This window comes from Nicotiana attenuata, chromosome 5 (assembly GCF_001879085.1).
Source record: "Nicotiana attenuata strain UT chromosome 5, NIATTr2, whole genome shotgun sequence".
Lineage (NCBI taxonomy): Eukaryota > Viridiplantae > Streptophyta > Magnoliopsida > Solanales > Solanaceae > Nicotiana > Nicotiana attenuata.
In genome coordinates, this window is record NC_031993.1 from 47,672,231 (window position 1) to 47,744,319 (window position 72,089).

The 72,089-nt window shown below is 38.1% G+C and overlaps 2 protein-coding genes across 2 annotated transcripts; one reads left to right on the forward strand and one right to left on the reverse strand.

Annotated features, from left to right (window-relative positions):
- On the forward strand, positions 15,117 to 15,891 carry LOC109226388 (probable E3 ubiquitin-protein ligase RHG1A). Its single transcript, XM_019391166.1, has one exon. The coding sequence runs from the start codon at positions 15,145 to 15,147 to the stop codon at positions 15,889 to 15,891; it is 747 nt and encodes a 248-aa protein (XP_019246711.1). The 5' UTR covers positions 15,117 to 15,144.
- Positions 16,392 to 22,392, reverse strand: LOC109225784 (AT-hook motif nuclear-localized protein 10-like). The gene is made up of 5 exons (XM_019390562.1): positions 21,832 to 22,392; positions 20,598 to 20,656; positions 17,535 to 17,666; positions 17,013 to 17,174; positions 16,392 to 16,818 (listed from the first exon to the last, which is right to left on the reverse strand). The coding sequence occupies exons 1-5, from the start codon at positions 22,238 to 22,240 to the stop codon at positions 16,588 to 16,590; spliced, it is 993 nt and encodes a 330-aa protein (XP_019246107.1). The 5' UTR covers positions 22,241 to 22,392; the 3' UTR covers positions 16,392 to 16,587.

A 72,089-nucleotide genomic window follows, 5' to 3' on the forward strand; every position in this document is an offset into this window, starting at 1 on the left:
TTAAAACTTTACTATAATTGTCCTAATTTATATATTATTCGCCCTAAATAAGATTTGCTTACAATTTATATACAATTTATTATTAGTACCTTAAATTAGAGATTTAGTTACACCATTTTTGCCTTAAATTAAGGGATTCACTTCCAATACCCAAACCAATTTGTATGTACAACAACATCTAAATTAAAAATAAATTTCATACAAATTTGGTATAAAATTTATACATCAACAACAAAATATAAACTAAAAATATATTTTATACTACTAATTATATAGTATACAACTTATTTATAACTTATCTACAAGATTCATACATCAAATTTTACCCAGTTAAATACAACTACAATATCATATAATTTTCATATATATTTTATACAATATGTCTTTTATATTTATTTTCTTGTATATGATTTGTATATATTTTATATTTGATGTGTTCTTCTTCTTCTTCTTCTCTGAAATTTCAATCAAAACTTCATTTCTTAATAAAACTTTGATACATATCGACAACTTTATGTAAAAAGATTGTGTTTATAACTTAAATAAAAATTTCATACATATACAACTATTTTTCAACTTTCATACAATATTCAAATAAAAAATGCATATAACCACAATAGAATACAACTTAAATATAATTATATACAACTATAACACAACGTTAAATACAATTTGGTAAGTATATTGCATACTATATGTTCTTCTTCTTTGAGTTTTAATCTGAAATTCAGTTAAATCAAGTCTAATCTTCACCAAACACCCTCAAAATTGAGATATAAACTCCAAATAATATTCCCAATTGTTTGCAACAACCCAATCCAAGCAACTAATAGTTTTAAAAGCTCAAGTTTGAATTCAAACCTTCGAAGCTTTTTAATGGTTGTCAATGGTGGAGAGTCAAATACTTTCAAATTTTATTGATTGATAATTTTAATTCGAACACCAACTGTCAACATGAAAGAAAATTGTTAACTTAAAATTCTATAGTAAAACGATTGAAATCCATTGATAAATTTCATTAAAACTATATATAACAAAAAAGAATAAAATCAGAGAACATCAAAGAAGGAAAAATTGAGAAAAGAACAGGGAAGGAGAGAGAGAGAGAGAGCAAGTATATCCCTTATTCAATTTCAAATATAAGGGGATACACATTTAAAATTACTTTGCATATAATTGATAAATTATATTTAATCATGTAATTAAGTTAAAACTTAGGTAGGATTTCTTACATAGTATAAAGAGAATTTTTCCTTCCTATACCATATATGAAACTTTATTACCAAATATGTGCAAAGTTTCTAATTAACCCGCCCTGTCCACACTTTTTCTACAATTGTTATATCATTCATTAAATACTAATTATTAGTAGCTGAATGCTAATTAGGCGCGCTAAAATCAAGGAACAGAATATTCTAATTGATTTTAAATTGAAGATAAAAGGATTTCCGTCTGCAAAACCTCTATTATTCGATATTTTCCCTTAAGCCACAAATCAAAAGCTCAGTTCGTCGAAATCAGAAGCTCAATTTCAAATTGTACATTTCAGTTCTGCAAAAGCTCAGTTCATCGACTTTTTTCCTCAATCCACTAATCAAAAAATCAACAAATTCAAGTCAAATTGTAGAAATCAATTCTGCCGATTCTCTGTTCTTCGTCTTTTTTTCTTAATCCAAAAAATCAAGACAAAATTTTGAACAATACCTTAGCAACGACACACAACCATATCCAAATCATGCTACATTTTAATGGGAATTGGGATAACTATGGCAGATTTAGAGATTTTCAGGTTGATGGCATTGTGCTCGATGAGGATGCAAGTTACAGTATGTTGATTTCTACAATTGCAGAGCAATTACTGATTGATACTTCGGAAAAAATTGTAGAAATCAAATACATTGTGAATGAGAATTGTCCTCCAATGGAGATTAGGAACAATATGGGGGTTCGTGTGTATATGGAGACAAAAAAGAAGAATAAAAACTTAGGATCGTATCCGTTACTTATAAGTGTACGAGATTTTAATATGGAATTGACTATTGCAAATGAGAACACAAGTGCAGGTTTGTTATGTTTCAAATTCTATGGAAGTTTGATTTTAGGGTAATATCTACAAAATTCCTACATTTATGTACAAATAAACTACACATCAGTTTTAGGATGTATAAAGCAATATTATTTTCATGCTTATCAACAAAATTACTACATTTATACTACAATTAAACTACAATCCATGTTGAGAAAATGTTGACTACAAAATTTTTTCTTCATCTATAATTTATCTACAAATATTCTACAAAATTGTAATGACGCTGTTTATCTTTATTTTCATGCAGGTTCGCCTGGGACAAAACAGTTACTTGATATGCCAGCCTCTCCCGTCATAGAGGAATATCAAAGTGAAATAATAACTGAAGGTACACAAAGTGTTATCGAAGAAGGACAAGTGTATCAAGACAAGCAAACAATTGCAAATGCAATGAGGCACTATTCTGTCATGCACAAGTTCCAATTCAGGGTTAAAAGATCTAGCCACAGAAGGTATGAAGGTATTAATGGTGAAAAGATCATTACAAGCAGTATTTTCCTTGTGATATGTAGATGAAAAGTAGTTATATTATATAGTGTGTTACTTTATGTTAAAACAGTGCTTTTGTTACATCTACATTGATAACCTGTATTATAAATGTATTTTTTTGTAGCTACTGGCTTATATGCGTTGCAGAAAATTATAATTGGCACTTCAGGGTAACATCAATTAATGATTCTGCAATGTTCAAGATCAGGAGTTTCAACCAAAGTATTGTGATCCTAAGACAGTTTACACACCAAAGGACATACAAACTGACATGTTGTCCCAACACGGAGTGAACCTAAGCTACATGCAAGCATGAAGAGTAAAGGAAAAGGCTTTACAGTTATTGAGAGGTCATCCGGCTGACTCCTACAATAAATTACCAAAATATTTTTATATTCTTGAGAAGACGTATCCTGGTTCAGTTGTTAAATTGAAGAAGACAACAGATGAATGCTTCTTATATGCATTTGTTGCTCTTTGTACATCAATAAGTGATTGGGAATATTGTAGACCAGTAGTAGTGGTTGATGGGACATTCTTAAAGACAACTTACGGGGGGATTATGCTGACAGCAAGCACAATGGATGCATCAGGTAAAATTGTAATTATTTTGTAGGCAGTTTATAAATTTTAAGATACATTGTAGATACATTATAGATATATTATAGTTTATATGTATTTGTGTTTTTATATGCATTTTCAAAAGCTGCCAGTTAATTATTTTTTTACTAATAATGTAGGTACAATATTGCCTTTGGCATATGCTGTGGTTGATTCGGAAAACGACGCATCGTGAAAGTGGTTTTTTGAGCAATTCAAGCAAGCATATGGTGAATGAATTTTAATGTGTGTTGTTTCAGATAGGAATGAGAGTATCCTGAAGGCAACATCAATTGTCTATCCGGGCGTGCCACACTATTCTTGCGTGTGGCATATTTGGACAAATATAAGGGCAAAGTTCAAGAAGGGTCATCTACAATTAAATGAATTGTACTTTGCCACAGCAGGGTCATACAGTTAGGATGAATTTAATGAAAGGATGTCGAAGATTGAAGAGATAGACCCGCGTGTTAAATCATACCTCTATGATATTGGCTATCATAGATGGTCAAGAGTACATGCAACGGTGAATAGAACTTGGACTATGACATCAAACATTGCAGAGTCGTTGAATGCTGTAACAAAATATGCAAGAGAGCTGCCAATATTTGACCTATTAGAGTATATGAGGACACTTTTTGAACGTTGGACGAAAGAGAAGTTATTGAAGGCAAAGGGTACTTTCACATAACTTGGGTACAAATTCAACAAAGAATTGGAGAAAAACAGTACATTATCTCAGAAACTTAGGGTAAGATCTGCTTATTTGGTGCAGAAAAATAATTTTTTAATATACAATATTTCCAGATTGTAGATAAATTGTAGACAAATTGTAGTTAATTTGTAGATTGTAGATAATTTGTAGATAAATTATAGATAAGTTGTAGATAAATTATAGATAATATATTTTTATGATTGTAAATATTTTTATTTCTGTTTGTTATGTAATTGTAGGTGAGGGCTTCAACAGATCATATCCATACTGCGATAGATGGTGTGAAGCGGTACATTGTGTGTCTTGAAAGCAAGAAATGTACTTGTGGCCAGTTCCAACTTGATGAACTTCCATGTGCGCATGCTTTGGCAGCTTTAAGTGACAGGAATGAAGGATATGAAAACTATTGCTCTCCGTATTACACAAGGGAGAGCCTACTGCGTACATATGAAATACCAGTAAATCCCCTTCCTGATGAAAGTAAATGGAATGTACCACAACATATATCTGATGAAGTAGTAAATCCACCTACGGGAGAGAAAAAGCAGCAAGGAAGACCTCAAAAGGAAAGATACAAAACATATGATGAATTAAAGTCAAAGAAGTACAAGGTTTCATGTGGAAACTATGGAGGTGAAGGGCATAACAAAAGATCTTGCAAGAATGCACCCAAAAAAAATATATCATGTAGTTAGAATAGTATTTCAAAACAATTGTTAGTGTGTTCAAGTTAACAGAATTTTGTGTGTAATCGTTTAAGTTTTTAAAGATGATAATGTAGTTAACTTCAATTTGTTTCTGTGTTTGTTAACATGTTTTTCTGTATTGTGTCAAGCATCTACCTCCATTTTTTTTTACATTCTGTACATAGCAGTTAATATTTATTATCTACAATATAACTACAAGTTTAAAAAAATTAATTTAACTTGAACTGAAAGTTATATACAGAAATTAAATACAACTGGAGGTAAGTCCCTACAAATTATATACATATTCAACTATAAAATTATATAGAATCTCAACATTCAGTGTTTCCAGATTGTAGATAATTTGAAGTTTTTTTTGTAGATAATTTGTATTCTGACAACATAATAACTACGTTTAATATAATGAAGAACAAGTGCTGTAAATATTAAACAACTGGAGGTAAAATCACCATTCCTGCTTCTTTGTAGCATAGTCCCATAGGAGCGCTCCATAGCGTCTACGATGTTGGTCAATATCAGAAAGGTCTTCTGCGGGAATTGACAAATCTCCAAGGCTAACATACTCCGCAAAGGCAGCAACAAATACACCACAATCGCTGCAGAATACAAAATTTAAAAAATATTTACCAAATGATTAGAAATAAAAAAAGAATTAAATGCATAGAAAGAGAGAATAGATTTTTTACAATGACCCTTCTTTTTGCTGTGGAATCTCTCCAACGAGCCACTGAATGTTAAGAGGGTCGGTAACTAGTTTTTCGATATATGCCTTTGTAGTCATGAAGTTAATGTCTTTATACTTCCCATAGAAACCAGTGCATGACAAATACAAAGAGATAATAACAGAAAACTTATCAACACAGGATTCAAGAGCTTGATGGTTGTGTGAAGAGACCATGGAATCATATGCATAAAGTTGCCTGTCTGCAATGTCGAAAACAACCAAAACAATGGAACTTTTCTACAATATTGACGGGCATGATCACATAGTCAACTTAATCCCATGCAACATTGGCAAGTAGTCTATACCCCAAAATATATTCTGCAACAACATCTTGGGGTTTAACAACAGAATACCTCTTTTCTGGAGGTGAATTTATGAACTTTTCATAAATTTGTTCTATCCTGGTCTTGAACACACAATCCGTTGTGGTAAACTTGGTCGTGTTATTGGGGCCATACTTGCCTCTTTTCCTCAAGTAATACACTAAAATACTAAAGTGTTGCAACCAAAAATAGTTGGCATATAAAACAACAAGCCAACTTCAAATAATCTACATATAACTACAATTAACTACAAAACAGAAACAAAAAATATAAAATGATATCTAAGAACAGTTCTACAATTTAAACTACAACACAACATTTAGATTTATGTCTACATCATATATACAATTTATACTACTAGTCATCTTCATATATTATAGATATGTATAAAATAAATACAATTAAACTAGAAAACAGAAGACAAGATATCTACAAATTATATATTGGAAATAGACTCCTTGATACTTACCGAGTCATTGAGGACTTGACCGGGGTGAGCCAGGGAATAGAACCATTCCTTCTTATCAACATTTTCCACTCCAAGGTCTAACCAAGGCTTAATTTGGTTATCCTTTATAGAAAACGGAGCCTTCCTCCTGTGACAACAAATAAATGACAAAAAAAAATTGTAGATTGAATTAGATATGTAAAAGATAAATGCTGAAAAGCAATTGTCAAATTATGCATTCATACCTCTTTGAACCTTTGTTAATAGAGTGGTATAACCACTTTCTGAAGTTCTCTAAAACATCCGAATCTACATTTTCGCCAATAACAGTAGTAAAAGGGTGCTTTAGGTAGAAAATTTTAGGTCCAACCGAGCTGCTGCCCCCATAACTGTATAGAGGGATAAATGGTGATCGGGCATGCTTTTCCGGATGCCTTATTCTCCCCGGATGCATAGGTGTTGCATCATCTTGTATGGGCTCGCCAAACATAACCAACTGGGATAAGTTGTCGGGCAACTCAAAATCATCTAGTGTGACCCCATTCTTCTCAACTCTTGATCCTTCTGAATCACCTAGATCCACATACTCTGCATCTGCACCTTCATTGTCATCTTCCTCGATGACCTGCTCGGTTTGAGCTGCTACTGTCACTCCGTGAATTGGGGACTGTGCATTGATATCTTCCATCACTGTAACACAATTCATATCTTACTTAACAAGAATGTTGAAATTTATAAACAACAAGAAAATATCTCTGAATGACAGTACGATACCTGCTTTGTCTTCATCAGCTGCAACTTGAAAATGTGTATATAAATCACCACGTGATAAAAGATTTTCTTGACCAACTACACCTTCAACATGTTCTGTTTTATAACTAAAAATGGTAAATAATACTGGATAATGGTGGCTTGAAAGTTGTAGCATATAAACTATCAAAATTGTAGATAATATGTGGATAAGTGTAGATATGTTGTATATTCACTAACACAAATTGTAGATACTTTGTAGGTATTTTGTAGATACCTGTTTTGGTGGTGCTGGCCTGCACTTGTTCCCCAATATAGAACTGAAAATGCTCATTGTTCAAGTCTTTTTGTGGGTCATTATTTTTTGTTGAACTGCCAGCAAACTGAATGTTTTATGTTAGTTTGTATGAATTTTAAAAATATATAAATTGTTTTGCTATAAAAATAAAAGTCAGATCTTACCTTTGCATCATCTTGCACATTCTACTGTTTATCATTTGCAAAACAGTCGGCACAGAATCATTTATAAACACTCGAAGGCTATCGAGTTCTACAAAGACAGCTTTCCTAAAATCTTCAAGCTTTCCATCAACCTACAAGTTACAATATAGTAAGTTGTCAACTTCATAATATGTCCTAACATACAATGCAAAAACATATGCAATTATATAAAGATATATATTAGAATTTAAAAATTTGTAGATATTTGGTAGACAGTTTATGAAATGTAGATATATTGTAGATAAATTGTAGACATATTGTAGTTTATATGTATTACTTGCGCAATTCCTTTTTCTAATTTGCTGATCTTCTCAGCAATAGACTCCGTGTCCTCTTCTCCATCTGTTTGTTTGGGTTCCAATGTAGGAGGATCAGCATTGGGAAACCTAGATGTTTGTTCACCTTCTTGAACTTTGTACTCAATTTTGTCGGGCAAAATCCACACTGCAATCTCTTCTCCAGATTCAACTATGTTGGTAAACTGAATGAGGAACAATAAATTAGTTTGATCAAGGCAAACAATGTAGAATAATTGTATATATTTTGAAGGTAATTGTATGATCATAAAAAAGGAAACTTTACCTTTATCCACTCAGGCTTTATCATCTTCTCTTCAAAGGCAGGTAACCAAATCTGCCCCTTACTAGCTGACCATCTTAGTATGCGAGGTATTGAGTTAGAACACCTCGTAGCTAGATCAGTGCTGACAGTAGAGCAACACTCATAAAGCCATACTTGCAATGCTGGTGAGCATCCCCGTATGAGATAAGAATGTACATACGAATTTAGTGTGTGCCTAACAGATTCCATCATCTGGGTGAAAGATTTAATACCCCATGAATATGACTCATACTGCCCAGATTCTACCAAATAGAACCTAAAGTGATCTACAAAAGAAACATGATCTTTGTCCGAAGGACAAATGAAATTTTTTAAAAGATAAAGGATGCACAACTTCACCGCATCCTCATCGTTTACCCAGGATTTAGTGGTTACTATCTGTTTCAAATAAGACTTCTCCACTCTTAATTTGTTAGGGAAATAACTGCTCATTATTTTGCTAACATAAGTAGGAGTATAACCAAAATCAGTAACCTGGGTAACATATCTTAGACCAGTAATTAATGCAAACTCACACAATCCAAAATTTAATGTTTCACCCTTTAACTGTACAGAAAAATATGATGCATTGAATTTGGTCAATTCATACTTCATCAGAAGATGAATGGCTTGATTTTGCATGCATATGGTGGGAAGAGACAGTAAGTATCCAAAACACGTCTTTTGAAAAGATTCAGCCCATTTGAGGATAGAAGCTCTTTAATCTGGCTGGGAATACTAGGATCACACAAAGTGTGGAATCTAAGCACCCCATAATCAACATTATGTGGGGCAAAAAACTGTCCATTCTGCACAAATAATAAATTTATTCACATTAATAAAATGCATAAAAAGGATAAATTCATCTACATTTTATCTACAACATAACTACAAATAATTACATAATATCTATAATTTAAAGCATTTTCTACAATTCTGCTTCAAATAGTACAAGTTACCTAACAGTATAACTACAAAAAAACTACAAAATATCTACAACTATAAAGGCAGAACATCACAACTACAAATAATCTTCAAAATTAAGACAATTAATATACACTTGTCTAAAACACGTATAACACAGATTTTACAATCCTAAACCAAACTAAAAAATTAGAAACGAAACTAATAAATGTTTACCTTCGCCAATGATTGGTTCCGAACAATTTTACGGTAATTTTTGGAATGTTTCTTCACTTTTAGATTTTTCGAACCAGAAGACACCTTTGATTTCTTTCCTGTTCGAAGATTAGGGACCTCTTCTACAAAGTCGTCGTCTACAGAAATCTCTTTTCCTTTTCGTTTGACTTGTTTGACTGGTGTAGAAGTTTCTCCAGCATCTACATCAAGTTTTTGTTTGGTTCTCATCTCGGCTCTGATTTGTCGGGGAGACGAACTATGAGTACTCTCTGCAATTGCATGTGGAGATTTGCCTTGCTTTTTGGGCGATTTTGGGGATAAAACACCCAAATCAAATGAGGGGATATCAGTTACTGCTGAATTTTTAGGACTTTGTTTCGAAGCTTTGTTGTTCTTCATTGATGAACTTCAATTGGAGTAAAATGGGGAACCAACTTTGTTGAAGGGTTTCTTCAATTTTCTATGAATTTAGAGGGGATTGGGTGGTTTCAGAAGATGGAAAATGGTAAAAAGAACGTGGGTATGGGTAAAATGTGGGTGGGGCTGAGGGGTTAGGAGAGAGAAACGTGGGTGGGGCTGGGATATACTGAAATCCTTTAATTAAGGAGTAAAAAACGCCTCATTAATTATACCCTTAATTAATTATGGTATAGAATTTATGGCTGTCCAACGGGACGGGCCGTCCCGTCCCGTCTCGCGTCCCATCCCGGTCCCATCCCGTCCCGTCCCGCTTCAAGTTAAATGGGATGGGCCAATGTTAAACGGGACACGGGATGGGACGGGACGGCCATTTCGTCCCGTTTGTCCCGTCCCGTTTCGTCCCGTCCCGCGTCCCGCAAGAAATTATTTTTTTTTTTAAAAAACTAGCCGTTGGCCAACGGCTTAAATGGCAAAAATAGCCGTTGCCAACGGTCCAAACAGCCCCTACACCCCCCAAAACACCTCCTACCCCCCCCCCCTCCCCTCCCCCCCTCCCCCCCAAACTTTTAATATAACCCCTAAGTTTATTAAATTACACTTTGACCCTATTTTCTACTATAAATACCCNCCCTACCTACCCCCCAAAACCCAACCCTACCTTACCCCCACCCCCCCCTACCCCTCCCCCCTACCCCCCCAAACTTTTAATATAACCCCTAAGTTTATTAAATTACACTTTGACCCTATTTTCTACTATAAATACCGCCCATTCTTCTTTTTTTTCCCACAAAAAATCAATCTTCTCTCTCAAATCTCTTACATTCTAATATCCTATCTATATTCTATATTATTCTCTCAATTTTGTTACTATCAAGTATCAAGTGATATCTTTCAAGTTTCAACTTTTAAGTATTTGGGCAAATTTTTTGGAGCAACTTTCAAACTTCAAATTAATTCGTCAAGTATTTGGAGCAACTGATACTGAAACTGCTCCTTCTACTTCTAAGTCTGGAGCAGAAGTTTTATGGGAAGATATGGATGATATAACAGGTTTTGATTCCTCTAATGATGATGAACTTGATTCTTATCTTAATCAAGGATTGGAAAATATTAAAGACGAAGAAGGCAAGGAACAACTTTAGTCATGGTGGAGGGAGCGTGGCAAGGCTTTTCCAACACTTTCAATTATGGCCCGAGATATCCTGTCTATTCAAGCATCATCAGTAGCATCGGAGAGTGCTTTTAGCGCAACAAGATTTCAAATTGGAGATCATAGACATTCATTAGCGGAGGACGGTCTAGAGATTTCCGTATTATTCAGAGATTGGATTAATTCAGAAAGAAGAAATCTTGGTTTTGAAAAATTAACCACTAGGAAAGAAGAAGAATACAATGAGATACTTACCACTGGGAGCGATGACGGCATGGAGCTCATGGAACATCAATCAACATTGCTAATTCCAGTAGAATGTCCGAGAGATATTATTGATAAGTTACAAAGAAGCTATACAGGAGCTTACAAACATTAGTATGATAATTTGTAATTGGCTACTAAGAGGCCTAGTTCAAACAGAACCCTTCCTAGAAGGTGGCTGCGTAGATTATGTGCTCTTCAAAAGAATTATATTTGTATTTGAGATTTGAAAGTTCTATTAATAAAATAAAAGGCTCTAAGCGTTGAATTATTTTTATGAATTGTCTTAGTTACTTAATAGTTAATACTTTGAAATTATATTAAATAAATTATAACTCTATTATAAATTTATAATTACTAGAATATTTCATTACAAGTCTTTTGTTTTAATATTTTAAAATTCTTTACTTAGTTTTCTAATTTTCGTTTTAACATAGTAACATTTAAGTTTATTAAATAAGTCAAAAATCTAGTCGTTGCAAACTTTAAAAACATAGTAATTTTCAAAAAACTAGACGTTTTCTTTATTAAAAAAAATACACTTAAGGCCCACGAACCCGTCCCGTCCCGTCCCATCCCGTTTGTTAGCGGGACGGGATGGGACGACCATTTCGTCCCGTCTGTCCCGTCCCGTTTCGTCCCGTCCTGCCACCGTCCCGCTTAAATGTCGTTCCGTCCCGTTAAATCAAACCTTAAACATTAAGGGTATAAAGATTTTCTATGTGGCATAGGAATGTAAAAATTCCTAGTATAAATAGGTAATTTTTTTTTTTTTTTGAAAAAAAAAATTCTTTTGTATGTAAAAAGTGTCTAGTGGATCTGGGCTGGCGACTCTAATTGGGCCTGCTGGCGACTACGTCGGTTTGTCATGGACACCAAAGATGGCATGGAGTTGTTTCCATGTGGGCGCCTTCACATGTCATGGTATGAGCTGTTCCTCCCTGATTATTGGTTATGACTGCCATTAGAATTAGAAGAATTAGCATACATAGCCGGTCAATCGCTTGAATTAAAAATAATCGGTGGGTATATAATAGTGAATCTCGACGATCATTTATATTATATGTTAAAATGGAAATTTACATCAACTTAATAATAATTAGTAAGAGTTTATATAAATGCATTGTATAATTATATGTTTGGTACAAATATTGAATGCAGAGTAAATTTTTTTCTCACTCTATTTTCCGTGCATCTATTGGACCAGCTTGTTGTCTCTCTCCTATCATGTATTCAACTCTCATTTTCATACAAGGCCCATATTTTCTTACGGGTTAGCTTAGGTCAATTCGTTGACCACAATGGGCTCTTTTATGAGGCATACACAAGATTTTTATGTACTAACTTTTCCTTTCCTTTTTGTAAGACAGAGACATATGAGAAGTTGACCATTCAGGAAACCTTCGCTTCACTGGGCCCAATTCTTCATTTTGCCAACTGTTTATGGGTAGGCCCATCTTAATTTGGGAACTAATTTGATAGGCCCGTATATGTGATCCCTTTCTTGTGCAAACAAATATCAGCCTAATTATTTGGACCCCTTATTCTAGAAAGGAATTTTTACCTCCTGTAGCAAACGTTGATACCTTATTTATTTTAAATAAATACCCTTTTAAAAAATTATCTTCTATAGCTACCTTTTGATTTTTATAGCCAAATATCTATTTATGGTCACCTCCTACCCTTAAGCCGTAAAATATGCTTTGTATTATTTTCTCTCTCATTCTTCAGATTTTTCTCCACCCTCTCTCTCTAATGCCAGTCTTTCTCCATGAATACAACCATGATTCTCTACTGATTCATCTTCATTATCGAACGAAATTTTCATTGTCAGTGGTCTGGGGCTCTTAATCAATGTCGAAATCGAACCATATCTTCAATTTCCTGAACTATGCTTTCAGGCTGCTCCTTGACGGCGACCTTTGTTAAACCAGGTATCGACAAAGTCCCATTAATGGGTGTGTCTAAGCTGACAAAGTTGAGGTTCTAAGTATGATTCGGGCTCGTGGAATCATAAAATCTTTCCCTAGATGGTTCTTTATCCCCTTGTTGTCTTTACTTGCTCAGATTCGAATTATTCAAGCTAGTTAATTCCAGACATTGTATCATTAAACTCTATTGGTAAAATACGACCATAATACATGGCTAACGTGATGGATGACTCGTGGCGAGTATCTCCCAGTGGGGTGTAGACATCATTAACTCTTATAGTGGCGATTCAGGGTTTTTGCTCGACGCCGGATTCGCCGAAAATTAGGGTTTGTTCTTGAACAAAGACGACGGGGTTTGGGGCTGACCAACTTGATTTTGCTGTTAATATATTTCAATATATTTTCAACGTATCACGCTGTATTTTCATGTATTTCATTGTCTTTTTTTTTCATTGTAATTCAATGTATCTCGCTGTAATCCATGTATTTCATTGTATTTATTGTCTTTTATTTCATTGTATTTCAATGTATCCCGCTGTATTCTATGTATTTCATTGTATTCACTGTCTCGCTATATGCCATGAATGTATTCATATGTTTTTTTTTAATTAATATAATTTATGTATTCGGATGTATTATATAATTTCTCTGAAGATTGCTATATTTTTGGGGTATTTTTCGGTTGAGAATCTTTTTTATAACTGGAAATACAAAATTTGTGTGTTGTAATTGAGTTTGTTGAGTTATATTAGGAGTCTATTATGTTAATTGATTCACTTTCCGCTTAAAAACAGTGCAATCCCCTGTTTCACGCCGTGAATACATTCGAATACAATAATCTGTCCAGCTGCAATCCCATGTTTCATGCCATGAATACAGTCGAATACACTCGAATACAACAACTGATTAGCTGGACTTCCCTGATTCACGCCTATTTTTGCTACTGTATTCATGAATACAGTAGCTTAGCTTAAATACATCTAATACATCTTATAACAAAAGAAAACGTATCTACAATCCGTAATATAGCAAATGGTATCTATAGATAGCTAATTACCACTAAAAGATAGTGCTCTATGAAAATTTCTCTTTTACAAAAGATCTCGCGTTTGTTAGGTTTTGATTTGTTTTCTGAAATTTTTAACCATATGATGTCTTTTATGATTTTCTTCGAAGAATTAACCTAAATAGCCGTTAACCCAACGTCTTGAATTAAAAAAAGTCAGCTAACATATAATATATGTATAATTCATGCATAAGATGCATATAACAGTATATAATCAATGTATAATCTATGTATACCAGCTAGGAAAAGTAAACAATGAATCCGACCGGCTATTTGTGTAAAAATCCCGTGGTTATATTGGTTAACTACATAGCTTAGGATTGGGGGAAGTGCATTGCTATTTACATGGTCCGGGTGTCACATTGCTTTGAAACTAGATGCATTGCTATTTACACGGTCCAAATAGAGTAAACATTTGATTTAATCAACTTTTGGCTTCGATTCGAGTTATTCGTCTTTTTGATCTCTATAGAAAATGGACAAATAATGTTCCAAATATTATATTAAATATTCATACATCAACTCAAGCTTACATGCATATTCAAAATATTATATTAAATATTCATATTCATATTCCACTGTATTTTATTAGCTATTTAAATCAATGTAAAACAACATGTAATATTAAAGATAATTAAGAAGCTACAACTGGAGAGAAACTGAGGTAGCAGGGGAAGGTTTCTAAAATTTTGACGAACAAAGAGGAGAATATTTGGATGGCAAGAAAATATCATATTTTATGCCTAAAATAAAAAGGAAGAAAAAGAAAGTCAGCAAAATTAATAAAAGAAAAAAGGTCAACAAAGGTTAAGTTAAAAGTTTTTACAATTAAGTTAGCGGCGTGAATTAGTTACGATATTCAAAACGTAGAGTTACTTAGCATTACTAAAAATGTAGAGTTACTTGGGGCTTTTGCAATAAATATCACAATTCCCCATTTATTACAAGAACACGGCTAAAGAAACAATTGAGGTAACTTTATTTCCGTAAGCAAAAAGCTAACAGCATTTGATATTTTTTCCTATTCCTATGCATAATATAATTACCTTATATATAGTTTCCTAAAGTGTTACCAAAATGGTGAACTCATTCTCCATCTTGGATACGGAAAACACGTTTCACATAAACCCTTTTTCATATCAAAATCAAATTAGGTTTCTGAATTTGTTCTCAAATAACTAGTATAAATAAGATTGAAGCACCTTAAATATTCCAAAGTAAACCAATATGTCGCTCAGAAACTTTGTATGCCGCAGGCACATGTTGACATCAAACCGCACCATTACACAACTGAATACTCCTAACACTAATCCATCTTCTTCTTCTTCTTCTTCTTTACCCCTTTTAGGCATTCAGTTTTCCTTAAGTAAACGACATTATATTTTGTTAACAGAAGAAGTTGAAGAACCACTGCTCTTGCTCTTACGTAGTTGGGAAGAGAAAACCACACCAACCACTATTTATCTCACCCATTCTGTTTACATGTCCGACGACAGATTCTACCAAGAAATTTCAAAACTTATTATCAGAAATTGGAATACTGTGGCGTTTCAAGATCGACGCAACTCTATAATAGAAAATACAATGAGGGAAGTGCGTCATATCATTAAACTTGATTCAAACAAGGGACGTCAAAAGTTGGATGTATGTGTGGATTTAAAATTGGTGAATGTTTGTATGGGAAGGATGTTGGTTCCAGAAGAAGAAATAGCGTTATCAAATCGTATGGTGCCAGCTAGTAAGTCATCAATGAAATTACTAAAGAAGATGGAGATTGATGAAGAAAGATATAGTAGCAAAGATGAATGTTGTACAGTGTGTTTAGATGAACTAATTGTGAAGGAATCTGATAATGCTGACATACTTTGCATGCCTTGTTCTCATATGTTTCATGGAGAATGTATTACCAAGTGGTTAGAGACAAGCCATTATTGCCCTATTTGCCGCTTTCAGATGCCCACGGAACAAGATTAGACTTATAACATCCATTCACTCAATTTTTACCTCTTATTATTATACTATAGAGTGCGCTTCTGGAGCAGTGCATACATGTTTTTAGAAATCTTTTTTTTTTTTTTTTGTAGAAAACGATATTTGACATGATTCATTGGAATTCCTTGTTATGCAGTATCATAAATTTCTAGTTGTAATATTTTGTTTTGAAATAATGCTGTCTTAGTTTGAGCTCGATTTCATATAAAATTGCTCGGGGAAATTACAGCTAAGTATAAATTTAGCTACTCATATTCATTTTAGGAGAATGTGACGATCATTAGACTAAAAAGAATTATAGGAAAAAAGTATATTCGTTAGATCGTTACTTCTGGGATTGCTAAGGAGCTTTATATCTCACCAGACTGGCTGTAGTTCCATAGTTGTCAGAGATGTAACGATTGATACATAAAATAATCGAATCCTAAGTCAAATATGTGAGAGCTCAACACCACTATTCTCGAACAACTTGGAGTCATGCCTTTTCACAGAATAATGTACCCATATATTAAAAAATGATAGCAATAGGGTATGTTTAATATCCAAAAATGTCTACACAACGATGCTAATACAATAAAAAAGAAATTCTAAACCAACAAAATGGTTGGCTTCCTAAATTTATCAACACAAATTCTCAACAGTGTAATTGAAATAAGGGAAAACACTCCTATTATTGAGTTATCTCCAGGGCAAGTTATTTGCAACTATAGGAGGACTATTATTTGAAGTTTCAACAAGCTGATTATGAGGGCTCACGGGCTCACCACTGGACTCGCTTACAGTTCCGAGCGATGATGGGCTTTTAGCCGCTGATGCTCCAGAGGCCATTGTGGATGGCATGCCACAAGCATCAGAATGATCCAATTTTAACTGCTTTTGACCTTGCATTGCGAAACTACCAACAATAACCTGCAACAAACAAAGGTCACAAAAGATGACATTCTTCTTTTGACAATTCTGAATATCAAGGGTAATAAGAGACTATCACAAACAGAATGTAAGGAGAAGAAAGCTAGGAATTAGTACCAAAGATTTACAACATAATTAATTCAGAATGTATCGAAAATAAGAGAGAATATATGGAATTTAAAGTCATGTAACACCTGTACAGCGGATGCTGCTGTAAGAACTCCTGCCACACCACCACCCAGAACATGGCCATCTGGCCCAGCTAGTAACACACTCAAACCACCTGTCCTGCTGCGCTCACCACCAGATTCCGAGAGAAGAAAGTAACCAGACAGAGACAGGATCTCAAACTGTCCCTGAGGAAGTAGCAAGTAATAACGCCTTAAGAAGGGAAAAAATACATCTTCAAAGCCATGGGAAGAATAAAGCAGCTGTGAATTATTTCCACTGGACATTTGAAGCAAAGTGTTTAACACTTCACTAAGTGATTCACATCTGACTAAAAAGACACAACACAGGTCAGCCACAGACCTCTTTTTTTTTTTTTTTTCAAACAGGTCAACGGTAGACTCACCTATGAAATTTGTGTGGCAAGTTCATATCTGATAATATCTCAAAGCTATGTCCATCGCTTAACGTGTATTAATAAGATACTATTAACTCCTTCAAACCATATAAGCAAACAATTAGTATAAGATGCACAAGGCAATACGAACCTCATATGTTACAGTTCCACCCGATATTGCTGCTTGCTGAAGTGTCACATTAGATATGGAGCCATTTGCTGACAGAATGCAGACGGCTTGCGAGGTACTATGAGAGAATGACATCAGTTTTGCCAATACATCCTGAGAAGAAAAAAGATACTAAATTGGATCTTCAAACATATAAAAGCAACTAATTTTAGAGTTATAGAATAAGGAGAATCACAAATACTCCCTCTGTCCCACTTTATATGACACCTTTATCATTTGGGACAATCTTAAGTGTTTGAGATGATTCAACTTCTATACAACTTTCAGGAACTCAAAATTCATTACATTCTTAAATTTTTAAACTTTTTATGTAATGTTTTCTCTGTAAAATCTCACTTTAAATTACTTTTTTTTCTGTTAATAAAGACAGAGTCCGGACCAGCTTGCTGCACCTTGGCTATTCTACTAGATAACTACATATTCCCACCAATATAGGTAACAGGTATTTCTGTCCACCAAAACTTAGACAGATGGCACGAAATCACCTAGCATTTTTGTCTCTGTTGAGATTCGAGCCCTAGACTCTCATGGTCTTCATTCCAGCTTCATTGATTATAAGCAATTTAACATCTTGAAGTCCATATCTTGTCAAATACCATCATATAAAAAGGGACGGAGCGAGCCCTATGTTTCTTTATCTCCCTACCCTTTAAATGGTAAACTATCTAAGCGCATTTGTTGAATTGACATGAATGCAGCTCACACCAACCAGTATAACTTTTTAAATGTAGAAAGCTATCCATGTAAATAAAAATATCCCTTTGAGAGAAAGATATTTACACCATATTTCAAGGGGATTGAATCTTTTAACTTTTAAAAAGAACAGTACAGTGATGATGTTACCCTATTAAGCCCTCAAATGGACTCTCAAGTAAGACATAACTGCAGAAGATCAAACCAAATTAGATATGTTGTTTCTATCTACTCTAAGGGGTCGTTTGGTAGAGTGTATAAGAATATCACTAAATATGGTTTATTAGTAATGTTGGTATTAGTTATGCTTGCATTAGTTATGCTGGCATTAGATATGGTGACATATTTCTTATCCATTGTTTGGTTTGATGTATTAAAGCATTGCACAATTTTTAAAAGAATTATTTGTTTATAGAAATACCCTCATAACTAGTTCATCACTTTATTTTTTTAAAAGAAACATATGTTGATGAATGTTTTTATATGAACAAGGTTTTTAAAAAATTATTTGATTTGTCTACCTATATTGTAGTATAGAACTAAATAATTATTTATAAAAAATATAATATGCTAAGTATTTATTTATTTACTAGGGATATAATTTTATTTCCCACTTTTTTGGATTATTTCAAACTTGCATTAATATAATAACATATTTTAATCAAGCATAAATTTTGAAGGACAATTTTGTCTTTAACTAAGCTAATGCATGCATTAAAGCCCATTACATTGCTAATACCATGGTTTCTTATGCATTAGTTATCAATAGGATAATACCAAATAAGGTGTATAACTAATGCTTGCATAACTAATGCATAGATTCAAAAAGTGTACCAAACAAGGTATTATGAATACACAAAGCTAATGCATGTTTTATTTTATCTAATGCATCCTACCAATCGACCCCTAAGCAAGCAGCCCTGGAACAACTGACAATCTAGCATCATTGTGCTACATAAAACCGAATCTCCATAAAGGCCAAGAAGATTTGACTTAGATGCTGGAAAAAACAAGTCATCCTTAGTTACCTGGTCCGTTGCTTTGTTTAAAAGGATCACTAAATTTAATAGTCAGACAGTTTAAGAAAATAAAGTGGGACCACCCCAAACAAGTGGAAGATAATATCCAAATTTGTTGGATGAACGGTCCTTACACAAGTTTTTTCTCCATGTTCTCTTCACATTTTATTATTTGAACTGGAATTCCATGAAGAGTTATATCACACGGAGCTTTATTCCTGATTATAGGATTGGAATCCAGATTTGAAGACCATCCAATCTGGAATACTGGGGTGTTCAAGGAAAACAGACTGTAACAACACAAAAAATAAGGGGACCACCTAGTAATGGCTCTATAATAAAACAAGAGGGCCCAGTAATCGTTATCTCCAGTGAATAATTTAGCAAACATTGATGCAGAACAGCCGCATGGAAACACACACACACACATATAAAAGACGACAATATGTAATGGTCCTGATAGATCAAACATTGTAAGATGTACAAAACAGAAAATTTGCTGAAGAAATTGGGATTTAGGAGTATAATACTGTTATATTTTTAAGGCAACCATAAAGTATCAGTAAAACATTCAGCATTGAAGCTTTATTAGCATATAAAATATCAATTTTACGCAAAAAAAAATGAACAGAGGACACCTTCAACTTGTACACACCGTTATCTTACTAATTCACCAAGAAAACAATACATTACTTAGTAAACTAATATATCTGCTGAAAAATATGTTTATGAAGCTTGTATGGAAGCAGAATATACTAAGAAATCGAAGCAGGCATATATTCAGGTTAAAAGGAAAGCAAACAAAATACAAACATAAAGTAATGATAGAAACAGCAACATCCAATGTACTTCAACAGAAAATAAATAGTGGGCCAGGGAGGTAACAAAAGCATCTGTAAGGGAATAAACTAGGTGGTACATTACACCTCTGATTAATTTACAAAAAAAAAAAAAAGAAGAGAGAAAAACCGTTCAGCTACTTTCTTATGTCGAAAGCTATATTTAATGACAAAATCTAAACGCCTACATAGTTAGACAACAAGACGCTCCCTAAATTCGTAACTTCTATAGTCAAATGGAAAGTACATTCGAGAATTTAACTCAGAAAATCAGCTTCTTCTGTTCTCTTTTCTTAAAATTAATCTAGGATTAAATGAGTATGGACATGAAGCAATGACAAATAAAACAACAAGCAAGGCTCATACCATCCCTCTCCAATCTACTAAAAAATGAATAAAATGGACAAAAAGGAAAAAGAAGAGCAATACACACACACTGAGACAGAGAGATAAACAACAAATCAAGGCCGCACCTCCCCTGCTCTTACTGTGATAACATGGGGTCTAAATCCAATCCCTGCACCTGCTGATCCTGCAAATAATATCTTATCAGTAACTCAAGCTTTAGTAAAATGAAAGCAGCTGAGCACAAAGTGTCAGCATTCAATCACATCAAATACCAAGAGCATGAGACTAAAAAGAACTTTTGTCGCTTGAAGTCCAAATTAAAAGAAAAGTAGCAGGGAAGCCAAGAATTTTAAGAGTTTTTTCCCTTGAGTAACTTGGGCAAATTAGCAAAGAAGAAAACAGAAAAATTAAATCTTCAAAGTTGAATACACAGCATTAGCAAATCATAATCATTTCCGTTAGCACTGACTTCTGCTGCAAAAGGACTCTAATAAATAGAATGCATCCCCTTTTTCACGTGGCCAGTAATGCTAGCCAGATAACCAAAAGAATTAAAATTAAGCATCATAGCATGATTTCTTGACACAGGAAGATAACAGAAGGATAGCCAGAAAAAGAAAGAATGCAATCATTTTGTACTGCATAATTTATGAAGCGGATATAACCATTTCTGCAGAAGAATATTTCACAACGAGCCCTCATCTTGCGCACGAAGTGCCCCCCCCCCCCCCCCCAAAATCCCCGTGTGAGGTAGGGGAAGAGCGGAGGTGTATGGACTAGAGATGGATCCAGGATTTAAATTCTGGTTCAATATTTATGTTCTCACTAATGAAATCAATGCTCTTTTGCAATAAGGTGTTCTAAACTTAGTATTGGTGAAATTTTAGTGAGTTTGACATAATATTTATGTCCATTACCCGTAGGGAGAACACTGCATCCGCCTTCTTGACGTATAAGTCACATAAGAAGTAACCGTTGCGCCAATGCTTGTATTAAGCAAATTATTAGGGTCATTCATTTGTACTTTTATTGTTTCTTAAGCTGCTAACCTTCTTATGGGAAAGAGTTCTTTTTTCTTGTTTCCTTTTATATCAATTGAATAATTGGTGGACAAAACTAAGTCTTTGTAGTATAATATATACAACTAAAAGCAAAGGAACAAGTGATCATAAAATTAGATAAAAAGCAATAATTAAATAATATACATGTGAAGAGATATCAGCTATTTATATAAACAATTGAAACCCAAGGAAAAGGTTAAAAGAATATTAGCGATTTACAGAATAATAATAAAATAAAAACCAACAATTAAATAATATACATGTGCAGAGACATATATTATATGTAGCTGTATATTACCTAATTCACCTAATTGCTGTTTACGCCCAGAACCAGGTGGTCTCCCCCTGCCCTTTTTCATTCCCTCCGGCGGCGAAAATCCACCGCCGGACTGCGCCGCCGACAATGACTGAGGAGAGATTATACCATCAGGAGGAACATACTTCCTTGGCCTTCCGCGCTTTCTTTTAGCCGGCTCAATTGAAGTAATAGGGTCCACACTCACTGGTGTAACTGCCGTAACCACCGACGTGTCTCCGGCACCGGCAACGGGAAGAGCAACGGTATCGGCGGGAACTTGATAAGTTTCCGTCGGAGAAGGTGAGGATGAAATTGGCGGCATTATAGGGTAGTACGGTTCCGTACCACCATCAGAAGCGATGGATGATTGCATTGGGGCGTGAACTCCATTGGATTCTGCAAACGACATTCTCCTGCTATTTTACTTTTACTGAACCACTTTGTTTTTACCAGTCGGGTAATTCTTGGGAATTGTACAATAAAGTTTTTATTGCTTCGCGGTAAATATATATACTTCGCGAGAACCCTAATGTGGAAAAAACGAAAGAATCTCTTTAATTAGATTCAGAATGAAAAAAGGAAAAAACAGATCACAGATTTATAATTCTTTTTTTTTTGGTAAATAAAGACATTTATTTAAAGGCAGAATAGCCTAAATGACACTTATACTTGTGCCACTTTGTCATGCCGGTTCCCAAACTTATCAGTTTGTCAATTGAACACTTACACTCGTTCAAATCGTGTATAATAAATGGTTATGACATGAGCTACCAGTGTGTGTAATACAATCTCCTACACGTAGGACGCCACGTCATTACTAGTGCCACATAGGAAAATAAACTATTGAAAAATAGAACTGGCTACCCTACAAAAATACGGAACCCATAGAAAAGAGATACAGTAGGTTCTCTCTTCTAAACCTGAATATACCCAGAAGCTTCAAGCGAGCTTTAATGGCGTCTCTGCCTGTCCCTCCAGTTTTGATCCTCAAACACAAATGTTTATTGCATTTTCAAGTCTAAATTTCAATACCCAGCTGAGTTTAATACTATGTAAGCAACAACTTGAGGTTTCAAATCAATAGATTCGTTCTTCGCAAGACCAACAATGGAATTTCGAAAATTCTCAACAAACAAGCCTTTGAGTCTCCTCCCCAAAATTCGATTAAAGATCCAAATAGCGAAACACAACAACAATAATCAAAACAGATCCATTCGTCAACCTAAAGAGTCATCGAACCCTTCACCTACAAAGCTTCTTCACAACCAACACTCCACCGTTGTACCACCAATCAACCACGAGAAAAAGAACCTGCCATAAAAAATGACTACGCAAAAGACCAACATCACCCAAAACAATCTGAAATTTTGCTACATGAAAACGAATCGAAAATAGGTTTCACAAGCAATCTTCTTCCACTATTTCTATTTCTTTTCTTTGCAAAGGCTATCTTCCAAAGTAAGGGAATAGGGATGTGAGAAAAAAATTCCCCAAAAACTGCTACTAATCTAGTAGAGGTTTTGGATCTATGGTGGATGCATATGTGAAGGGAAGGGCTGTGTTGTTGGGGGTGTTGGGTTAAAATGGGGGAAGAGGAATAACGTGGAGAAGGGAGGGGGGTTGGTGGGCCGCAGAACTAAGAGAAGCAGAGACGCCATTAAAGAGCTTAGGCACCTTCATTCTTTCTTTTTCTAATTTGATTTTTTGTATTTTTCTTTTATTTTTATTTTTTTCCTTATTTTAATCATTAAATTTTTATGTCCACGCTCCTTATATGCGTGAAATACACGTATTTTATCCACTTCAGCAATTAAGTTGCCACGTAGACTTGGTCAATGGTTAGAGGGGTTTAAAATATCGATTTTGAACAACTATAAGTGTCTGGACGAAACTTTATCAAGTATAGGGACCGGGATGACAAACACGACCAAGTACAAGTGTCTACCAGGCTATTCTGCCTTATTTAAAACATAAACTTAGTAGTCATTACAACAAGAGATTTGTCTAGGGCACGCAGTGCCTATCCCATCTCTATCAAAAACTGAAATAGCAAATACAGGCGGATAATAATACAACATTAATTTAGCAAAAGAGTCCAAGCTTCATCCATTCTTGGCTAAGGTGTCCGCTACTCCATTAGCTTCTCTGAATGCATGCTTCAAGGGTGGCGTGCCCGCCTCAGATAATAGGAACCTGCAGTCATCAATAATATTTTGATAAAGGCAATTATCATTTTTTATCATGTTGATTAGTTCCTGGCAGTCTGTTTCAATGACTAAAGGGGTTAGTCTCATTTGGATGGCTAGTTTTAGACCTTGTACTAGGGACATGGCTTCCATTTGGATATTTGTGGCGTAGGCAAATCCCATATTGAATCCTAGTATCCATTTTTCATTGCTATCCCTGAAAATCCCACCTATTCCCCCCTACCTGGGTTACCTAGGCATGATCCATCTATGTTTAGTTTGAAGGTTCCTATGTCTGGTGGTTGCCATCTAATAAGGATCGTTCTTTTTGGTAACCGGATAGGACTCCAGTTGCTTAGAAAAGGAATTATTGGGTACTATTGATTACTTTGTTAATATTTGGGTATGAGCTGTTTTTTTGAAAAATCTTTTCATTTCTCGTAGTCCATAAGTACCAGAGGAGGAAGGGTAAGAAGACAGGCCAAGTGATGTATTGATTATAGCGCTTGTTTGAGATTAGTTGATGCTTTAGCCAGTAGAAAAAAGAAAATTCGTTATCCGAAGGTCGGTAGTTGTGTTTTATGTGACATTGCCTCTAGATTTCCTTTGAGTGAGCACAGTAGAAGAGCATGTGTTTTATGTCCTCCTTTTCTGATCCGCAAATGGTGCAGATGTCGGATGTGCAGATGTTACGTTTTGCTAGAAAAGTGGCTGTTGGGAGTCTGTTGAGGGTGAGCAGCCACATGAAGTATTTTAGTTTGTTCAGGGTGTTGCTTCTCCAGATCCACTTAAAGCCGAGGTTATTCTCTTCAATCTGGTTGTCCTGTTGAGTAATGAGGTCATAGGCTGCCTTGATGGAGAAATAGCTATAGCCTGGGGAGTTCCAGGAGATCCTATCCCTACCTGACTGGGATTGTTGGATATAAGTGCTATGAATTTTTAGGGTTATATCTTGTGGTAGTCCGAAGGATAATTTTGAGAGATCGAAGTGGTCATCCTTAATGATGTATTTTACCTTTATATCTTCTTCCCCTCTTTGGAGGGGCCCATGGATACTATCCCTTAGCGTGTTCCCGTGGTTTATCCATCGGTTGTTCCAAAGGTTTTGCTTTCCCCATTACCTATAATCCATTTGTTCCCTTTTTGGCAAAACTTGTTTCCTTTACAGATGTTTTTCCAGATGTGTGAGGACAAAGGGCTAGTATTGGGTCTAGTGATATGGTTGGCTTTCCTATCATATTTGTTGCTCAGGACTTGGACCCATAAGGCTTCCTTGTTGTTAGAGTATCTCCAGGCTAGACTGGTGCTGAAGGCATCATTTTTACAAATGGTATTAGCCAGCCCTAAACCTCCCTATCTTTTTGGGGTAGTGACTTTGTTCCAGTTAAGCAAGTGGCATTTCCTTTTTTCCTCCGTACATCCCCATAGGAAATTTCGTTGGATGGAATCTATCTTATTTTGAGTAGCTCTTGGTAGGTTGAAAATTTGCATGTTGTGGTTAGGGATGACTGCAAGGGTTGACTTAATGAGGGTGGTTCTTCCTGCTAGGTTTAGGAAGTGGGTTTTCCAACCCATTAGTTTATTGTTTAGACTGTCAATAATGAACTGGAAGTCTTTTATGGATAGCCTCTGGTTTGTCATGGGGAAACCTAGGTATTTACCTACTGAGTTTGATATTTTCATGTTTAGGCATCTGCTGAAGAGGGACTGTTTGTCCGGGTGTGTGTTCTTTGAAAAGATTATTCTAGATTTACTGAAGTTGATAGATTGGCCAGAGAAACTACAAAATGTATTCAGAGTATCTATGAGGGAGTCACAGCTTTTTTTATTAGCCTCCATCATAAGAATGAGGTCATCAGCAAAGAACAGGTGAGATAGTTGGGGTCCCTTTTTTGACAGGGTTATGGGGTCCCATCTACAACAGTCAACTTCATGGTTAATGAGTCTATAGAGCATTTCCATGCATATTATGAATAGGTATGGGGATAGTGGGTCTCTTTGCCTAATGCCTCTAGTTGGAGTAAAGAATTCTGTGTTTGAGCCATTTATGAGTAGGGAGGTGGATGTGGAGGATACACAGGACATTATTAGCTCAATTAGGTCTTCCGGGAAATTTAGGGATTTCAGGGAGAATCTAATGAAAGACCATTCCAGTTTGTCAAAGGCCTTTTATAGGTCAATTCTATTCATGATTTTCCCCTTTTTTCCTTTTGAATTTTTGAAAGAGTTTTGGATTTAATGCACTATTATGGCATTGTCTGAGGCTCTCCTTCCTCTTATAAAGCTTGTTTGAGAAGGATGGATAATTTTGTTGAGCAAAGGTTTTATTCTATTAACGATAATTTTGGTGACGACCTTATAGGCAGTGTTACAAAGGCTAATGGGTCTATATTGCCTTAATGTTTCAGCATCCTGATGCTTTGGTATTAAACAAACAAAGGTTCTATTCATGTCCTCGGTCATTCTTTTGCTTGTGAAGGATTCTTTATAGAAGCTGACTAGAAGGTAGCTAGTTATTCCCCAGAATTTTTGGTAGAAGAAAGGATGGATACCGTCCGGTCCAGGTGCCTTTAGTGGTTTAAAAGAAAAAAGGACATTCTTTACTTCCTCCTCGTCTGGTTCCCTTGTGAGCGTGGGGTGGTCAGTAAGGGTAATTGAGGATATGGCAGGCATGTATAACGGTGTTTTTGGGAGGAAGTGTGATTAGTGGTATATAAATTTGTGTAGAAGTCTGTTATAATGTGGGTAAGTTCCTTTGGGTCGTGGAACCAATTACCAGCCTCATCTCTAATGCTAAAGATCCTATTTTTCCTTCTTCTTTGCAGGGTTGTGAGATGGAAAAATTTTGTATTGGCATCACCTTCTTGGATCCACTGGATTTAGATTTCAGCTTCCAGAATTCCTCCTCCAATTTGAGGATTTTTTGTAATTCATCTAGTAGTTCATTTTCTAGATTAGACAAGAAAGTGCTAGTTGTGTAATTTGAAGATTTTTGAATGCCTTCTAGCCTAGCTAGGATTTCGTTCTTTTTTTTAAAGATATTTCCAAAAGTATCCTTATTCCAGGCAATGGCTTTATTAGTGAAGTTGTTGATAGCGTTTGATATATTAAGCTGATTTGCCCAGCATTCCATTACTAGTCCCTTAAAGGTGGGGTGGGATAACCACATGGATTCCAGTCGAAATATATTATTACTACGGCTGGGTCTTTTGATAAGATCCAGGTGTATGTGACAGTGGTCAGAATGGGTTCTTATAAGGTGTTTTACACTGGCTTTAGGAAACATGCTAATCCAATCGTTGTTGGCTACGAATATGTCCAATCTCTCCATAATGAAAGCATTTTTTTTCTTTTTCCTCTTATTTAACCAAGTGAACTTTGGGACTTTAAACCCTAGGTCTATTAAATTACAAGTATTAAGACAATTAATAAACTTAGAGATTCTATTGTTATTAACATGGAGACCTCCAAATTTCTCGCTTGCACTAGTGACCTTATTAAAATCTTCTAGTACTAACCAGGGTCCTTTATAATTGTTTGCGACTGTTATTAGATTATTCCATAAAGTAATTCTTTCCTCTAATAAACTACTAGCATAAATAATTGAGCATAACCAAGTTTTAGGGAGGATTTTTACCTTCACCATGGCATGGATTTCTTGATCAGTTCCCCCTATTTGGTCCACATTGACTTCATCACTGTTCCACATTAGTGCCATTCCTCCCGAGTTTCCTTGTGCCGCAACCTGAGCTAGACCTGAAAAACCAAAGTCCTCCATGATGACATAGTGGTCAGATAATCTCGTTTTTAGTAATGCAACCACACTAGGTTTGTGGTAATCAAGCATGGATCTAAAAGCTCTTCGGAAATCAGCATTCCCTGCTCCACGACAATTCCAAGAGATAAAACTCATACTTATGTTTCTATTGTTTGAACTCATCTCCCGATTGGGAGGGGAGTTCCCCCTGCTCGATGTTCCTTCTTGATTCATCCAAAAGTTGGAGAACATTGTCGGCACCAACACCATTGCATATTGGTAAATCCCCGGAGTCCTCAATTTTTTTATGGTTATTGAGTATTTTCTCAAATCCAACGGGCAGCTTAAGATGAACCTTTTTTCTTTTCTTGCTTTGAACACTAGGGTTTTTGGTGACCTTAGAACTCCATGTTCCACCACCCTTTTCGTTGGATTGTCTTCCTCTTCTTCCTCCTCTTGTCTCTCCACGGTGGGTGGGTGATTCTGTTGCATGGGTGGCGGGGGTGTTGCTGGGGTGTTGTGGTCAGCTTGGTGGTTCAGAACTGGACCATGCATGTTTGGGTTCGTGCCATGCATGGTCTGGAATAGGGGGGCTGGATTTGGGGGAGGTTGGATGTTTGGGAAGAGGGGTGAGTGTGTGTTGAGAAGATTGAAGGGTTGGAGATGGTTCCATGGTGTGACGACCCAAAGGGTCATCACCTATTTCCTCATCCATTCCGTGCTTTCGAGGCCTTAAAACCTCATTTTTATTTGCCTCGATTTGCGTGCGCAGTCCGGACGCGTAGCCGGAAAGCTTTTATGTTGAAATATGTGAATTCCGTGAAAAATTTGAAGAATTTTGATATTAATATGATTATAGTTGACTTTGGTCAATACTTTTGGTAAACAGACCCGGACCCGAGATTGGACGGTCCCGGAAGGTCCGTAGAAAAATATGGGACTCGGGTATGTGCCCGAAATCGAATTCCGAGGTCTAGAGCCCGAGATATGAATTTTTCCGTGAAATTGTTTTTTTGAAATTATTAAGAAAAATGGAAATGAAATTTGATTAAAAGACTATGGTATCAGGCTCGTATTTTGGTTCCGACGCCCGGTACATGTCTTAAATATGTGTTAAGCGCTTTCTGTAAAGTTTGGTCGAAATCGGACGTCGTTTGACGTGTTTCGTACTATGAGTTCAAAGTTTGAAGTTTATGAAGTTTGAAATGAAAATCATGTGTTTTGAGGCTTGATTCAATGATTTTGATGTTATTTTGGCGATTTGATAGCACGAGCAAGTCCGTAGGATGTTTTTGAGGTTGTATGCATGTTTGGTTTGGAGCCCCGAGGGCTCGGGTGAGTTTTGGATAAGCATCGGATTGCATTTCTCATGTTTTAAAAATCTGGTATGCTGGCTTCTGCAATTTTCGCAAATGCGAAGGGAAGACTCACAATTGCGAGCTCGCAAATGCGAGCATTGCTTCGCAATTGCGAAGTCTAGGAAAATGGGGCACTGTCGCAAATGCGATCAACACTTCGCAAATGCGAAGTCTGGGGAAAAGGCTTGGGATCGCAAATGCGATCCATTGGCTCGCAAATGCGAGGTGGCCCTGGTCGCAAATGCGATCGCATGTTCGCAAAAGCGAAACCTGGCCACTAGACATGGGTTCGCAAATGCGAACCAAGAATGTCGCAATTCCCAGACCTGTTTTGTTCGCAATTGCGAACCATGGTTCGGAATTCCCATATCCGAGGCCCAGCAAATTTTATACTTAGTCGAATTTTCATCACTTTTCACCATTCTTTCAAAACCCAAACACCATAGGCAATTTTTCAAGAGCAAACTTCATCCCAAACCATTTGTAAGTTGATTTTTTCAATTCTTTTAACTTTTAACATCATTAAACATGTTTTCCACTTGAAATTAAGGATTTTCATGGGTGAAATTGTGGTTTTTGGGTAGAACCTAGGTTTTCCATAAATTGGGGAGTTGGACCTCGATTTGAGGTCCGATTTCAAAACAAATTATATATTTGAACTCGTGCGGGAATGGGTAACCAGATTTTGGTCCGAACCTCGGGTTTTGACCACGTGGGCCCGGGGGCGTTTTGGGAAATTTTGAGTAAAACTTTGGGAAAATCGTTTTTATGCCTTCAAACTAATTCATATAGTGTTTATTAAAGTAATTGAACAATTTGTGATTAGATTCGAGCGAATCGGAGGTGGAACCACGAGGTAAAGCAATAGTTGAGGATTAAGTGGATTTCAAGGCTTTGAGGTAAGTGTTTGGTTTAACCCTAGCTTGAGGAAATAGGAGTTGAGTCTTGTTGCTAACTGCTATGTGATCGAGTACGATGTATAGGCATGGTGAAGAGTATCTATACATTGGTGTCTAGCATGACCGTGAGTCCTTATAATGTGATTATCATGAACTTATTGTGAATTTCATGTTTATTGGAGTATTTCCATATATTTTGAATAACATGTGAATGGTGATATAATAATTTGATTCCTAGGAGCATTGGCTCGAACTGTGATACGAATATTGAAAGTATATGAAATGACTTGATTCATTGAGGAGCGTCGGCTCCAGTTGTAGAACGAATTGCGAAAGTATAAGTGATAATTGAACCTCTAGAGCATCTGCTCGGGTTGTGAAAAAGAATTGTGAAGTAAAAGTGAGAAAGAGGAGAGATCATTATGTTGCCCTCTTGGCGGGCTATTGTTGGGTTGTGATTCCTCTGCATTGTGTTCTTAACGGATACTAGGGTCGCTTAGGTTAATGTTTCCTTGTGTCATATGATGACTATAGTTATGGGTTGGTTGGGTGTGGTAGTCGGTTAGATATAGCTGAGGTGGTCAAGTGTGGTAATAGGTTGGTTATAGCTGTGGTAGTTAGATGTTGGAACTAATGTGGTGGTTAGATGTTGGAACTAATGTGGTTATAGTAATCTCCTTGCCAAAATATTTGAGATGATGTTTTGTCCCCTTACTGGGAAGTCGTTATATTGTTGTTTGTGACGGAATATGAGATAAGAAATTTCTTGGAGCTTGGGCTCCAGTGATATCGTGAGATAAGAAAAGTAAGAAAGAGAAAACGTTGTTGATCATTCCCTTGCCGGGACGTTTGGTTGAACTTGTTGGATTCTTTCCCTTGCCGGGATGTTTGTCAAATATTTACTTATTTTTTTTATGCCCTTAATTGTGACTGTTGTTTGGGGAGTCGGACTGTTAAATGATATTGAGGATCGGGTTGCACAATAATATATGAGGGTCGGGTTGCACGCCGCAACAATGATATTGAGGATCGGGTTGCACGCCGCAACAGTAAAAGGTGAGGATCGGGTTGCGCGCCGCAATAATGATACATGATAAATGATATGGGTCGGGTTGCACGCCGCAACAGTGGTATTTGTGGAGCGGGTTGCACGCCGCAACAATAGTAATTATGGAGCGGGTTGCACGCCGCAACAGTTATTGAGGCTATGTGTTTGTATTTGAGTATTGATTCTTTGTTCATTGTGAACCTAAGTTGTTTTAGTCGTTACTCTGGATTGTTGTTAATATTGTATCTCCCCTTATCATGTCTCCCCTCCCATGTTATTAATTACTTGGTATTCGATTCCCGCTGTATAGTTATAATTGCACAGGTTTATGTGATGTCCAGTCTAGCCTCGTCACTACTTCGCCGGGGTTAGGATAGACACTTACCAGCACATGGGGTCGGTTGTGCTGATGCTACACTTCTGTGCATTTTTGCACAGGTCCAGGTTTTGAGGAGCAGCAGCAGCAGTAGTTCGGGAGCAGACTTTCTTATTCACGAGACTGAGGTAGCCTTGCAGGCGTCCGCAGGCCCGGCGTCTCTTCTTTATGTTTTCCTTTTGACTGTTGCCTCATTGTTTTCGAGACAGACAGCTGTTATATTTCTTTCAGCCTTTGTATTTAGTTTATTCTTAGTGGTTCGTGAGTAATGTGACACCAAATCTTGGGTAGAGGCTATTGTTGACTATTCGGCGTTTGATTGACTTATAAATTAGACTTCAACATTATTATTTATTAATTCCATGTTTTCTTATTGGACTACTATGGATTGTTACAGATTTAATTCTATTAATGAAAGGTTAAATAAGTTGGCTGCGTAGCTGACAACGAGTAGGCGCATCACGATCCGATGGTGGGAATCGCGGTCCGGACCATGGTGTTGGTTCCTGCATGCAAGATGGATCCCATGGTGAATGGGCATTCCTTGACTGAAAGGTTGAGGCATGGTTTATCCAATGGCTATTATGTTCCCCTTAGCTTATCTCATGTTTCTCGATAGTATCTTTGAAGCGCAAGTAGCAAATGGGTCCTCTTGATATTGTATGAATTATTCTGCTCCATTGATCCTTAGGCAATGCTTAGTCTGTGTCCCATTAGACTTGGTTCCACAGCTCTGGGGTGGTGATTTGGGTTGTATGGTAGGGTTGTGAAGAGTGTTGGTGTGGCTGGGATGGTTGTGGGATTGTTCGTGGTGGGTTTGAAGGCGTGGTTGGTCTTTGGTGTTTTTCCGCGGATCCAAACATTCTCCTTTTCTCACATTTCTCCTATGATTGGTTTGTTTGGAAGCCTTGGCATTTTTAGTGACAATGTTGTTTTGAGTTTGAGGTTGTGTTAGGTCATCTTACTGGCAGCAAGAGTGTCGTGAATGGGTCTAAAATATTGGTGTGGTTTAATGAAGAAACCACGGGAAGAATTAAAAGATGCTTGGTTCATTAATGAAGTCATTAATTTCTGCGGCTGGGGTAATGTCAAGGTGAGTGCTTTGGTTTTGGAGTCAGGAAATTGGGGGGGGGGGAGATGATGTGAGTGGCGATTAGCTTTCTAGTGAGGAGAACCTATTACTAGTAGTTTGCATCCGTTACTTTTTGATTGCTAGACATGTTGGAGTCTAGGTGTTGACCTAAGGGTTGTAGTTTAGTTTGAGGTGACTTCATAGTCCATAGGGAAGAGGTAGCTAGGGCAGATGGTTTTGTACCAAGATTTCCGTGTCAAGCTGTTGGTTTTCGTATGATGGACTGGTTTTGTTGCTGGGTAGGGTGGTAGGGTTGGGAGGTTAATCTTTTGTAGGACAAAAGTCTTTGTCCAGGTTTATTCATGTTAAAGGGGGGGTCATTGTACATTGTAGATGGTATCATGTTTAGGGTAGTAGCAAAGCCTATGATTTGCTAGGGGTGGAGGGGTTTTTACCATTGTGTTGGGACGAGGTGTTTGTGGAGAGTGGCTTTTGTCCAGTGGTAAAAAGCCTAAGGGCTTTGTGGGAGTTCATTTCCAACTGGGAGTTGTTTTTAAATGTAGTGATCTATGCTCCAGACAGTAGAGTGATGGGGAGGTTTGGGTTTCAAGGGACCATGTTTTCCCGTCTGCTTCGTTTTTTTCCTAGGTGGGAGACTATGGTCCAATTTTCGACCTTGGAAGTGATGGGACTCTATGTCCTGAGGGTGTTTTTTTGGAGTTGCTAGGCCATGGTAGTTTGTTTTGTGTCTCTATTTTTTTGTTAGGACAGGCTATTAAGTTGTGTCCTAGGCGTCCGCAGTTTGTGCATAGGACGTTGAAGCCTTCATACGTTATTTTTTGGTAATGTTTACTCAGTATTATATGGGTTTTTAACGGTTTTTCGATTGGTACTAGAATACATAGACGAGCATATTTCCCCCTAAGGGCTGAGGAGGTGCATGCGTCAATACGTATGAGTTTCCCTAATTTGTTCCCTATTTTTTGTAGGATTTCATAGTCGTAGAATTCCGTAGGGATTTCAGGTAGTCTGGCCCAAATAGTCGAGTAAGTTAGTGAGGCTTCCGATGCTACAAATCTAGGCTCCCACTTTCTTATGGTGAGGAACTGATTCCCTATGAACCAAGGGCCTCGTGGAGAGCTTTATTGTAATTTTCTTGATTGTTAAATTTTATGAGGTAGTAGTCGTATCACAGGTCTATAAGGGAAATAGTTTCGTTTGGCTTCCAAATCGCTTGAAGCTTTCGTTGAAGAAATTGGTACCCAACTCTTTTCCCAAAGACCTTTACTATGAGGGTTGTTTCCCAGTTCTTATATAGTCTCTCTTTATCTTCAGAAGTTATGGGAATGAAGATATCATCCTCTTCTTCAAGGAAAGGATTATCAGTTTCATCCGTGGTTGATATGTCCATATTTATGTCATTTTGGACGCATATGTTTGATGTGTTACTGGTGGTAGGGTTGTTGTTGTTTAGGATACTTAGGAAGGATGGTTTTCCTTCGTTATGTTGTTGTCCAGATTCCAGTGGTTTGGGTGTTTGGGGGATATTAGGGTTCATACTTGTTATGTGGGAGGTATAGGTGTTTGTGCTTACTTGGGGCGTATTTGGATGGGTAGAGTTAAGGAACATGTTGGATGGAGATGTGTTGTTTCCCCTCGAGCTGCCTGGTGGGATTTCCATGTTGTTAAGGTCCTCGATTGGGTGGGTATTGGGAGTACTGGGGAACATGTCTTTGGTTTTGGGAAGCAGAAGGTGGAAGATGGTTTTGCGCTTAGAGAGAGGCTAGAGACTCTCTCTCTCTAACCCATTTTTGAGAGAGGCGGTGGTATATGAAATTCTCTGAAAGCGTTTATGTCTCACCTTTTCTTAAGGGGGTAATGATGATCTCCTTAATCCACAGATTTATAATTCGCGAAACAATTTCTTAAAAGAAAAAGATCAGTTTAGACAAATTTCTTTTTCCTAGATATTGAATGTAAATTTAGAGGAAACGTAGCCTAGCACAAAAACACAGTTCTATGGTCCATGTATAAGTATAAGTATCAATAAAGGTTTAGACTGGATTGAAATATAAAAGAATTTTATTTTCAATTAAAAGATAAATGACTTTATTAAAAGTATAAATAATAATGGTAAAGGATATTATTTTAAACGAAAATTTTAATTAATAAAATTAACATTCTTCTAAACCATGAATATTTATTATTATAATTTACAAGTAAAAATATTTAAGAATATCTTATAAAGCAATCAACTAAAAAATTACATAAGTCATAGATGTAGATATATAAATAGCATTTTCAAAATTTTGTTAAATACAAATATAATATAAATATTTATAATCCAAATATCCAATTGAAAGTTATAAGATTTCATCAAAGAAGTAATTCATTTTAGATTAGTAAAAATATTTTTAAAATGTTAAACAGAATAAATAGCATATGCATTAGATATGTCTTTTAAAAATAAAAAAGAATTATTTGTATGAATAAGTTTGATCTCCAATTTTAAACTGTTCTTTTTAAAATTAATTTTTTTTAGGATTATCAAAATAAATATGACCTTAAAATCATATCTTTCAAATATAAATTTTCTTTAAAAAGTAATTATTCCTAATAGTTTATTAACTTATAAGACTTTTAATTTGAATGTGATTTCAACTCTTTACGTTCTTATTTATACTTCTCCAAACTTCTCAAGTAGATCCTCCGGTATTTACGGGTAGCAAGCCCTAAGAGAATCCATAGAAATTTGTTAATGCGATGCACAAGGCCCTCTAAGTTATGCATGCTACCGAGACTGAAGCGGTGGAGCTAGCCTTCTATTGGTTGAAAGAGGTGGCCTCCTCGTGGTATAAAATGTGGGAAGAGTTTCGTGGGAACAATGCTCATCCCACAGTTTGGGACGATTTCACTGAGGCATTCCTTGATAACTTCTTGCCCATTGAGATGAGAGAAAAGCTGGCATTGGAGTTCAATAATCTAAAGCAAGGGACCATGAGCATCTAGAGATTATCAATTGAAGTTCATCCACCTTTTGAGGTGTGCCATATGCATGTTGCCTAACATAAGAGCCAGAGTTCGCCAGTTTGTGCAAGGCCTTGGGGACCATATTTTAAATTCTATGGCCGCATTGAACACTGACATGACCTACTCTAAGATGGTGGCTTTTGCACAAAAGATCTAACACATAAGTGAAAGAGCAAGTTAGAGAGGGATGACAACAAGAGGCCAGGTCCATGGGAAATTTCGGATGTTCATATGGTGGTGTCGGTGGAAGAGGATTGTCTGGAAAAGGGTCACCCAAACCTACTCATTCGGTTGCCAAGTCTTATATTAGGGAACACTTATCGAGATCAAACCAGAGCCGGCGGAACCGGTTCGAGCAAAGAAAGAGTAATTAGGTACCTACTCCGTACGTTCAGAGTAGTGTGGGCCCGCAGTCTCAACACCGACTTTCTTGTGAGAAATGTAGGAAATGACACCTTGATGTATGACTCTGTAGATGAATGCTACAAGTGTGAGGTTAGAGGCCACACCAGGAATAGTTGCCCTTTTGTCCGACATAGTTTTATTGGAGGTGTGGTTCAGCCTACCTGTCTAGTCGTCGCTTCTTTAGAAGCACCTCCCTCAACTCACGATAATTAGGCACCTGCTGGGCGTGGTGCAGCTAGAGGTGGTACACATAGTTTCGGAGAATGACATGTATGTTTCAATGCTATGATGTCTAGTCAGAGTTCAGAGGCTTCCTCTTCCTCTGATGTTGTCATAGGTATATTGACCATTCACTCTCTTGATGTGTATGCTTTTATAAATCCGGGTTCTACCTTGTCTTATGTGATTCCATATATGGCTAATAAATTTGGGATAAAACCAAAATATTTTTGTGAGGTGTTTTTCGTATCTACTTCAGTTAGTGACTCTGCAGTAGCCACACAAGTTTACAAGGGTTGTATTCTAATCATCTATGGTCAAGTCACTACATCCGATTTAGCTCAACTTGTATGGTATATTTTGGTATCATAATGGCAGTAGATTGGCTCTAAACACATTATGCCAAGTTGGATTTCCAAGCCAAGGATGTTAGGATCAAATTCCTAAATGTGCCTTTTGTAGGATGGAAAAGAAACACTTCTATACGTATGGGTAGGTTATTTCCTATCTTGATGCAACAAAGATGATTAAGAGAGATGTATCTATCTTCTAGTTCGGGTTACAGATACCAATATTGAGGCTAGGGCTGGCAAGCGGGCCGGGCCCGATCCTAAACGTGCCTAAGTGGATCGGTCTAAACGGGACTAAGTGGGCCCAGGCTTCACGGGCTTTTTGTAGGAACCAGCCCGGGACCGGAACCACGAACTAATGATCCCGGGCTAAGTGGGCCCAAGTGGGCCAAACGGATAAACTTTCTTTTTTTAAAATTTTTTTTATAGAAGTTAGAAAAAAAAAGATGGTAATAAAAATATCTAAGGCAATGTATTATAATTTTTATTATAGCATTAACAAAATATGGCAATATCTTTCTTAGTCTTCCTCCCCCTATGGAATGAGTACAACAAGATGCTAATACCACCATTGAGAAGAAAAAGAAACTAATCAAGATGTGCCAAAATACAAATTACATATTAATTTATATGGTATCTGTTACAAACTTCATAAATCCATTAAGGTCCGGAGGAATTTCTGTTGGTGGTGGCGTAAAAGAAGCTTGGTCATCACCGCTTCCGGACGAAGCAGAATTCTCCACAAGTTTAGCTAGCATTTCTTCATAAGCTTCGTCTACCTCTAGTTGTGATTCAGCAAGTCCAAAATTTTTTCTTTCCGAACGGATCCAATCTCTGAAAAGTACTGATTTTTCCAAGCTCTCTCTCATAGACGCTCTATAATCACCGAGTTGAAGTCCTGCTTGACTGAAAGCGCTCTCTGAGGCCACCGTTGAAGCTTGAATAGTTAAAATGTCTCGAGTCATCCTTGAAAGAATCGGAAAGTGTTTTTCTTTGTCCTTCTACCATTCCAAAATATTAAATGAGCCGTCGGGATTCACTTCTTCAATTCCCTGTGACAAATAAACTTCAAGCTCATTTAGTTTTGAAAAATCACTAGTACTAGAATATTGAGAACCCCTGAACCCGGCCCAAGCACTAAGTGCTCTTACTCCCGCAGTTCTTTTAGATGATTGAGAATCAGAAGAAGAAGGAGTTGGAACATTTGGTCTAGCATGATCTAATGCAACTTGATAAGCATTATAAATAGTTTAAGCATTTATTTTAATTGAGGCTATTGCTTCCGGAAGTTTAGACAACTTCTCTTCTTCAAGTGCTAAACCATTATAAATAGTTTCATACCAAAATTGAGGACCTCCTAATTTCATAGTAGGATTTAACAAGNAATCTTCTAATTCAAATTTAAACATAAAAAAATTGTAAAGAAATATTCAAGGAAATGCCTTATAATTTTTATTATTACGACATTAACAAAAAATGGCAATATCTTTCTTAGTCTTCCTCCCCCCAATGGAATGAACACAACAAGGTGCTAATACCACCATTAAAAGGAAAAAAAACTAATGAAGATGTGCCAAAATACAAGTTACATATTAGTCTACATATTATCTCTAACAAATTTCATAAATCCTTCAAGGTTCGGAGGAATTTCCGCTGGTGGTGGCGGAAAAGAAGCTTGTTCATCACCGCTTCCGGGCGAAGCAGAATTCTCCACAAGTTTAGCTAGCATTTCTTCATAAGCTTCGTCTATCTCCAGTTGTGATTCAGCAAGTCCAAAATTTCTTCTTTCCGAACGGATCCAATCTCTAAAGAGTACTGATTTTTCCAAGCTCTCCCTCATAGACGCTCTATGATCACCGATTTGAAGTCTCGCTTGACTGAAAGCGCTCTCCGATGCCACTGTTGAAGCTTGAACACTTAAAATATCTCGAGCCATCCTTGAAAGAACCGGATAGTATTTTTCTTTGTCCTTCCACCATTCCAAAACATCAAAGGAGCCGTCGGGATTCTCTGATTCAAGTCCCTACGACAAATAAACTTGAAGCTCATTTAGTTGTGAACTATCACCAATATTATCACCTTGGGAACCCCTGAACCCCGTCCAAGAACTAAGTACTTTTAGGCCCGCAGTTCTTTTAGATGATTGCGAACTAGACGAAGTAGGAGTTGGAACATTTGGTCTAGCATGATCTAAGGCAAGTTGATAAACATTATAAATTGTTTGAGCATTTATTTTAATTGAGGCTTTTGCATCTGCAAGTGTAGCAAATTCCTCATCTGAAAGTGATAAAGCCTTATAAATATTTGTATACCAAAAGCGAGGACCTCCTAATTTCATGGTAGGATTTAACATGGCAGCAACACCATAAATAGGGGGGATAGGGAAAAAATATTTTTTAAACTTATCTTTCATAGAATCAATAGCAAGTTGATAAATTAACCCACCCTCTGAAAATTGAGTAAACAAATCTGCAAGTGCTGCAATATAAACTAAACAGTTAGAAATAGTAGGATAATATTGCCTAGATAATTCATTTGTAGCAACATGAAATTGTTCTACAAATTCTACAAGAATTTTAACATTAGTCCAATCCCGATTTGTAAGGTGCTCATCATCATCATCATCATCATCACCACCAACACGAGCATTAGACGTTGCGTTTATTGGGTTTCTATATTCATATGAAACAACTAATCTTTCATACATGTAATTCCATCTAGTCGGACAAGGTTTAGGAACCTTTCTTTCTCTAAGGCCAAATTCATCACATTTTTTAAAATATTCTCTAGGTCTACTTCTACGGTTTGAATAAAAATGCCAATTAAGCGCCATTTTAACCTTTTCAATTTCAATATTTAAAATTTTCATACCATCACCAGCGATTAAATGGTAATATGACAAATACGTCTAACATGGAAAATATTACTAAATGCAGGATTTAGTGTAGTTGTAAGCAAGCCTATAACATTAGTGTAACTAGAAGCATTATCCATTGAAACTAACATTATTTTATCTCTAATGCAAAAATATCTACAAATATCTGCAACTGTGTTAGCAATAAACTTACCTGTGTGACGTGAATTAATTATTCTATAAGCAATAATGCGCTTTTGCATTTTCCATTACTCATCAATCCAATGAGTGGTAACAGTAAGATAATCACAGTCATTACCACTTCTACCAATATCAGTAGTAATAGCAACCCGACAATTTATATGAGTAAATAAATAGCACAAATATTATTCGTATTCATGTTTATATTTATAAATATCGCTCTTTACGGTTGTGCGAGGCCATCCTTTATAAGTAGGATTAAAAACTCTTCTAATATAATGCACAAAGTGAGGGTTAGAAGGAAAACTATAGAGTAAGCACATAACAGTAACCATTTTTGCCAATTCTTCACGATCTTTATTTGGATCGTAATATAAAATGCCACCGGTAACAGTGTTAATTCCCGGTTAAACTAGATTTGACCCGGTACTAGGGTTAACATGAGTACCTACACTTGTCCCCTCTTGCGCAACTTTCATTTGAAGAAATCTAGCTTTATCTTTAGGGTGTGTCTTTATATGTCTAGTCAAACTACACGTACCGCTACGGTCTCCAGTAAATTTATGAGCCATCAAAGTCTCACAAGTATTACACTTAGCCTTACTTTGATTTCTTAGTTGAATAAAAAAGTGCCAACAAGAGATGTTTCGCACCGTCTAGAAGGTTGTCTAATAAAAGTAGGGGTTACTACAGGAGGGTCAAGCGGGGCATCATTTGGATTATTATCAGTTGGGTTAGCAACAGGACTAGTAGGTGTATCATCTAAATCCGGTTGCATTTCATCTAAATCATCATTTTCCTCATCATTTTCATCGATAGATGGATTACCATTAAGAGCATTCATGTATTCATCATTTAATTGTTGACCTGGTGCAATATCATGGCAAAATTGACTATCGGTAAATTGAAACAAAGGTTATCACTATCAAGAATAACAGGTGGAGGAGGACGTGTAACAAGTCTGGGTCGGGGAGCCGGGGGAGTAGTAGTAGCTTGGCCACCAGATTCACCAATTTTCGATTTTCCCTTACCACCAAACATTTTTTTCAAAGAAAAGGCCATGTTAATTATAATTATACAAACTAAAATAAATAAAACTATAATATTAAAACTTATGAGTTGGAACGAGTTTACCGAATTGACGAACAACTTCTTGAAAATTGATTATAGTTGAAGACTTAAATTCACCAACTTCACAATTTTTCACAAATTGTAACAATAAAGTAAGCAATTGTAGAAGAAAATTAAAGAGAGATTGACGATTTTGTGAGAAAAATGAAAGAATGAGGGGGTATTTATAGTTGAAAATAGGGAAAAAGTATAATTATAAAAAGTTTGGGGTTAAAACAAAGTTGGAGGGGGGGGGGGGTTAAATGGCTATTTTGCAAATAGCCAACGACTATTTTGGCAGCCCAAACGGCTACTTTTTAAATGCCCAAATGGATAATTTTTTTAAATAAAAAGCTGACCGTTGGGCCCATTTAGGACCGCTTAAACCGGCCCACTTCCCAGCAGGTCCCGGTCTCGCAGGCCTCGCGCACAGGACTGGCCCACTACTCAACCCACCTCCCCACGGTCCCGGTCTTATACGGTTAGGACCGTTTAGGCCCACAACTCATATGGGCTGCGGTCCTAGGTCGGTCCATTGACGAGCGCAAAACGCACACTTAAATATGCTCGCTAGTCGAATTAAGTAAAATATAATATCGTATCCACAGGAATTGGAGTTAAACAGTATTATCGTAATTTGTAGCTAGATTGCTATCCAAGATGATCAACAATTGAGAGTTTTGTGATTAAAACTAAAATTAACTAAGAGTCTAAACTATTGGGTAATGACATTCGATGCAAGTAATGAGCAAAAAAGGTTATCAATTTGGAGAAAATAGGATTTTGATAGGATATGTGCAAGATAATTGTTTGGGATCTAACTCTAGTTAATTCACGTATAATTTTCAAGTGAGTCTCTCGAATTCACTTGATTATTAGTTCAAAAATTTAGTAGAAACTCCTCTCTCGATTAAGTCTCAACCTCACCAGATGAACCAATTTAAGCTAGATGAAGATATGCAAGAATTTGTAGTGGATTGGTCTTAGGAGAACCTCTCTCGATTATCCTCCTAACTAGATTTAATCAACAATTCAACTAGCCTCTTCTCTTTACTAAGAAGAATTAATGAATTCAACAACGGAATAGAATGCAAAATATCACAAGTTATTCCTCTCTCGATAACATGAACAAGTAAATATAGATGCAACGATTAAAACATCCAAAATGATACAATACATAAAACCAGAGTTAATACCCACAAACAAAGATCAATACACCAAATCCATCAAACCCTAAAGAGAACTACTCCATAAATATGGGCCAATTCATCACAAATATGTTTAAGTTAAGGAAAATATAAACGATCCAAGCTCGTGTATTGAGTGAGGATTGAATGATGAAATCCTTGTGCTTTTGCTTCTCCACCTCCTCTTTAGCTTCCTTAGGTCTAAGATGTGTCAAAAGTCCTCAAAATAATATTTTTACATGTATTTATACCAAGTAGGTTTGGGCCCAAATGAAACCTCCTTTTCCTAGTCGAAATAGGACATTGGCTCTGTAACAATTGCACATGCGCGCCTCATGGGGCGACGCGCCATGCCCCGTACTAGTGGAGATCTTCAGGAAGCTCAACAATTCAACAGGCAGCAAAAATACAGTGCTGCCTCGCACCTTGCGTCGCACTAGTGCAGATTTCTCAGAGTACGACTCAAATCTTGCGTTTTGTCGTCCAGACTTGGTCCTCGACCCTCGAACACGATCCCAACTTAATCCCTTGGGCTTTTACTCAGATTTCAAACCTCCAAATAGCTCGTATTAGCTCCGTTACATCTACATCACTCAGAATCACTGCTACAAGGCATTAAACACGCAATAAGTACAAAACACTAACGATTAAAGCTCAAACACAATTAAAGTGAAGTAAATTAGAGTGAAATAAGCGACTAAAACACATAATTATAGCCTACCATCAACCATCAATTAAAAATTAGAGAATAAAAGGACATTTCGGAGATGGCTTTCAAAACTCGTTCACTTTGAGTTTATGGTGATGTATTTCGGATTAATAAATGCCCCAACAACCTTTATGGATCTTATGAATTGGGTTTTGAAGCCTTTCTTGGACATGTTCATAATAGTGTTTATTGATGACATCCTTGTGTATTCTCGGAGTCAGGAAGATCATTCCAATCACCTCCGGGAGGTCTTATGGACGCTCCAAGAGAACGAGTTATACGTGTCATTTTTGAAGTGTGAATTTTTGCTCAAATCCATAACTTTCTTAGGTCATGTGGTTTCAAGTGAAGGGTAAAAAGATAGAAGCCATAAAGATTTGGCAAGACCTCAAAGTTTCTTGAGTTTGGCCAGTTATTACAGAAGGTCTATAGTGAGATTTTCTTCTCTTGCCTCCATGTTAACCAAGTTGACTCAAAGGTGGCTAAATTTCAGATGCTTGTGAGAAAAGTTTTCAACGATTGAAGACCGGATTGACCATGCCACCAATGTTGATATTACTGGTCGATTCGAAAGGGTTTGTAATCCATGACGATGCTTTTGGAATTAGTCTCAGATCTATTCAGATACAACACATTAAGGTAGTTGCTTATGATTCGAGGAAACTCAAGAATCATGAAAGACTTTATCTGGCTCATGATTTGGAGTTGGCGACGGTGGTGGTCGCATTAAGGCGTTATTACTTGCGTGGCGTGCACATGTATATATTCACAGACCATACGAGCCTACAATATATCTTCAACCAATGAGAGCCGAATTTGAGGCAAGGAAGGTGGCTTGAACAACTCAATGACTACATCTTCAATACATCTTCAAGCAATAAGGCATTACATCTGTTCATAGATGCAGGTTTTAACACCCAAATGGACCGGACACTAGATAGACACTTCCTGATGGTAGGCTAGAAACTCGTATTTTAGCCATAGTATTGCACTATAATTACTGCATTTTACGTGTGTTTGAGCTTAAATGATAGTGAATTACACTTATTAAGTGTTTTATGCCTTGTAGGAAGTGATTACGAGTTAAAAAGTTAATTCGGAGCTAAATCACTCCGCAACGCGGATGTGCAATTTTTTTCGGCCAAGAAATTAAAAAAAAACACAACACAAAATTTTACGACTGCAAAACACAACACAAAATTATTGCTCGCTAATCAAAGATAGTATAGTTGAATTATCGTCTCCATAGGGATTGGATTTAAATAGTGTTCGAATAATCTTCAGTTGATTACTATCCACAAAAATTAATGCTTGATTTGATGATTAGCAACTCCGATTAACTACTAAAAATTAAGCAATTAGCAATTGATTACAAAAAATAGCAGATGAGCAACAAAGAAATTTCAATGAGAGAAATATGGGTAATTGACTAGATAGGTGCAAGATAATTGACCCGGGATCCAATTCTTGAGTTAGTTCACTCTATAATACCGTTGATCCTCTCGAACTCAACAAATAATACATTATACTTGAAGTTAATGCTCCCCTTTCGATTAAACGTTAATTTCAATAATTAATCTTATTGAAGCATGATAAACAATTGCAACGAATAAAATGATGGTTATGGTCTAAAAGATAACTTGTCACGAATATTTCTTTATTTTCTGGTTCGATTAACAATTCAAAGGGCTCTTTCGATTACCCAATCGAATCACGAATTTAAACTAGAGCATAAGATGTAAAGACATTCAATATCAAGCTCCTCTTTAGATTAAGCAAAACAAGAAATGACTTCACAAGACGAATTAAAACTCCATCAACTAATTCCAACAACAAGAATCGAATACCTAATCAATTTATCAAAACATCATATCTATCAACACCCTAATGGAAATTACTCCATAGCAATGGAAAAAGTCATCTCAGTAAGGTTTAAAAACAAAGAAAATATCAATGATAATGATTCGACACAAACTCCCGTGTTGCACAGTTGGTTGAAATCTTGATAAATTCTTGTGTCCTCTTGCCTTAGTTGCTTCTTAAATCTTTCTTAGGTCAAAAGTCCCTTCAAAAATATATTTTTGGTGTATTTATACCCTATAGAAACGGGCCCGAACGAAACTCCTTTTCTTAGCCGAAATAGGAAATAACTCTGAGAAATTTGTAGAGGCGCACCGCGCCATGTGGCGCGCTTATGAGGATGTTAAGAGAGCTGAATTTTGTCAAGCAGCTATGTTTACACTGTCGCGCCACGCTATGCGGTCCCCCATGCGGCGCAACAGTGTTGTTTTCTCAGAGTAAATCTTTTTGTCCACTTTTTGACATTCGGACTTAGTCCTCGACCCCCAAATATGATTCCAGCTTAATTTCTTGGGCTTCTACTCAGACTTCAAAGCTATAACTTGTTCTATTTAGCTCTAAATTAACTTTTTAACTCAGAATCACTTCCTGCAAGGCATAAAACACGTAATAAGTGTAATTCACTATCATTTAAGCTCAAACACACATATACTGCAGTAATTAGAGTGCAATACTACGGCTAAAACACGGGTTTCCAGCCTATCATCAACACCCCACACTTAAACCATTGCTCTTCCTTGATCAATCACACTACACTTCACATAGGGATGACCTTTTCATCAAACAACCTCCCTAACAAATCATGCTAAGAATTTTTAAAGCAGAATAAGCACCCTATCATAATATCCTAGCCTCAAAACTTGACTCAAAAGCACCACGCATTTTTTCACAACCTGTTCACTTACTCTAACACAGAGGTCAACATCATTACCTTTCCTTCGCAAGTCATGTGCCCTCACACTAACAAAAAATAGAGAGTAGTTCCACACAAAATAAAATTCACGAACATATAGGAACTCAAGATAGAAAGAATTCACCCACTCTCAGAATCAAAATCCACGTGCCACAGAAAACGTACCATAGGCTTGCATGCAGTGTGATACTCTACTAATTGAGTTTATTTAGTTAAAGAACAACTAGGACTTAATTTTGGTTGCAATGTAGGCTGTGGGACAGGTAGGTTACAATTTGGATAATAGTGGCTACACCTCCCTGAGAACTTTAATACATACAATTTCACAAATTCTAACGCCACACCTATGTTGAACCACTCCCCAACCTTCACATCATGTTAACACCAAGCTCCCAATTTCTTTAAGCACGAACAAAGAAAGATTTACCACTAGCAAGGAATAATTTTCTTTATAATATATTCTTTTTTCAATTCCCTACTAGTGGCTCTCCCAAATTTTTTCAAACAGTGCACCTTTCTGCTTTCCTATAGTTCCGCTAAAAAATCCAACCATACCTCACTTAGATTTTAACAAGCTTATAAATGTATCAAGTGCTCAAGAGAGGTAAACAGTTCAAACAGATTGTCAATTCAAATAAAGGGGTCGGACTTGTAGTGTGGTTGTCAAAAAAAATAGGATGACAGACTCAAAAGGGCTTACTAGGATACAAACCAATTAGGCGGGTCGCAGGCATATATCTGGCTCAACAACGAAATGCCTATATCATTTTCTAGACTAAACAAGGCTACTATTTCTCTTTGCAAACACATGTTGCAAGTTCTAGACATCAATTGAATTGCACAGAATATCAACACAAACCTCATTCACACATTGGCACATATCTCACTTAGGATCAAATCTATCCCAATTCTCTAGTCAAAACAGTTAAGCAAAGTCACAATCACACAATTTAAGGTACTTATCCATGAGTCTAGAATTGAGCCTAGCCGTCACAACTACGACACTCACCACTCTCAAGGCATATACAGTCAAAGAACATTGCTTCAAATTAGCACTATGACTCAAGATTGTATATCCTAAAAAAAAACTAACTACACCCGATTCAAGTAAAACCCTTAGAAAGAACCGTGGTACAAAGAAAAACCAAGGGGGAACTATTACACTACCTAAGAAAGTAAAATAAAATAAAATCTTTTTGGATTTTCAACTTTTTTTTATTTTTTTATTTTTGTCGTTCGACTTCAAATCCCTCAAGAAGCCAATCGACGAAATCTATCGTCGGGAAGAGTCGAAACTAAACAATTATGATCACTAACTATTACAGGCAAATAGAATTTAGAGTTATGATTACAGACCATATTATCTAAGAAAGCACAAAACAAATCAAACAAAACCAAATGGCAAATAGAAAACAAATATAGATACAAACAAATAGGAGCCCCTGCCCCAAACTTAAGAAATTTCATTGTCCCCAATGCAAAACAATAGAAACAAGAATGAAAAGGTAAATCCTTGAGGCCCTTGGCCTACTACTCATTAGCACCCTCAAAGGTGCGTAGGTACTCCTTATCATTGGAGGGAACAGAGTTTACGTCCTCATCTGGTGGCATTTGTGCTCCATCGTCCAAGCCCAACCACTGCTGAGTGACCGCGGAGAGGGTGTGGTCCTCCTACAGCTCTGGCAAGTCAGTCTTCCCCCGAGCAGCGCGAAGGCGCATATCAGCAAATAACAGCCACATTGTCTCTTCGACACTAAGTAATCCCTGATCCACATGAACAACAGTAGAAGGGGGTCTGTCATAACTGTGACATCAAAGGCCTTAAGAGGCTACAATACTGGAATCGTCCGATCATAATGGAACTCCTCCTCCACATGGTGCGTCCGCAGAAGCCAACGAAAAATACAGGAAGTGACCCCAAGTGGTCGTACTCGAGCCATGTGCTCAAGCATAATCTTTCTCAGACTGAACTTCATCAGAGTCAAGATGGCATAAATGAGACACACATTCAACCTGGAGACATTAGTGTCGTTCTAGGTAGGCATGAACTTTGCATTAATCAACCGGAGAATGACCCTGGTGGGACGCTGGAAATTGCTCTTCTTCATGTCATTGTGGAACTCATTAGCATCCCACGTCCATGTGGCAAAAGAATCCACGCCACAGAGCTGGCGCCTAATATCAGGATAGAGGGACCGACGCAGTAACCTCTGGAACAACTTATGAGAGTGCACTGTGAACCCCATAATATGATTTATCACATGTCAGGAAAAGAGGATCATCTTTCCCCTCACCTGCACCTCATACACCGCATCGAAACTAGCCTCAGGCTGCTAGTTGGCATAAAACTCCTTTACCATATTCACGTTCACCGACTCACCGGGAAGGAACAAGCTCTCTAGACCAAGGTATCTGATGTTTGTGTATATCCCCGGGTACTTCCTGGCTAGCTTTCCATCATTAATACTAACTTCTAGGTTAGGGATCAACGCAGGAACAAAGGTCCTGTACAAATTTCTAGCATGTGCTAGCATAACCTGGATTCCATACTTGCAGCCCGATACTACATATGCATCTAGATCAATGCGCTCCACTTCTACCTCTACTGGGGAGGGAGGTGATGTTCGCCTACCTCCTATGCTACTACTAGAGGCAACCTCGTAAGAACCTATGTTAGCACGTTTGCTAGGACGACGAGAGATTGTACATATACAAGACAAACACAATTAGCCACAACACTTGAAACAAAAAACAAGACCAAATGGGATAACCACCCACACTTATGTTATTGGCATGTTCACAAGTACAATGTATATCGGGGATTCAGACTATCCCATTGAAAGCACGCCACAAGTAATCAACAATCCACCTAACCACCAACATAATATTATAACAACATAACCATAGACTGCACTAATGTAAAATACAAAATTAAGAATCTAAACTAGTAACTAAGAAAAGAAAAATAAGAAGTTATACTAATTTACCACTAACAAATTAAGAAGTTACAATAAAACACTACACAAGTACTTAGCATGAATCAGACACCCCAATTAGCACCTAGCAACACATTAGCATGGGGTGGTCAATTAGTTAGCACTCGGGGCTAGCACGTTAAATTTGGAGTTCTTACAGAAGAACATCTTTACCCGCTTTGGGACTCCTTGAGTGATTATCAGTGACAATGGGTCACACTTTGTGAACGAGCAGTTTTCTGCACTGTTGCCCAAGTATGGGGTCACGCACAAAACAGGAACCTCGTACTATGCCCAAACTAGTGGGCAAGTTGAAGTGGCTAACCATGAACTTAAACAAATTCTTGAAAAGAAGGTTAGTGCTTCTCGTAAGGATTGGTCTATAAAGTTGGATGAAGCTATATGGGCTTACAGAACTGCGTTCAAAACAACCAGAGGGACTTCACCATTCAAATTAGTGTATGGAAAATCGTGTCACCTACTTGTTGAGATAGAACATAAAGCTTATTGGGCAATTAAGATGCTTCATCTTGATCTTAGTCTTGCAAGTGAATACAGGTTGGTGCAGATGAATGAATTGGAGGAGTTTAGACAGGACGCATATGAAAATGCATGAATTTTCAAGGAAAAGACAAAGAGGTGGCATAGTTGTCTGATTAAGCCAAAGGAGTTTCATGAAGGGGGAGCTTGATATTGACTGCTATTATATCTTATGCTCCAGTTTAAAATTCGTGATTCGATTAGGTAATTGAAAGAGCCTCTTGAATTGTTAACCGAACTAGAAAATAGGGAAATATTCGTAAGAAGTTACCCTTTAGACCATAACCATCATTTTATTCGTTGCAATTATTTACCGTGCTTCAATTGTATTAATTACTGAAATTAATGTTTAATCGAAAGAGGAGCACTAACTTCAAATTTAATCTAATTATCTGTTGAATTCGAGAGAATCAACAGTATTATAGAGTAAACTAACTCAAGAATTGGATCCCGGGTCAGTTATCTTGCACCTATCTAGTCAATTACCCCTATTTCTCTCATTTGATATCTCTTTGTTGCTCATCTGCTATCTTTTGTAATCAATTGTTAATTGCTTAATTTTTAGTAGTTAATCAAAGTTGATAATCATCAAATCAAGTGTTAATTTTCCTGTATAGTAATCAACTGAAGATTATCCGAACACAAGTTTAAATCTAATCCGTGTGGAGACGGTAATTGAACTCTACTATCTTTGACTAATGAGCAATAATTTTGTGTTGTGTTTTGCGCTGGTCAAATTTTGGCGCCTTTGCTGGGGATTGGCAATAAATAGTGTTTAAAATAGTTTTATTACTAATTCAGGAAGCAATTTTACTTTATTGTATTCACATTTTCTCACCTGTGTGCATGATACAGATTTAATTTTTTTGGTGTATGACTCGATATTCTTCAAAGAAAGTGATATCCTACAAACCAGAGTAGGAGAAACACCTGTGACAGTTGAGAAAAGAGAGAATTAACAGAAAATTTCTTCGGTCATACTTTGCCTCAAGATAACATGGCAAACAAGAAGATGATGGGGGTCAAAGATTCAATCTAAACCGACCCCTGGTAGAAGATCAGTTCGAGAATGTAGCACCCAGGCCTGGGAGATTATTAGGTGATTACGCCAGACCAGTCTACAATCAGGGACTGTCAAGTGTCAGACCTCCACCCATAGCAGGAAATAATTTTGAGCTGAAGCAAGGGTTGCTTCAAACCATCAAGAACAACTGTGTCTTCAGAGGGAAGGTGAATGAAGATCCAAACACTCACTTGATAGACTTTGATGAAATCATGAATACCTTCCAGTATAATAGAGTATCAAAAGATGCAGTATATCTAAGGGCATTCCTCTTTTCACTGATGAGTGACGCAAAGCACTTGATTCGTAGCTTACCGATCGGGTCTTTCCGAACATGGGAAGACATGACAAAAAAGTTTCTTGACAAGTACTTCTCAGCTGCAAAAACAGGGAAATTTAGAAGGGAAATCCACAACTTCTGCCAGAAGGATGCTGAAATAGTTTTCGAAGCTTGGGAAATATTCAAGGAGATAGTGAGATTATGTCAACATAACGAAATTGAATTGTGGATGCAACTCCAGGATTTTTAGGATGGACTGACACCTTTATCGCGACGAACTCTGAGTACTGCATGTGGAGGTCCACTAACGAAGAAAACTCCGGAGGAGGTTGTCTCAATCCTTGATGAATTATCCGAGGATGACAACTAGTGGCATGCTGAGAGTAACGACTAAAGAAAATCAATTGGGATTCACCAAGTGTACTCTAATACATCAATGCAAGCCCAGTTAGACACCATGGCCAAGGAGATAAGAAAGTTGCCATTGGCCAAGGCGCAGAGTGAGCCGCAAGCTGCATGTGACTTTTGTGGAATGGAAAACCCTACACATGAGTGTCAAGATTCAGGTGAGGAATTTAACATTGTGGAGAACTATAATAGAGGAAACTACCAAGGTGGGAACAACTACAATGCTATGGGGCAAAGACATCCATGTTTTTCGTGAAGTTCACCTAGTGGGAGTTTGAACTCATGGAAAACAAAATAATCTTAGACCCGATAGTAAGCTATAATCTCGTGTTTTAGTCACTTTTTGAACTCTAATTTACTGCACTTTAATTGGGTTGGAGCTTTTCTTGTGTTTTGTATTTATTGTGGTTTTAAAGTTGTTTCTAGCATGTCTTGCTTTTAAAAATGTTGGGATGTTTGAGATGTCAGCTTGCCTAGTACTATGTTAGGCGCCATCACGGCAGGTTTATGTTTCGGGTCGTGACAACAAGTTATTAAGATTGAGCTAGCGAATATATACAAGAATTGAACTTTTGGGGAAATTCCAAGTGTTAAAGAGATGTTTCTAAGCCTATAAGCTAAGGTTGATGAAGATATCCTAAGTTGAGGTGTATTAATGGTATTATCTGCATGGGGGTGTCATGATACCACCTACGGGGATGTGTATGATGAGTTTTTGCAGTCACTTGACGGTTTCGGCAAGAATCTTGGCATGTTTGAGGATAGACATATCTTTAAGTGGGGGAGAATATAACAACCCAACCGATTTTTTTGGAGTTATAGTATTCTTTTATATAATTTGAGACTTCGCACAGATTCATTTTGTAATTTATGACTTGCGGATATGGTTAGTTCGGGTTCCGAGAGGTTCAGGAAGAATTTGGAATACTTAATTTTTTAACTTGAAGCCTTAAGTTAAGAGAGTTGATCAAAGTTAATATTTTGAGTAAATAGGCTTCGAATAATGATTTGAAAGTTCCTAAAGGTTTGTATGGTAATTTTGGACTAGTACGTATGTTCGGATTATGAGCCGAGGGGCTCGGGTACGATTCAACATTATTGCATAAAACGAAGTTTTAGGTTCAGAAATTTGCTTCAGAGTTGATTTTGCATTGTAACGATTTCATTCGTGTTTTGAGCCTTTGGATAAGTCCATATAAGGATTTAGACTGGTTGTCACGATCCCAATTTCCCTCCGTAGGATGTCGTGACGACACCTAGTCTCTACGACTTGGTAAGCCTAACAATAATAATAACTGAATGGATATAATTTAACAAATTACTGAAAGCACCTGAATAATAGATAAAAGTTCCTTGAAAACAGAATCTCATACTACATACCCCAAAACCGGTGGAACTGAGTCATAAGCTCTACAGAATACAACTAAAGTACTACTACATCACTATACAAAAGTAGGTACAATGGCAAATGAGGATAAATGAAGGTGACTCCGAGGCCCGCGGACGCCGGGCAGGCATACCTTAAAGTCTCCGATAAACCAGCTAGCAGGAATCTCTATCTACCGGCATGAGCAGATGTACCTAGATCTGCACAAAAAAATGTGCATCAGCATAGTATAGTACACCATAGCGTACCAAGCAAGTATCAAACCTAACCTTAGCAGAGTAGTGACGAGGTCATGTCAAGACACCTTCTAGGATATGAAATATGCAGTATAAAAATAAAATACAGATAAGTAACAAAAAGTGAAGAATAGATGTTACAGAACAAGATAAGAGCAAGAACCAGTACCGAAAATTAACAATTGAAATAGCATAAAGTAGCAACTAAAGTGTTACAATGTTCATGCACGAACCACAACAGCTAGAATAATAAAGAATGAAGCAATGAGAAATATTCCTTCCACAACACTTTGCAACATGAAACAAACAGTAAGAAACATAACGAGGTACCGCCTTGTGTATAATGAAATCAAACCGAGGTACCGCCTCGTATAATAAAAAATCACAACTGACATACCGCCTCATATTGACATTTCTCAATTTTAGTCACAATCCTTTCTTATATCGCCGCGTGAGCCTGTAATTTGAAAAAAGGTTTTGAAAATAGTTTTCTCGAAATATCTACATGCGGTTTAGCCCGCCTTATGACACCGTGTGGCTTCACATAGTTTCCCTATAAGATACACACATATACGCCCCACCTTATACCACCGCATGCATATCAACCCAAGCCTTATAGTGCCTCATGCACATCAATATCATATCACAATAACAATTCGCACCACAAGTGCCCATATATATCATAACTTGCCAACAACAATATCAATAGCTCCACAACAATAGCCCATGGCTCCAACACAACGTGTACGAGAAATCGACAACAACAATGGATAAAAAATGCTCGACAAGATAGATGTTTCAACAATAACCAACATCGCATCAACATATTAACGACTTCCACAACTTCAATACCAAATAGCGCAACAATGGGAGAAGTAATTTATAACTACGATATTAGATAAGATTGACTTCACTGCAAAAGAGATAATATTAGCAATGAGCCTCAAATAATGAAAATCAACAAGTAAAGGAATAACATGAATAATTACTTCAACAATGATTATTAACAACGAAGGAATAACATATAACAATAAAGGAGACAACAAGTTCAACTAAAGCATGAGAGCAATTGAGCAAGTAGGATATAGAACAAATACTAAACAAGTCAACTAAGGAATTTAAGGATGTTCTAACACAAATAAGGATAATTCGATTATGAGAGTTTAGAACATATAGGTCATTTCAATAAAAGTATGAAAATAGTCTAAGTAGCCCAAACCGATCAAATAATACGTACAACCCGTGTACCCACTCATCACCTTGCGTACACAAATTTCACTTAGTACAATAGAATCAAACAATACCAATCCTAATGGGTAGTTCCCCCACACGAAGTCGGACAAGACACTTACCTCAATTAAGCCAATTTAATACTCAAAAATAGCTTTTCCCTTACAATCCACCTCCATACGGCTCAAATCTAACCAAAATTGACTAAATAACATCAAACAATGCCAGAAAATTCAATAGAAATAGATAAAGTTAAGATTTTTATACTTTTACTAAAAAGTCAACAAAAGTCAACTCGGGGCCCGCCCAGTCAAAACCTGGGTCCAATGGTAGATTCTGTTTACCCATAACCCCACGAGTTCATATACGTGATTATTTAAAAATCCAAGTCCAAATCGACTCTCAAAACTCTATTTCTTATTTTTCAAAAACTTGACAAAGTTTCATAAATTTCTACTTTGATTCACATGATTTTGATGTTAAAATCTAAGATAAGTTGATGGAATATTATTAGAAATAGATTAGGATCACTTACCCAAGGGTTGTAGGTGAAAATCCACTCCCCAAATCGCCTCCTACCGAGTCTAGGGTTTAAAAGGAGAGAATAAACTCAAAAATCCCGTCTCCCAACTATTAGATCAATTACAGATGTCACAATTGCGATTGCGAACCCTCACAATTGTGAACAAAGCCTCGTAATTACGGCACTGGAGGTTTGAGGGACTCTTCGCAAATGCAAAGATTGGATCGCATTTGCGACCACCGTTGCCCTCGCAATTGCGACGAAATCATCGCAATTGCAATCCTAGCCCATCTTATTAGACTTCGCAAATACAAACACTGGGTTTGCACTTGTGAACCCAACATACCAGGCCTATCTTCGCAAATTCGAACTCAGACCTCGCAATTGCGAGATCTGAGGTCTATGCAGAAAAACCAACAATCTTTTGATTCCAACCACACTCCACTAAGCATCCAAAACTCACTCGAACCCTCGGGGCTCCATACCAAACATCCACACAAGTATAAAAATATCATAAGAACTCACTCGCGCGATTACAACATAAAAATAACATCTAAAACTACGAATTGAGGAAAAAAATGCATGATTTTCAAAGATATTTTCAAGAACTTCCAAAATTACCACTAAGCGTCCAATTCCTATCAAATCAACTCCGAACGACGCCAAATTTTCCAGACAAGTTCTAAATGCCGTAACGGACCTATTCCATATCCCAAAATCAAATTTCGAGCTAGATGTCTAAAAGTCAACCTACGGTCAAACATTTCATTTTTTTTCTCCAAATTTCGGCAAATCAACACTATTCAGCCTACAGACTTCCAAAATCAATTTCGGGCATACGCCCAAGTCCGAAATCATGATACGAAGCTATTGGAGTCCTAAAAACATAGTTCCCGGGTCGTTTTTACATAAGTCAAAGTTTGATCAACATTTTCAAATTTAAACTTCTAAGTCTAGAATTAGGGGTCCAAATCAACCCGAATGCTTCCCAGAAAGAAACTAATCGATCTCGCAAGTCATAAAGACATAAACACATAAGTGTGAAGCAATAGAAGGGGTAATGGGGCGCAATTACACAAAATAACCGATCGGGTCGTTACATTCTCCCTCTCTTAAAACAAACGTGTGTCCTGGAACATGCATAAGGACATACTTGAAGTGATGAATAGATGAGGATAACGACTCCGCATGTCGTGCTTGGTCTCCCAGGTCGCTCCTCGACCAGATGACCCCCCTATTGAACCTTCACTGAAGCAATATCCTTTGATCTCAACTTCCGGACCTGTCGGTCCAAGATAGCCACGGGCTCCTCAACGTACGACAAAATCCTCGTCCAACTGGGCTGTGCTGAAGTATAGAACATGAGACGGATCACCGTAATACTTCCGGAGCATAGAGACACGGAACACCGAATGAACCACAGATAAACTAGATGGCAAGGAAAGCTTGTAGGCCACCTCTCCAATCCTCTCAAGGATCTCAAAAGGTCTGATATACCTAGGGCTCAACTTGCCCTTCTTCCCGAACCTCATCACACCCTTCATGGGTGAAACCCGAAGCAAGACTCGCTCTCCAACCATGAATGCAACATCGCGAACCTTCCAATCTACATAGCTCTTCTGTATAGATCGGGCTGTACGAAGCTGATCCTGGAACATCTTGACCTTCTCCAAAGCATCTCGAACCAGATTCGTGCCTAATAACTTAGCCTCTCCCGGCTCAAACCACCCAACTAGAGAACGACACCGTATCCCATATAGAGCCTCATACGGATCCATCTGGATACTCGACTGGTAGCTGTTGTTGTAGGCAAACTCCGCAAGTGGGAAGCACCGCCGAAATCCATAACACAAGTGTGAAGCATATCCTCTAATATTTGAATAGTGCGCTGGGATTGTCCGTCCGTTTGAGGGTGAAATGATGTGCTCAACTCAACCCGTATGCCTAGCTCACGCTGTACAGCCTTCCAGATATGGCGATGTGAACTGTGTACCCTGGTTAGAGATGATAGATACTTGTATGCCATGAAGTCAGACAATCTCGCGCATATAAACCTGAGCCAACTACTCTGAAAAATAAATAGTCACTACTGTCATGAAATGAGCTGACCTTGTCAACCCGTCCACAATCACCCATACTGCATCAAACTTCCTCTGAGTCCGTGGGAGCCCAACAACGAAGTCCATGGTGACACACTCCCATTTCCACTCAAGAATATCAAGCTGTTGAGGTAACCCACCCGATCGCTGGTGCTCGTACTTCACCGAGCTACATACTCCACTATGTCCTTTTTCATCCTCCTCCACCAACACTGCTGCCTAAAGTCCTGATACATCTTAGCGGCATCCGGATGAATGGAGTACCGTGAACTGTGGGCCTCTTGAAGAATCAACTCATGCAAACCATCCACATTAGGCACACATAACTGGCCTTGCATCCGCAACACACCGTCATCCCTAATAGTAACCTCCTTGGCATTACCGTGTTGAACCGTGTCCTTGAGGACAAGCAGATGGGGTCGTCATATTGACACTCTCTAATACGGTCATATAGAGAAGATCGAGGAACCACACAATCCAAAACTTGACTCGGCTCCGAAACATCCAACCAAACAAACTGATTGGCTAAGGCCTGAACCTCTAATGCTAATGGTCTCTCTGCTACCAGATATGCTAAACTGCCCAAACTCCTCGCTTTTCGGCTCAAGGCACCGGCCACATAATTGCCTTCCTGGGATGATATAGAATGGTGATATCATAGTCCTTAAGTAACTCTAACCACCTCCGCTGCTGTAAGTTAAGATCCTTCTATTTGAATAGATGTTGTAGACTCATGTGGTCGGTAAAGATTCATGGCTGCCAACTCCAAATTGTGGAATGGATAATTCTTCTCATGAGTCTTCAGATGTCGATACGCGTAGGCAATCACCCTACCGTCCTGCATCAACACGTGACGCATCACAATACACAGTATAAGACCCTGAGCCCGTAGGGAACACCAACACTAGGGTTGTAGTCAAAGTAGTCTTGAGGTTTTGAAAGCTCGCCTCACACTCCTTGGTCCATTGAAAGAAGCACCCTTCTAGGTCAATCTAATCTTAGGTGATGCAATAGATGAGAAGTGTAGACATGTGATTTTTGACCCTCCCCAAGATTTTCATATTTTAGCATGTAAATATTTAATGTGGGCCTAATATAGCTATTTCAATTATTTTTGACTTCTTTACTTTATTTTATTACCAGAAATGAAAATTACAAAAAATATTTTAGTTTATGTATTTGTCATAAATTTGAAAAAATGCAAAAAATAGTACCCTATTTTTATCTTTATATAATTTCAAAAATACAAAAATTGTTTCATGTTTAGTTTAATTAATTAGGATTAGTTTTGATATGGTGTAGTATTTCTATCTTATTTTAAAAGGGATTGTGTAGTCTAGGGACCCTTCTAGACTTTTCTTTAGGACAAAAAATAAATAAAAAGACCCTAAGGACTTAACACAAAAAGACCTAGGGACTAATTGGCAAAATACACAAAAATATATATTTAGACCTAGATCTATACAATAAGGGTACTGGCTAATGTTGAGGAGGACGAAAATACACACAAAAAAGAGGCGCCTAAGGACCTAAAGCTTCAGCCGTCTGTAAACATGGAGACCCCTATCTTCTTCTTCATGAAAACTTAAAAAACCCTAGAGCTAGGAACCCATGAGATTCTTCTTAACATAGAACACAAGACCTCAACCTAGGGCTTTAAAACCATCCATTGTCGCTGCTTCTTCTTCACTCTACAGCTACAACAGCCATCAGCAACCAGCTTCACACTCAACAGCCGGCTTTCACCACCATTAAAACGCAGTCGAAGTTTCGTCGCTGAAAGTCCGTTCGAGTTAAAAGTTTTTCTGGTCAAGGTTCTGTTTGCGATTCTGGTTCCGAGGTTGTTATTTGACTTCAGTTTTTCTTATCTCCATGGTTATGGCTATTGTATAAAGCTTGGCTTGAAGTTTTGTTAATATATAGAAAGAGGTTTCCTTCAAATTTCTTCGGTCCAGCTTGGTCTTAAGTTTATTTCTTCCCTCTGTTCGAGTTCATCGCTGCTGATTAGTTGCTGTAATCTCATTGGAGATGCTCGATAATAATGTTTGATCGATGTCGTTTTGGTGCGAGTTTTCCGGTGCCTAATCGAGTTTCCGTGTGCGGTTTATTACATTTTGAGCTCGAAGCAGTACTACAGTTGATTTCCATGCTATACTGAGGGTACATCGATCAGATGTAGGCAGAAGAGGTTGGTTGTCATGTTTGGCCAAAGCTGGAGTGATTGCGCAGGCGACGCTGCTCTGCTTTTGCCCTTTCAGGTAATCCATTTCGAGGTTGGCATGAATGGATTTGTTTTGGATCTTTTTCTGCAGTAAGTTTCCATTGTTACGGATATTCTGATGCAATTATGTGCTGGGAATACTTGTTTGATAATTCAACTAATCACTCAAAAGAATTAGATATTTGGAAATCTGAAGGTTTGTTCTATGACCTCTGTATCCGTCGCAATAAGTGTTATTAGTATTTGCTTTTTCAAAATAAGTTATCAAATTAACAAAGAAAGCCATCTTCCATGAGACCAGCCGCCTAGACCATATTCAACAAATAGCTTGGATAAAGACAAAGGAAAATTAAACTACCTTAGGTACTTAGTTTTACCGCACCTTAAATTAACGTGCATATGCCTTTGATTTGTTCCTTCGTGTTTGATTTTAAAATCAAAGTTTCCGGTACGCAATTTGAACAATAAATTAAGGCAGCATGGTTTGGACATTTGAAATGTGTGCTATTTAATGGGATACGAGATTTGGTTAAGAAACCTGCTTGGAATGTTTAACAGATTTTATGCTATTGTAGCTTGGAAAGCTCTTCATGCTCTCATTTTGTTTGTTTAATTAATGAAAGTGCATAGTTGCTTTAGGCGCGCTATTTTAAAAATTATTTTCTTAAACTCGGGTGTGCATTTATGTGACCCAAATCCAAATCTCAACAACGTTAGATAAAATATGTCGTGGACCGTGGGTGCATTTATGTGACGTGGTTCAAGACGTGTTTAAAATGTCATTGAATCTTTCCTAAAAATAATTAAACAAAAGCGGTTATAGAGTTAAAATTGAACCATAGGCTAAAACATGTATTAAAATCAGATAATAAGCCAATTATAACAGTTGAGCGACCGTGCTAGAACCACGGAATTCGGGAATGCCTAATACCTTCTCCCGGGTTAACAGAATTCCTTACCCGGATTTCTGGCTCGCGGACTGTAATACAGAGTCAACCTTTTCCTCGATTCGGGATTTGAAACTGGTGACTTGGGACACCATAAATCTTCCAAGTGGCGACTCTGAATCTCTTAATAAATAATCCCGTTTCGATTGTCCTTTAATTGGAAAAACCCTTTTATTATACCCTTTCCGGGGGTGTAGTAGCGAAAAAGGAGGTGTGACAAGAAGCCCTCTACGAGACGACGATAATACCTAGACAAACCAAGGAAACTCCATATCTCAGTAGCTGAAGACGGTCTAGGCCAACTCTGCACCGCCTCAATCTTCTTCGGATCTACCTCGATCCCCTCACTCAACACCACATGACCCAAAAATGCCACCGAATCAAGCCAAAATTCAGACTTTGAGAACTCTGCATATAACTTCTTCTCTCTCAAGGTCTGGAGCACAATCCTCAAATGTTGCTCATGATCTTCCCGACTGCGGGAGTATACCAAAATATCGTCAATCAGCACAATGACATGTAGATCAAGATAAGCCGGAATACAATGTTCATCAAGTGCATAAATGTTGTTGGGGCATTAGTCGGCCCAAATGACATCACGAGGAACTCGTAGTGATCATACCGAGTCCTAATGCTAGGCAAGCTCGACCAATTAAATACTCTCAACCCAATTACGCAATCCGTTAACAAATAATACGATTAAAATAGCAAATATCAAGGTTCCAATCCGAAACTAAATCAAATAGTACGGAAAATAATAACGAATATCCAAACATTCCCCAATAGATCTAGAGTCATAAGTCTAGAGCCTCTAGATGTAACAGAGTAATATATCCATAGTAATAAAGAAGTCTAGAATATGAAAGAAATAAATGAAATAAAGGGGAGGAGTCGGGTCCTGCGGACGTCAGGCAGCTACCTCGACAACTCCTGAAGATAAAATCCAAGAAGACAGCAAACAGCTCCACTAAGTCTCCTGAGCACCTGAATCTGCACACATGGTGCAGGGAGTAAAGTGAGTACTTCCAACTCAGTGAGTAATAAACATATATAATGGCTGAAAGTAAGAAATTCCGAAATATTACAATATAAAGCTATGATCAGCGATTCAGCACAAAAAACGGAGGAACAACAACAATACCAGGACAAGTACAACAAATAGGTATAAATGCATGAGTGCAGTGCAATGCACATGACCGCTGCGGCGCGCAACCCGATCCATTTGGGTACCCGCGCTCCCTGTGGGGGTTCAGACTCCGGAGGGGCTCCTACAGCCCAAGCGCAATATCATCGTAATATTCGCTGCGGCGTGCAGCCCTATCCACACTCAGTCCAGATATATATATATGCATGCAAGCCACTCGGGCACAGTCAAATTGTTCATTTTTAGTTTCAATTATTAGGAATTATAGAGCTAAGCGTTTAAACCTTTATTTATTTACTAAACATTTCGAGGCAGTGTCTAACTCAGGACTGATATCATGAAATATGCTAAGCATCATGGAAGCAGTGATAAGGATCCCTGAAGGATACACATGATAGGCACAAAGCCCCAAACATATTTATAAAATCCAAGTAGGATGATTACCAAACAACTTCTAGTCAAGAACACAGTACGAACATCAATCGGAACGGACTAGGTCACAATCCCCAGTCACAATCGACCCCGCACTCGTCATATGAGTACGTTTCTCACCTCAATATAGCGTCACAATGTGATATACCGGGGTTTCAAACCCTCATGTCATCATCTACATCTATTACTCACCTCAAGCCGGCCACAAGTCTAGCTCGCTATGCCTTTGCCTTTCGCATCAACCTCTTCGCACGCCGAATCTGATTAAAACCACAACGAATACATTACAATAGGCTAAAGAAACATAACCCAATCAAAAAGACTCGAAAAATACCAAAATTCACGAAGTTGGCAAAACCCGAGCCCCAGGCCCACTTCTCGAAAGTCAGAAATTTTTACACCAAAATGTTCCTTATCTCGCCACGAGTCTATACATGTAAAAATCACAAGAATCGAAGCTCATTTGCTCCCTCAAATCCCAAAATCTCATTCAAAAACCCAAGCCCTAGTTCTTCCCTTTTTAACCCAATTTCCATGAATTTAAGTGTTGAAATCAGAATAAAAATGATGTTTCTAGGCCATAGGACTTACCTCCAATCGATTACCAGTCAAAACCCTCTTAATTGCTCGCCAAATATCCCAAGGTCGCTTAACAATGGTGGAAAATAGCCCCAACTCGCGGATGAAATGTTTTTTAAACATTCTGCCCCAGCTACAGTGTTTTCGCAATTCCCAGCAAATCCTTCGCAATTCCCAAGCTACAGTGTTTTCGCAACTCCCAGCAAATCCTTCGTAATTCCCAAGCTACAGTGTTTTCGCAATTCCCAGAAAATCCTTCGCAATTCCCAAGCTACAGTGTTACACCAGAACCAGCAATATCAAACTTCTCCAAAATGATCTGAAACCACCCCGAAACTCACCCGAGGCCCCCGGGACCTCAACCAAAAACACCAACACATCCTAAAACATCATCCAAACTTGTTCCAATCATAAAAACACTTCAAACAACACCAAAATCATCAATTTACATCGAATTCAAGCCTAAGTTCTTCTAAATCTTTCAAAACACGCATTCGATCAAAAATCCAACCAAAACACCTCCGAATGACCTGAAATTTTGCACACATATCCAAAATCACCTAACCGAGCTACTGCAACTCTCGGAATTCCATTCCGACCCTCGGATCAAAATCTCACCTATCCACCGGAATTCGCCAAAATGCCAACTTTGCCAATTCAAGCCTAATCCTACTCCGGACCTCCAAAATCACTTCCGATCGCACTCCTAAGTCACAAATCACCTCCCGAAGCTAACCGAATCACCGGAATTCATATCCGAGCCTTCTAACTAATAAGTCAACGTTCGGTTGACTTTTTCCAAACCAAACCTTCCTTAAAGAGACTAAGTGTCTCATTTCCTATCCAAACCAATTCAATTCAACTCTAACTCACCCGTTGCTGATAATAAAACATGAAAGAGCAATAAATGGGGGAAACAGGGAGTAATACATGAGACGACGGGTTGGGTCGTCACATCCTCCCCAACTTAAACAAACGCTCGTCCTCGAGCGTACCCAGAGTTGTCCTAGAAGCTAACCAACAGCTGAATAACTTTACCAAGCATATACCCGGGGTGATCCCTCGTCACCCCATCTCGCATAGGTCCGATAACACAATATAGCTGAAATTTCACAGTCCATCTAAACCATAAACCGTAGAACCACCTTGCACTTTCCGAAATCATACACAAGATCAGGACCTCACATCTATACTCAGAATAAACCCGAACCAGCTGTAATAACCCATACCTGCAACCTCAGGTGAGATCATATGATATACCACATAGTCCAAACACTCGAAACGGTAGCCTCTATTCACAGCAGTTGCCTACAATAACCAAATACCGGTAGAAAACCTCTTATCAACTAAGGTCTTATTCCAACACTTTCATATAATGCCAGCGATAAATGAAACATGCTATAAGCCGTAACCATTTCTCATATCAACCATTCATGAAGCCGCTTCCCCTTTGACTAATACCACAACAGATTTCCGGGCTGAATCTCGATATTATCCTTCTAACAAGCTGAAATCAAATCTGTCCGTATTCATTAATGACTCCAACGATCACCTCAAATCCAACACACCACTCTGGTGACACGACACCTCAATGCAGGCCTAAGCCACAACTTGCATAATACACGCACCAATGAGGAACGGTTTGAACATACCCATATCAAGACAAATGACTCAAACGAAAGAGTTGTACCTCAAGATCATCAACATTATTACAACCCAAGGCTGAGAACCCATCTCACATCATAGAAACAGAATACCCGAATCTAACCGCGAGGTCATACCTCCACATAACTTAGCGGTCATGCGCGACCCTATTCAGACACTAGTTCACCTGAGACACCTCAAGTCACCATGCTCAAAACCATCAACCAAGCGCAATTTGATGTCTAGTACATAAGCGAATCATCATGCCCATGTAGAAGTACGTAATACAGTGCCATACTAGTAAACCTCACTATTGCTCCATCCGGCTACACCAGAAAAAGAAAATACCTCAAAGAAGAGAGCCGCTTTACAAGTTCCACAAGTACTATCCCAACGATACGCTATGAGCTCATCAATCACAGTGGAACCAAGATACATGAATAGAATAACAATAACCAGCTCTTCTATAACTCACATTGACATCAATTTCACGAGCAACTTAGTTGCCAATAACATAATCCACCTAGCACGGTCATAGACCTCCAGTCCAAGCATATCATATAGGAGCAATCCAACAAGTACACATGTGTATGCTAACTGAAATAAGATTCTCATCCTCCTGAACTGGCATAAATAACACTCTATATCGTAGGCATGAGCAAACTGCGCGGCCACAGCTCAAATCAGCAAGTTAACACAGAATTAGTAATTACCAAATTTGTTCCGGAATCTAGCATCTTGGAATTCTCAAGTATAGTCCCTATAGTTCTTAACAAAGTTACGAATACGAGAAACATTATACCTTTAAGCTCAATATCCCACTCTAGGCACATCGTAGCCTACGCATGCATGAATATTGGCTCGGTGCTTGCACACAGGTTCAAACCTCACATATATTCGCGCTCATAGCGCATATTTATCACCATCAATTAGCTCGACTAGTGCATCCAAAGAGTTTAGATAAGACACTCACCTCAAACATGCCACCATCCCGAAACAGTATATTTTGAGAATTTCTCGTCTCCAAATTCATAGATCACATAAATCACTGTACTGATCACAACATCAGCACTCAAATGACTAACACATCCCTTAAGTACAATCATCCCATGATAATTATTTTCAATTTGTTTCTTCTAGGCTACATAGCAAAATCGGAATATTGGTAGTCGATCAACCAAGTGAGTATTATAATACCAATAGACATTTGTTGGTTAAAATATAGTGCGCACCATTCTCAGGTCTTACCGAGCAGTTATAACATTCATCTAAATACCTGAAACTAACTATTCCATCCAGAACTCGTGACCTTCCCTTTAAGAATGAACTGCCACCTTGCACATGAAAATATTAAGCATGTACCATACACCACGTCTATCATGCCATCTTGTTGCAAACACAAAATCTCATTAGAATTTCTGGGCTATAGGAAAATTTCATTCCGTGCAGTTAGAAATCTTCTATTTGCTCCCATCTAGAAGGAGTTCACAATTTACAATATGTTCCTCACACCGATAGAAGATATCCGTTCGAACTATGATAACAACTATCAAGAAAACTTTCAATTCTGCTCACACATACCCAAGTTATCAAAATGGAATTCCTCTGGCTTGACCAGGCCATGTAGGTCACCAACCCAAAAATATTGCCACAAAACATCTGTAAAGCATCACAATATACGGTATATAAATCTGAAGCTAATGGCAAAACCAACACTGGAGTTGTGGTCAAAGCTGTCTTGAGCTTCTGAAAGCTCTTCTCACACTCGCCCGACCATACAAACGGTGCACCCTTTTGAGTCAACTTTGTCAAGGGCGATGCAATGGATGAAAAATCACTCACAAATGGGATAGAAACAATACTAGGAGTCTCAGCTCCAACATCTCGCACAAAAGCTAGATATGACAGACAACCCTTCCCAACCATACGCTGGGCTTTCAAGAAAGAAATTACTCTGCTAGGAACATAATCAGTCATACCACGGCACTCAATCTTCAGAACTCCCGGAATAGCCAAAGTGACTGTCTTAGCATGACACGGAGATAACAAATCTGTGCCCAATATAACATCAAGTCCACCATGCTCAATAGCAATAAATTAACTCGGGTCTCCAGACCCCAAATAATCACAACACATGACCGGTACACACGGTCCATAACAACAGTATCGCCTACCGGGGTAGATACATGAACAGGTAAAGAAAGAAACTCTCGGGCCGTACCCAAATAATGAGCAAAATATGAGGACACATAAGAATAGGTGGAACCGGGATCGAATAATACTGAGGCATCGCTGTGGCAGACTAGAACAATATAGCTCTTAACCGTGCAATCAACTTATTTAATAGCAACTCCCCAACTTGGCTCAAAGCCATAAATCAAAACGCGCTCAATAAATCATAACGCATATACTCTATTGCTGCCGTAATACCATAGTGAGATTGGACTCACTCCTTCATAAGCTTGTGGAAACACAAATCATCTGGAATTTTAACTCTCCTGCAATTCTTACATTCACTCACACCACAGTTAAGTCCACTCTCTAGGCGACCAAATTTTTACTAAGTCCCAAATTTTTCAAAAATTTCGGCAGAGTCTCCTTTGTAATTGGGCCTATCCACCTGCCAGAGAATCACCAAAACCATCCTAACAACACATCCACAACTTGACAAAGCATCACAATGTATATCAATGTAATTGATCTCAATATTACATGTATTATACTATCAAAATTGATACATGGACATGCATTGCACCTATTTGAATCGTAACACATAGAAAATACCTTTCGACCCTCCATTATTGGGCTATTCAACCAAGTAAGAACATTTTCTTTCCTTAATGTTTTCGACCTTCAAGATGGGCTCCTCGACTCATAGATTTCGTCATAATACATTTACAGAAGTGATCTCAGCTCCCAGACTTATCTAACTAGTATGACAAATAGCTTCCCCTCATAAGCCAATTACCCATTAGCTTTACCTTTAGTAAATATTTTTGTATACCTTCCACTGCCATACACATTACACAATCACTTAATCTTCCTGAGTCTAAACTCATACCGTAACGTGAAATTTACTTCACTCCAAACAGGAGATACGACAAAGTTCCTCACGCGCCCATAATTCGGGCTACACATCAATCCACAACAGGAGTCGAATCACTTAACAGTTCATCTATTACCCTGCAGAATTCTTCGTCACTACCAAGTCATATAATTACATCTCGCAGTACTAACATACTCATCACATGAATACCAAACCGCCATTCCGGCTAATAGGGGCAATACTGAACATATAAGTTCAAAATACTTGCTCACACAATCAGCACCTCGGTGCTCAAGCCATAGGCAAGGATCCGGCCTCAAGTCCTCCAGACTGGCCAAACATACTCACGAAGATTACATCTCGCCCCTCGATCGGGGAATCACAAACCATCAAGGCACATATAATACTGAGCGCTCACGTGCGCATACAGACGTGTGGAAGGAATTTCAAGAGTTATATCTCAAGCTGAATCAAGTACGCACGACAAGAATTCCAAGAATGGGAAGTTTTCCTAAAGGTTCTGCAGCCTCTCGAGGAGAAGTACAGGCGTCCCCGTACCGTTCCGCGAGACTCTACTAAACCGGCTCATGACTCGCGAGGCCTAGTAACCTACGCTCTGATACCAACTTGTCACAACCCAATTCCCAACCTAGTCGTGATGGCGCCTCTCGTGAAGACAAGGCCAGCCAACTAACCCAAATCCTTTCACTAACAATTATCAAACATAAATAAATAGAAGATACAACTTAATGGCATTTAAGATTTGTTAATTTCTACCCGACCGGGGTGTCACAAGTCACGAGCATCTAAAGGAAAACCTGAACACAACTACAGGGTCAATAATAATATATATGGGAAAATTCTGGAAAATCAAAGACAACATCCGGTGCCGCGAACGCTGGCGTTCACCTTACTCAGCTACAATAGCCATACCTTTAATCAGCTAAATAACCCGCTACCGGGTGTACAATACCTGCAACTGCACGCGATGTGCAGGGAGTAAAGTGAGTACTTCCAACTCAGTGGTAATAAGAGTAAATAATAACTGAGCAGTAAGAAATCACGTAAAAGCACTCCATCATGCTACATAAGACAGTGCAAATCTTTGAGAAAAACAGTAAAACCGTGAAGATCCTTTAGAAAATATCTGACTCAGTTTAAAACCTCTTTTGAAAACATCTTTTTCTCAACAATCAAGCAAATGAATGCATAATCAGATAGTGCAAGTCCGCACATAAGTCAGCCCCTCGGGCACAGCACTCCACTAACAATTAACACCAGGGCGTCTGGTAAACAGTGCAAGAAGTAGCATGAATGCCAATGAAATGAGAGTGCTGAATGTCATGACACGTAGTATAAACAGGAACTGATGCATGAATGCAATGCAATGCACATGACCGCTGCGGCGCGCAGCCCGATCCATTTGGGTACCCGCGCTCACTGTGGGGGTTCAGACTCCGGAGGGGCTCCGTACAGCCCAAGCGCACGTATCATCATAGTATCGCTGCGGCGNNATATGAGTACGTGTCTCGCCTCAATATAGCGTCACAATGTGATATACCGGGGTTTCAAACCCTCAGGTCATCATCTACATCTATTACTCACCTCAAGCCGGCCACAAGTCTAGCTCGCTATGCCTTTGCCTTTCGAATCCACCTCTTCGCACGCCGAACCTCCAATCGATTCCCAGTCAAAACCCTCTTAATTGCTCGCCAAATACTCCCAAGGTCGCTTAACAATGGTGGAAAATAGCCCCAACTCGCGGATGAAATGTTTTTTAAACATTCTGCCCCAGCTACAGTGTTTTCGCATTTCCCAGCAAATCCTTCGCAATTCCCAAGCTACAGTGTTTTCACAACTCCCAGCAAATCCTTCGTAATTCCCAAGCTACAGTGTTTTCGCAATTCCCAGAAAATCCTTCGCAATTCCCAAGCTACAGTGTTACACCAGAACCACCAATATCAAACTTCTCCAAAATGATCCGAAACCACCCCGAAGCTCACTCGAGGCCCCCGGGACCTCAACCAAAAACACCAACACATCCTAAAACATCATCCAAACTTGTTCCAATCATCAAAACACTTCAAACAACACCAAGATCATCAATTTACATCGAATTCAAGCCTAAGTTCTTCTAAATCTTTCAAAACACGCATTCGATCAAAAACCCAACCAAAACACCTCCGAATGACCTGAAATTTTGCACATATATCCAAAATCACCTAACGGAGCTACTGCAACTCTCGGAATTCCATTCTGACCCTCGGATCAAAATCTCACCTATCCACCGGAATTCGCCAAAATGCCAAATTTGCCAATTCAAGCCTAATCCTACTCCGGACCTCCAAAATCACTTCCGATCGCACTCCTAAGTCACAAATCACCTCCCGAAGCTAACCGAATCACCGGAATTCATATCCGAGCCTTCTAACTAATAAGTCAACGTTCGGTTGACTTTTTCCAACCAAACCTTCCTTAAAGAGACTAAGTGTCTCATTTCTTATCCAAACCAATTCAATTCAACTCTAACTCACCCGTTGCTGATAATAAAACATGAAAGAGCAATAAATGGGGGAAACGGAGCTGTAATACATGAGACGACGGGTTGGGTCATCACAGTCTCTCACTACCGAAACTGACTCAACGGTAGGAGTATTAGCATTGACGTCCCATACAAAGGCTAGATAAGCATTACACCCCTTCTCAACCATCCTCTGAGCCTTTAGAAATAAGATAACCTTGTTAGGAATATAATCTAATGCACCCCTCTACTCTAACTGTGGTAAACCTGGCATAGCCAGTGTCACAGTCTTGGTGTGACAATAGAGAATAGCATGATAGTGCGTTAACAAGTCCATGCCCAAGACAACATCAAATTTTACCATACTAAGTAAAAACAGATCAACCCTGGTCTCAAAACCACCATTAACAACTAGACATGACCGGTACTATCCACAATAATAGAATCTCCCACATGTGTAGACACATAAACAGGAGAACTCAAGGAATCACGAGATACATCCAAATACAGAGCAAGTAAGATGTCACATATGAATAAGTGGATCCCGAATTAAATAAGACTGATGCATCTCTATGGCAAATCAAAAACATACCTGTAATGACTGAGTCTAAAACAACTGCCTCTTTCCTACTCGAAAAGGCATAGAATCAGGCCTGGCCTCCCTTTCTAAGGCAACCTCTACCTGCCTGTCCCCCACCTCTCGCTGACTGTGTGGGTGGAGCGGCAATTGGGGTAGCAACCATAGCCTGAGAAGTCTACGGACCTGACTAGATCCATGGAGCCTGAGTAGTCTGAGAAGGTGCACCCCTATTGAGTCTGGGGCAGTCTCTGACCATGTGACGGGTATCACCACACTCAAAACAAGTTCTCGATGGGTGTGGCAAGTGGGACTGGCTCGGCCCTGGATGGCTAGACTGACTGGTGAAGGCACCCCGTGCAGGAGGTGCACTAGAAAGTGGCTGAGCAAAGTGTGCAACATGAGATCTCGGAACAACCGAAGCACCACTAGAAGCTAGAAGTGCTGAATGAACTGGGCGACTAACATAGCCCCTACCATGATAGGCTGGAGTTGCAGCGTGACCATCACTAAATCCTCCCATGCCATGAGACCTCTTGGCCTCCCTATCATCTCTATTACGATCTCACATACCCTCTAGTCTCTACAATCTCAACCACCTGCTGATACAAAGTGTCTGACTCCAACTCCCTAGTCATGTTGTATCTAATACATTACTTCCTGACTGGGGCAACCAAGGCTGGTGCATGCCTGGACAAATCACTAAATCAGACAGCATACTCCGACACTGACATAGTACCCTAGCACAGCTGCTCAAACTCCGCACGCCAAGAATCCCGAAGGGTTTGAGGGAAAAACTCTCTCAAGAAAAACTCTGAAAATCGATCCCATATGAGTGAAGGTGCCTCGTCTAGGCTACCTACCTCGTACGCCCTCCACCACTGATATGCCTCTCCCTTTAGCTGGAACGTAGTAAAAGCAACCCCACAATGCCCATAGTATGGAGAATGCGGTGAAACTCCTCAAGAAAACCATGTGTATCCTCTGAAGCCAAACTACTAAAAGTAGGAGGGCGGTACTTCTTGAACCTCTCGAGCCTAAGATGCTCCTCCTCAGATGTTGATGCCCTAACTATGAGCTGAATTAGAGCAACGGGCTATACCGGTATAACCTCTAGGACCTGATCAACCTGGACCCACTGCTCTAGGTATGGGCCGTGAGAGTCTGTGCTCCTCCCCCAGCATGAGATGTGGCTGGTGCAAGTGGGAGCAACCCCACCTGAGTTAAGGTACTGAACATACTCAGGAACTCTACGAGGGTCTCCTGAAGTGCTGGGGCGGCAATAGGCGCCTCGGGTGTCTGACATCCGACTGGAGCTAATGGTGGATCCTCTGTCGTAGCTCGGGCAAGTGATCTGGCTGCATCACATGCCCGTCCTCGTCCTCTCGTGGCTCTAGCAGGGGCGCGAGTTTCTGATCGTCGAATCCTGCGGTGCGTGTCCTCACCATTTGTGACAGAATAAAAAGTCAAAGATTTAGTTTTGGAAATCAATCAATTCGCACAATAAGGAATCAAAGAAGTGAAGTTTTCCTAACAGTTATGTAGCCCCTCGAACATAAATACAAATATCTCTGTACCGATCTGCAAGAATCTACTAAACCTGCTTATGACTCGTAACACCTATGAACCTATAGCTTTTATACCAACTTGTCATGAACCCAATTTTCCTTCGTAGGATGTCGTGACGGCACCTAATCTCTGTGACTAGGTAAGCCCAACAGTAATAATAACTGAACGGATACAAATTTAACAAATTACTGAAAGCAATTGAATAACAGATAAAGGTTCCCTGAAAACAAAATCTCACACTACACACCCCAAAACAGGTGGAACTGGGTCATAAGCTCTATAGAATACAACTAAAGTGCTACTACATCACTGTCCGAAAGTAAGTACAACGGTAAATGAGGATAAAGGAAGGTGACTCTGACGCTTGCGGACGCCGGGCAGGCATACCCTGAAATATGGATAAGTAACGAAAAGTGAAGAATATTTGTTACGGAACAAGATAAGAGCAAGAAATAGTATTGAAAATTAACCATAGAAATAGCATAAAAGAAGCAACTAAAGTGCTGCAATGTTCATGTACAGACCACAACAACTAGAATAATAAAGAATGAAGCAACGAGAAATATTCCTTCCACAACACTTTGCAACATGAAACAAACAGCGAGAAACACAATGAGGTAGCGACTCGTGTATAATGAAATCAAACCGAAGTACCGCCTCGTATAATCAAAAATCACAATCGAGGTACCGCCTCGTATTCACATTTCTCAATTTCAGTCACAATCCTTCCTTATATCGCCACGTGAGCCTTACATTTGAAAATAGGTTTTGAAAATAATTTTTTTGAAATAGCTACACGCGCTTTAGCCTGCCTTATGAAACCACGTGGCTTCACGTAGTTCCCCCATAAGCAACACGCACATAAGTCCCACCTTATACCGCCGCATGCACATCAACCCAAGCCTTATACCACCGCATGCGCATCAATATCATATCACAATAACAATTCACACCACAAGTCTCCATATATCACAACTTGCCAACAACAACAATATCAATGGTTCCACAACAATAGCCCATGGCCTCAACACAACGTATACAAGAAAATCGACAACAACAGTGGATGAAAAATGCTCGACAAGATAGATGTTTCAACAATAGCCAACATCGCCTCAACGTATTAACGACTTCCACAACTTCAACACCAAATAGCTCAATAATGGGAGAAATAATATATAACTACAATATTAGATAAGACTACACTGCAAAAGAGATAATATTTAACAATGAGCCTCAAATAATGGAAATCAACAAGTAAAGGGATAACATGAATAATTATTTCAACAATAATAGTTAAAAAAAG

Coding starts and splice junctions, on each gene's coding strand:
- LOC109226388 (XM_019391166.1), top strand. CDS start 15,145: ATGTCGCTCAGAAACTTTGTATGCCGCAGGCACATGTTGACATCAAAC.
- LOC109225784 (XM_019390562.1), bottom strand. CDS start 22,240: ATGTCGTTTGCAGAATCCAATGGAGTTCACGCCCCAATGCAATCATCC. Junction 17,667..20,597: donor TCACAGTAAGAGCAGGGGAG/GTGCGGCCTTGA, acceptor TTTTCTTCTCAG/GATGTATTGGCAAAACTGAT. Junction 17,175..17,534: donor GTGGAACTGTAACATATGAG/GTTCGTATTGCC, acceptor CTACTTCCTCAG/GGACAGTTTGAGATCCTGTC.